The 72,089-nt window shown below is 39.3% G+C and overlaps 1 long non-coding RNA gene across 1 annotated transcript; it reads left to right on the top strand.

The window, feature by feature from the left end:
• Positions 1–19,797: 19,797 nt before the first annotated feature.
• On the top strand, positions 19,798–54,312 carry LOC110742539. The gene is made up of 2 exons (XR_002520324.2): positions 19,798–26,611; positions 49,259–54,312. It is a non-coding gene; the product is annotated as an uncharacterized LOC110742539 (long non-coding RNA).
• The last annotated feature ends 17,777 nt before the right edge of the window (positions 54,313–72,089 follow it).

The following is a 72,089-nucleotide window of genomic DNA, read 5'->3' on the forward strand; positions in this document are numbered from 1 at the left end:
TGGGGGATCTCCAAAATATTATCATTGAAATGGCTATTAGTGGGGACCAGACTGGCAGGGGAAAAAGAAGAGCTAGGACATGTAGAGGGGATTACATACCAGGGCAATAGGAAATTGGCAGTGAACAGAAGAAGGTGATCAAAAACAACCAGTGCTGAAAAGTAACACCGCAGAGCATTCTGGACCAGTGGAGGTGACAGGATTTACTCATTGGATAGTGCCTATAGTGAGCATAGGAATGACTAGAGCCTTTTTTTCCCCTTCTTTCTCTATCTTGCAGAGTAATGCCAAAAGGATTGATATCAATTCTGCCTTGAATATCTGGTAGAATTCTGCTGTTAATCCATCTGGTCCTGGACTTTTTTGTGTTGGTAATTTTTAAATTACCATTTCAATCTTGCTGCTTGTTATTGGTCTGTTCAGGGTATCTAATTCTTTCTGATTTAAGCTAGGAGGGTTGCGTTTTTCCAAGAGTTTATCCGTCTTTTCTAGGGTTTCTAATCTATGTGCGTAAGTGTGTTCATAGTAGTCTTGAATGATCTTTTGTATTTCAGTGGTGTCAGTTGTAACATCTCCTGTTTCATTTCTTAGTGAAGTTATTTGGATTTTCTCTCTTCTTTTCTTGGTTAATCTTGATAATGGTCTATCAATTTTATTTATCTTTTCAAAGAGCTAATTTTTGTTTCATTTATCTTTTGTATTTTTTTGTTTCAATTTTATTTAGTTCTGCTCTGATCTTGGTTATTTCCTTTCTTCTGCTGGGTTTGGGTTTGCTTTGTTCTTATTTCTCTAGTTCCTTGAGGTGTGACCTTAGAATGTCAGTTTACTCTTTCAGTCTTTTTGATGTAGGCATTTAGGGCTACAGACTTTCCTCTGAGCACTGCTTTTGCTGTATCACAGAGGTTTCGATAGGTTATGTTGTTATTGTTGTTTGAAGAATTTTTTAATTTCCATTTTGGTTTTGGTTTTGACCCAAGGCTCATTCAGGAGCAGGTTTTTAAACTTCCAAGAATTGAGGCTTGTTTTGTGGCCTGTCATATCATCTATCTTGGAGAAAGTTCCATGTGCTGTTGAAGAGAATGTGTATTCTGAAGTTGTTGGATGAAATAGTCTATATATATCTGTTAAGTGCATTTGTTCCAAGGTATATTTTAAATCCATTGTTTCTCTGTTGACTTTCTGTCTTCATGACCTGTCTAGTGTCATCAGTGAAATATTGAAGTCCCTCACTATTACTGTGTTGCTGTCTATCTCATTTCTTATGTCTATTAGTAATTGTTTTATAAATTTGGGAGCTCCAGTTTTAGGTGCATATATGTTTAGAATTGTGACATTTTCCTGTTGGACAGGTCTTTTACTATTACACAGTGTCCCTTTTTGTCTCTTTAACTGCTGTTGATTTAAAGTTCGTTTTGTCTGTTGTAAGAATAGCTACCCCTGCCTGCTTTTGGTGTCCATTTTTCTGAAATGACCTTTTCCATCCCTTTACTTTATGTTAGTCTTTACGTATTAGGTGAGTCTCCTGAAGGCAGCAGATAGTTGGTTGGTGAATTCTTATCCATTCTGTGGTTCTGTATCTTTTAAGTAGAGCACTTAAGCCATTTACATTCAATGTTAGTATTGAAATGTGAGGCACCATTGCATTCGTCATGTTCTTTGTTGCTGGTGTACTTTGTTTTTTTTGTTTTTTACTTTTGCTTTTTAACTTGTATTTTTGTTTTATAGGTCCTGTGTGATTTATGCTATAAAGAAGTTCTGTTTTGATGTGTTTCCAGGATTTGTTTCAAGGTTTAGAGCTCCTTTTAGCAGTTCTTGTAGTGGTGGTGGTAATCGTGAATTCTCTTAGCATTTGTTTATTTGAAAAAGACTGTGTATTTTCTTCATATATGATGCTTAGTTTCACTGCATACAAAATTCTTGGCTGTTAATTGTTTTGTTTGAGGAGGCTGAAGATAGGTCCCCAATCCCTTCTAGCTTGTAAGGTTTCTTCTGAGTAATCAGTTGTTAATCTGATAAGTTTTCTTTTATAGGTTACCTGGTGCTTCTGTCTCATAGCTCTTACGATTGTTTCCTTCATCTTAACTTTGAATAACCTGATGACATTGTCCCTAGGCAAAGATCTTTTTGCAATGAATTTCCCAGGTGTTGTTTGTGCTTCTTGTATTTGGATGTATAGGTCTCTAGCAAGGCAGGGGAAGTTTTCCTCAATTATTCTCCCAAATATGTTCTCCAACCTTTAGATTTCTCTTCTTCCTTGGCAACACCAATTATTCTTAGGTTCTTTTTGCAATGAGTTTCCCAGGTGTTGTTTGTGCTTCTTGTATTTGGATGTCTAGGTCTCTAGCAAGGCAGGGGAAGTTTTCCTCAATTATTCTCCCAAATATGTTTTCCAAGCTTTTGGATTTCTCTTCTTCCTTGGCAACACCAATTGTTCTTAGGTTTGGTTGTTCAACATAATCCCAGACTTCTTGGAAGCTTTGTTCATATTTTCTCATTCTTTTGTCTTTGTCTTTATTGGATTGGGTTAATTTGAAGACCTTGTCTTTAAACTCTGAAATTCTTCTACTTGTTCAATTCTGTTGCTGAGACTTTCCAGAGCATTTTGCATTTCTAAAGTGTGTCCAAAGTTTTCTAAATTTTTTATTGTTTTTCCTTTAAGCTATATATTTCCTTGAATATTTCTCCCTTCACTTCTTGTATCATTTTGGATTTCCTTGCATTGGGCTTCACCTTTCTCTGGTCTCTCCCTGATTAGCTTAATAACTAACCTCCTGAATTCTTTCTCAGGTAAATCAGGGATTTCTTCTTGGTTTAGATCCATTGCTAGTGAACTAGTGTGATTTTTGGGGGGTGTTGAAGAGCTTTGTTTCATCGTATTACCAGGGTTGGTTTTCTGGTTCCTTCTCATTTGGGTAGGCTCTGTCAGAGGGAAGGTCTAGGGCTGAAGGCTGTTGTTCATATTCTTTTGTCCCACGGGTGTTCCCTTGATGTAGTAGTCTCCCCCTTTTCCCATGGATGTGGCTTCCTGTGAACTGAACTGTAGTGATTGTTGTCTCTCTTCAGGGTCTAGCCACCCAGCGAGTCTACCCAGCTCTGGGCTGGTACTGGGGGTTGTCTGCACAGAGTCCTGTGATGTGAACCATCTATGGGTCTCTCATCCTTGGATACCAGTGCCTGTTCTGGTGGAGGTGGCAGTGGGGTTGCAATGGACTCTGTGAGGGTTCTTAGTTTTGGTGGTTTAATGATCTATTTTTGTGCTGGTTGGCCTCCTGCAAGGAGGTGGTGCTTTCCAAAGAGCATCAGCTGTGTTAGTATGAAGAGGGACTGGTGGCGGGCGGGTCTGTAGAACTCCCAAGATTGTATGCCCTTTGTCTTCGGCTACCAGGGTGAGTAGAGAAGGACCATCAGGTGGGGGGTGGGGCTAGGCATGTCTGAGCTTAGACTCTCCTTGGGGAGGTCTGACTGTGGCTGCTGTGGGAGTGGGAGTGAGAGTGCCAGGTCACTAGAATTTTGTACCTAGGAGGGCTATGGCTTCCTCTGCTGAGTCATGCAGGTTGTCAGGGAAGTGGGGGAAAGCCAGAAGTCACAGGCCTCACCCAGCTCCCATGCAAACTGAAGGGCTGGTCTCACTTCCACCTTGCCCCCTCACCAACAGCCCTGGGTTTGTTTCCAGGTGGAAGGCAAGACTGGCTTGAAAACCTACTCCAGGCTACCTGCCTCTCAGCTGTGAAAGAAAAGGGCTTGAGTGTTCCCCTGCCTGTGGAGTCTGCACACAAGATTTGGGCCCTCCCCTGAGTTCAGGCCAGGAAGCTTCTCGCCCCATTCAAATTGTTAGAAAGTTCAGCTAGAGATTTCCTTCTCTTTGTGGAGTTTACCTGCTGCTCCTCTGGCCACCCTCCCAATGGATCCCTGTGGTGCCAGGCAGGAATGGGCTGCTAGGGGACTCAGCAAGCTGCTAGGGCCTTTCTGCTGCTTCCTCTATTCCTGTATTTCGTTCAGCTCTCCAAATTGACTCAGCTCCAGGTAAAGTCAGAAACTTCTCCCTCAAACAGACCTTCAGCTTCTCCAGCAGGGGTGTGTGTTTGGGAGAGGAGGGTCTCCCTTTCCTACTTCCACATTTAGGGCACTCACATTATTTAGGGGGTCAGCTGGGTCCTGCAGGAGCAGTCCGCTTCCTTGAGATGGTCTCTGGGTCCTCTCGGGATTGCTGGTTTGTTCTTTTGCAGTCAATCTGGAGCTAAAATTCACAAAGCAAGCCTCCGCTTGCTGCTCTGTCTGGAGCTGTAATCTAGTCCTGCCTACCCCCAACAATTATTAATTGGTCTGCTACTATATATACTGGTTATGTTTTGCTCTAAGGTAGCAGTTTGGCTTTCTCATTTGCCTTGTGAGTGGCAACATCTAGGAAATATGAATGAACTCCCACTGGGGAGTCTGTGTTGAAGACTGAGACAGGAGTCCACGCTTCTTTCTGTGTACTGCCTTAGACCTTTAAGGATAATCAAGGGTTTAGGGGGAGAATATTGAATTATCACACATATTTGAACACACTCTTCTGCCCGAAAATTGCATAAATGGCTTCCCATTAATCTTAGTATAAAATCTAAACTCCTTTCCGTGGCCAAAAAGCATATGCAAAGTGTTGCCTCTTCATATCTCTGCAATCTCCCTTGCTCAAAGCAGTCTAACCATAGTGATTCTTCTTCAATCCCTCCTGTAACCGGCATGTTTTCCTACCTCAGGACCTTTGAACATATTCTTCCTCCTCCTTAGACTGTTTTTTCTCCTACTCCTGTAATGGTTTTTATCTCTCTTCTTTATCTCAGAAGCTACCTCTTCAGAAATGCCTTCCCTGAACCACCTACATAAAATAGGTACACCTGTTTTTATTTCACTGAAAATCCTGTTTAATATCTACATAGCACTTACTTAAAAGTGGAATTACTTTAGTTATTTATCTGTTAACATAATGGTAGGAACCTTGCTTATTTTTTCCCCTCCCCATTGTGCACCTCAACATGGAGCTTAGCATATTGTAAGCATTAAATAAATATTTGTTGAATGAATGAAGTAATAAAAAGAATAACAATAACAACAATGCCGTTTTTATTGCACTGTTTCTAGATGCCAGACAACTTGTTAAGCAAAATCCATATACTGATGTCAAGCAACTCTACCAACAGTTCCTCAGTGGAGATTATTATTATTCCTGTTATTGAGATTAGTAGACAGTTGTAGGGAGGTTAAGCAATTTGCCCAGTGATTTTTTAAATTATTAAGCTTGAATTTGAGCTCTGTTATACATTTGTGCTATCAGCTATGATGCTTTATATTTATTGCTGATATGGTTTGGATGTCTTGTCCCCTCTGAATTTCATGTTGAAATGTGACCACCAATGTTGGAGGGGGCCTAGTGGGAGGTGTTTGGGTCATGGAGGCAGATCTCTCATGAACAGCTTGGGCTGTCCTTGTGGCAATGTGTGAGTTCTTACTCTATGAGTTCACCTGAGATCTGGTTATTTAAAAGAGGCTGGCGCCTCCTCCCTTTCTCTTTTGCTCGCTCTCTCCATGTGACACACCGTCTCCTCTTCACCTTCTACCATGATCATCAGCTTCCTGAGGCCTCACCAGAGACAGGTGCTGGTACCATGCTGCTTGTACAGCCAAATACACCTCTTTTCTTTATACATTACCCACCCTCAGGTATTTCTTTATAGCAATGCAAATGAACTAACAAAATTGCCAATTTTTAGGAATAGCAGATGGCCGGGTGGTGGGGGGGGTCCAAATTAAAATGGCTCAGAATTCCATTCAAACACGATAATCTGCCAAGTTTTTAAAATCCTACAATTAGTTCTCCAATTTCCCCAAATCTGCACCTCATTTTGGTGGCATTGAGCTGGTCTCAGTACTGAGTTTAATTATTAAGGAAGTTTCCTGAGGCATCTTTTCCCCTCTGATTCAAATCCCATCTCTCTGTGCCTCCCATTAAAGAAGTACTGAGAGGCAAAAAATCATGGTGAAATATGTGTTTTAACAGGTATTTCAGCTGCATGGGAAATGTGCAGAATTCTGAGAATACAGAATCCAAACCTCTGCAACAGCCAGCTGAAGTGGTATTTCATCAACCTGGATTTTTATTCCTTCTCAAGATCTCGGAGTCCCCGGAGCTGTTTTAATCTTGGCTCATTAAAAGTTAATATAATTTGGATTGGTGCTATTCATTTTGTTTCTGGCCACCTCATTTACCCAGCTCTGGCTGGGTTTCTGTGCACCAAGTCTAGGTGAATCGCAGATGTATCTACCTCACCTTCATTCACGTTGTGGACCCAGATGGCAGTAATCAATAGCTGATCATTGATAAATGATATTCATTATAAAGAATACAGATCCAAGTGTCAGCCACAGAATAGATGCCAGTTATTTGTTGTTGGGTAATTCAGGAATGTCAAGAGGTAACAAAGAGCGACTGCTATGCTGCAGTCATTACCTAGCCCAGGGGAGGAGTGTTAAACATTAATACTTGAGCTGTAAAAGTATCAGAAACTTGACTGTCAGGCAAGCTTTGTAAGGGGGTGAAAAAACTCAGTAAGGTCAAATTTCTTGAGCAGGTGCTGCAAACAACTACTAATGTGCAAAATCCCCTTCTTGGGAGTTACAGTCATCCTCTCTGACTCCTGTAGTACTGACATTGGATAGAATTTTTGCCTGGAGGGTTACTATTCCTGGGTGGAGGAATGGGATGGGGTTTGGAAGGAAAGAAAAGAGGAAAAGCGGCATTTTTAGATTGAGGAATGGTGTCTATTCATACTACAGACAAGTTCCCAAGTGGTGACTACTATTTACTTTAGGATCCACAGTTATTTGCTTCATTTATGCATTTTAAATGTTTATTTATTTATTTGTTCATCCAAAACAATCCCCAGAGGTCCTATATATACATTTGCTACAATAGGAATGTAAAAAACTTAAAAAGCTAATGCATGGACCTTGCCTCTTGAGTGGCTATGGTCTATGAAAGGGAAGAATGGACATCAGCACAATAGTTATTAAAATATATTGTGGTCGGTTCTGTGACAGAAGTTCCTGGAATTATCAGAACATGAATCTGAGTGTATGTTAGGTGAGTGATAAGGTGATGGAAGAAAGTGTCATATATGCAGAGATTTTACATATTGGTCTTAAGAATGAAACCTACATCATTCACCATGTGGAGCAGGTAGACAGGACGTGTTAGGAAGAGAGAACAGCAAGTGTAAAACTGTCTGGGTAAGAGCAAGTAGATTCATTTGCTGGAAGAAACATGGCTTGTGAGCTGATACAGTGGGAGTTGAAATTGGGATAAGCAAGAGAAATGTTCCTTTTTGTTCTGGTGCTCAATAGTTCTTACAGGTTTTTTTTTTTTGATGTTTATGGTTTTTTTTTTTTGAGACAGAGCCTTGCTCTATCACCCAGGCTGGAGTGCAGTGGCCTGATCTCGGCTCACTGCAAGCCCTGCCTCCCGGGTTCACGCCATTCTCCTGCCTCAGCCTCCCGAGTAGCTGGGACTGCAGGCACCCACCACCATGCCCAGCTAATTTTTTGTATTTTTAGTAGAGACGAGGTTTCACTGTGTTAGCCAGGATGGTCTTGATCTCCTGACCTCGTGATCCACCTGCCTCAGCCTCCCAAAGGGCTGGGATTACAGGCGTGAGCCACCGGGCCCGGCCCTCATAGGATTTTAAGAAAGGAAGAAGTGGTCTATATATCGCCATGTTTTATATGAAGCCCCCTCTGGAGGTCTATGGTGAATAGATGGTAGGGTAGGACTCTTTCAGTCTTTGGAGCTAGGATGTTAGTGAGAGGTCAGCTTAGAGATGTTGAAGGCTAGAGAGGCATGGCCAATGTTAGCATTATTCACTGAGATGGAGAACATGGAGGAAGAATGGGGTAAGAAGGTGAGTAAGGAGTCTGGAAAAAGAACATGTTGACTATGAGAGTGCTATAGGAATTTCTGGCAAGGATGGAAGAAAGAAGTGGAAGTATAGGGTTACAGGTGAGCAGAGATATCAGGGAGGAAGATTGGGGTTTGGAATAACTATGTAATATGTATCCTGATAGTTGATAAAATTATGGGTGTGAGGAATCACAGGTAGGTGAGAGAAGTTCTAAGGATAAACATGGTGCCTGTCCACATCCACTTGGATGAGCAGAGGAGAAGCCAGTAAAGCAAACTAGATGAAGTGTTCAAAAGGTCAGAAGGCAATTCTGAGGGAAACCCAAAGGAAATTATTTTCTTCCACAACTACAAAAGCAAAAGCCCCAATAAGGAAGACTCTAAGTTGGTTCTTGTAATGAATATATTTTATTAGATACTAGATTTTGCAAACTTATGTTTATAACCTTTATTGAATTTTCATTGAACATCTGCTTTATGCTAATGGAAAATAATGAAATCTAATTGTATTGAGGCTAGTAATTATTTCAGAAGAATGCAGAAATTGGTTGAAAGGTTCAGACAGAAAAACTTACATCATCATTATCTGAGAGCTTTATTCACTTCTCACATGAAAATCTCATTATCATACTTATTAAGGTGGTGTTTTTTTAATAATAGAAAACTTTTAGATAATTCCTACATTGTAGATTGTAATGAAGCTTGGGTTAAAACTAGAAAGAACACTCATCTTAGTTTTATAGTTGACCTATGGGCACTGAGCCAGACCTGTTTGTTAAGTTATATTTATACAAATTCATAGTTGGATTCATAGTTGGATAGGGATGCTGATTAAGTATTGCCTCATTTCTCACTAAATTAATTTATTTAGCCAGTGTTTATTAAGGTTCCAAAAGTTGCTGTACACTCTGAGACTAAAGCAGTAAAAAATAGTCACTATCTCTACTCTCATAGGATTATATTTGTATAATGTCAGGGGAGAGAAATGATCAGAAAATGTCAGATGATGATAGCTGTTTTGAAAGAATAGGGTAGAATAAGGGATAGAGGTGAAATCCTTGCATTTAAGAACAAAAGTCTCCTGGGCCCCACACCCTATCTGCTCTATCAGTGGAGATGTCAGCTAATGGGAGTTCAGTGAGAATTTCCTGTGATTGAAGTCACACAGCTGAGCAATTGCTCTCAGCAGAAGCTTCTCTCATCCATATTGTCTCCTCTGTTACTCTTCCGTGTTGACTCTCATGTTCAGTAGCTTGTAGACCCTAGAATCTTACAGAACTTTTGCTGCGTCTTCTCAGTTTCTTTCATCTCTAAAGCAACTCTGCTGCCACTCAACTGCTGGACAGTTCATCTTTAAACATCCCACAAAGGACAGCTTGTAGTGGGCTTATCATGGCATCCTCTAGCTGCAGATCTTTGGATTAAGAGCTTTTTGGCTTTTAGTATTTACTTATGTTTTAAACTAGTTGAAAAAATTATAACTATAATATTTAACAATGGGGAAATATTCAAATAATACAGAAGAATATTTTAAAAACAAGTTTCTTTCCAACACACTTTCCCCAGGTTCAAACTATTCCCTGGAAGAAACTACATTTTTTTTTTTTTCTTTTAGACACAGGGTCTTGTTCTGTCACTCAGGCTTGAGTGCAGTGGCACAATGAAGGCTCACTGCAACCTTAGATTCTTGGGTTCAGAAGATCCTCCTACCTCTGGCTCCCAAGTAGCTGAGACTACAGGCACAAACCACCAAGCCTTGCTAATTTTTTTATTTTTAATTTTTTGTAGACACTGGTTCTTGCTATGTTGCCCAGGTGGTCTTGAACCCCCAGCCTCAAGCAATCCTCCTGCCTCAGCCTCCCAAAGTGTTGAGATTACAGGCATGAGCTACTGTGCCTGACCAGGAGCTACTTTTAACAGTTTCTTTTGTATTTTTTCACATATATAAGAGGTAGAGACCTAATCCCCATTTTTACAATATTGAAATGTCTTATCAAGGATATAATTTCGCTATGTTTTTACCTCAATGGCTCAAAAAGTTCTCTGGGTATCCCTGTAGGTCATCAGGCTAGAGGAGCAAAGCATATACTAATAAGGGCCCCACATAATACTGATGCAATGTGAAGTAATAGACTTTGCTAACAAACCCAAGACTTTTAAGAGAAAGAATCGACAAGAATGTGTAGCCTTGTATGGGGCAAAATTAACTCTGTCTTGGTCCAATTCCAGAAGGCATTGTGACATGAGTACAATAAAAACAATAAGAACAAAGGTTTGCTTTGTACTTCCAGTTCTCCCAAAACCTCCGCTGATGGTCGTCTCCTGAGTTTGAATGACTACCCATATGACTACCCATATTCTTGATTTCCTTTATAAAGTCTGAGCTCTGTTTTTCCAGATTTTGTCCTTTCTTTTTTTTTTTTTTTAATTGCAGGCCTCTAAGGCTTCTAATTTGCAATAAATTAAATAGGCTAACTTTGCATATTTCAGTAACAGGTATACCTTGTTTTATTGCACTTTACCGTATTGTGTTTTGCAGACATTGTTTTTTATAAATTGAAGGTTTTTGGCAACACTGCATCAAGCAATTCTATCAGCACCATTTTTCAAATAGCATGAGCTCACTTCATGTTCCTGTGTCACATTCTGATAATTCTCACAATATTTCAAACTTTTAAATTATCAAAGATATATTATGGTGATCTGTGATCAGTGATCTTTGATGTTACTATTATAATTGTTTTAGGTGCCACAAACCATGCCCATATAAAGCAGCACATTTAATGAATAAATGTTGCATGTATTCTAACTGCCCCACCAACCAGCCATTTCTCATCTCTATCTTTCTCTCTCTCTCTCTCTTCAGGCCTCCCTATTCTCACAACAATATTGAAATTAGAGCAGTTAATAATGTTACAATGGTTTCTAAGTGTTCAAAGGAAAAGAATAATGCATCTCTCACTTTAAAACAAAAGCTAGACATGATCAAGCTTAGCAGGGAAGACATAATGAAGGCTAAGATAGGCCATAAGCTAGGCTTCTTATGCTAAACAGTTAGACAAGTTGCAACTGCAAAGCAAAAGTTCTTGAAGGAGATTAAAAGTGCAATTACACTGAACATATGAATGATAAGAATGTGAAATAGCCTTATTGCTGATATGGAGAAAGTTTTATGGATCTGGGTAAAAGACCAGCCAATCATAACATATCCTTAAGCCAAAGCCTAATTCAGAGCAATGTCCTAACTCTTTAATTCTATGAGGGCTGAGAGAGGTGAGGAAGCTGCAGAAGAAAAGTTGCAAGCTAGTAGAGGTTGGCTCAGGAGGTTTACGGAAAGAAGGCATCTTATAACATAAAAGTCCAAGGTGAAGCAAGAAGAGCTGATGGAGAAACTGCAGCACATTATCCAGAAGATCTAGCTAAGATCATTGACAAAGGTGGCTACACTTAACAACGGATTTTCAATGTCAATGAAGCCTCATATTAGAAGATATCATTTAGGACTCTCACAGCTAAAGAGATAGGAAGCCAGCTGGGTGCAGTGGCTCACACCTGTAATCCCAGGAGTCTGGAGGCCAAGGTGGGCAGATCATCTGAGGTCAGGAGTTCCAGACCAGCCTGGTCAACATGGTAAAATCCCATTTCTATTAAAAATACAAAAAATTACCTGCGCGTGGTATCAGGCACCTGTAATCCCAGCTACTCAGGAGACTGAGGCAGGAAAATCGCTTGAACCCAGGAGATGGAGGTTGCAGTGAGCTGAGGTCGCACCATTGTACTTCAGCCTGGGCAACAAGAGCAAAACTCCATTAAAAAAAAAAAAAAAAAGCCCAAGAGATATGAAGTCAATGTCTGGTTTCAAAGCTTCAAAGGACAGGCTGACTCTCTTGTTAGGGCCAATGCAGCTGGTGACTTTCAGTTGAAACCAAGTTTATTTAACATTCTGAAAATCCTAGGCCTCTCAAGAATTATGCTAAATCTACTCTGCCTGTGCTCTAGAAATGAAACAACAAAGCCTAGATGATAGCACCTCTGTTTATAACACGGTATACTAAATATTTCAAGCCTCTGGTGGAAATCTACTGCTTAGGAAAAGAGATTTCTTTCAAAATACTGCTGTTCATTGATAATGCAATGATAACCTATTGATAAACCTAGTCACCCAAGAGCTTGGGTGGAGATGTACAAGGGGATAAATATTGTTTTCATGTCTGCTTAACACAGTAACTATTTGACAGCCCATAGAATAAAGAGTAATTTTGAACCTCAAGTCTTTTTTTGTTTTGTTTTGTTTTTTTGAGATGGAGTCTTGCTCTATCGCCGAGGCTGGAGTGCAGTGGCACGATCTCGGCTTACTGCAAGCTCAGCCTCTTGGGTTCATGCCATTCTCCTGCCTCAGTCTCCCGAGTAGCTGGGACTACAGTTGCCCGCCACCATGCCTGGCTAATTTTTTTGTATTTTTACTAGAAACGGGGTTTCACCGTGTTAGCCAAGATGGTCTCAATCTCCTGACCTCGTGATGCACCTGCCTCGGCCTCCCAAAGTGCTGGGATTACAGGCGTGAGCCACAGTGCCCAGCCCCAAGTCTAGTCTTTTAAGAAATACATTTCATAAGGCTACATGGATAGTAATTCCTCTGATAGATTTGGACAAAGTAAATTGAAAACCTTCTGGAAAGGATTTATCATTCTTAATGTTATTAAGATCATTTGTGATTCATGAGAGGAAGTCAAAATATTGACATGAACAGGAGTTTGGAAAAAGTTAATTTCAACCTTCATGGATGACTTTGAGGAGTTCATGGCTTCAGTGGAGGGAGTAACTGCAGATATGGTGAAAATAGCAAGAGAGCTAGAATTAAAAGCAGAGCCTGAAGATGTAACTGAATTGTTTTAATCTCATGATAAAACTTGAAAAAAATAAGGAGTTGCTTCTTATGGATCAATGAAGAAAGTGGTTTTTGAGATAGAATTTATTCCTGGTGAAGATGCTGTAAACATTGTTGAAAGGACAACAAAAGATTTACAATATTGCATCAATCTAGCTAATAAGGCAGTGGCAAGGTTTGAGAAGATTGAGTCCAGTTTGAAAAGAAGTTCTACTGTGGGCAAAATACTATCAAATAGCATTGCATGCTACCCAGAAATCTTTTGTTAAATGAAGTGTCAATCAATGAGGCAAGTTATTGTCTTATTTTAAGAAATTTCCACAGCCACCTTGATCAGCAACCACCACTTTGATCAGTCAGCAGCCATTAACATAAAGTCAAGACCCTCCACCAGCAAAAAGATTATGACTCATTGAAGGTTCAGATGATCATTAGCTTTTTTTTAACAATAAGTATTTTAAATTGATGTATATGTTGTTGATCTTTCATTTTTCACCTCAAGATCATTGAATATATATGTAGTTTTAGACAATGCTACTGCATATTTGATAAACTACAATACAGTGTAAACATAACTTTTGTATGCACTGAGAAACCAAAAAAATTTGTATCTGTCTTTATTGCAGTGTTTGCTGCCTTGGTTTGTTCTGGAACTGGACCTGCAATATCTCCGAGGTTTGGCTGTAATTACTTCTTTTAATAAATATGTGTTTATAAAGGAAATTTTATATAATCATACATAGAACACAAATACATATTTTTATAAATAGAATACAAGTAGAAAAATAAATGCTATTAAATAAATAATATTATTAAATTATAGCTAGATTCCATTGCCAACCAAGTCCCAGAGTCTGAAGCCTACTATTTTCCTGTGGGGAGAAAAAAAAAGACATTTCTCCTGGAAGTATTCAGAAGAATAAAAAGGGAATGAAGAAAAACGACAAGAAAAAAATTGTAAAATACCTTTCCACTTAGGGATGCACAACCCAGATCCTCCTTCAAGGATTGATGGGATGTAGAGCTGCAGGGAGTGCAATCAGCAGATGGCTTCCAGCTGTGGACTCCTTCAGTGCTGTCTCAGCTGCAGAGAGCCACCCTATCCAATTCAAGTCCTTCCCAGAGCAGTGCACATCCAGTAACTGAGTGAGTCATGGGTATAAGGCCTGGCTGATTTGGCCCAATGAGAGATTACTCTGACAGGCAATACTTGTACTGGAGTTTCCTGCAGGGTGGTTGGGCCTTCGTTAGGCCTACATCATGGTTTGACTTTTTCCTCTGCTCAATCCCAATTTCTTTCTGTTTCTTCCACAGATGTAGATATCTAAGAAATGTCTCTACCGCAAACTCCACCTCAGCATCTGCTTCTGTAGATTCCAGCCTGGCATAAAGGTTTTTTTTTTTTTTTTTTTTTTCAGATGGAGTGGAGTCTCCCTCTGTCACCCAGGCTGGAGTGCAGTGGTACCATCTTGGCTTACTGCAACCTCCACCTCCTGGGTTCAAGTGATTCTCCTGCCTCAGCCTCCTGAGTAGCTGGGACTACAGGCACCTACCACCATACCCAGGTAATTTATGTATTTTTAGTAGAAATGGGGTTTTACCATATTGGCCAGGCTGGTTTTGGTGTTTAATATTGGGTCATTTTGCCACTAGAATGTAGTCTAGTGCCACAAAGAGAACTTGAATTCAGAGTCAGAAAAAAACTAAAATTTAATGTTCTAGTTGCATTTGATAAAGTTTTTTCACTTCCAGATTTTCACAGTGTTATTAAATCTCAAATAACAATAATAATTCCTCACCGAACTTCTTTATTCAATGAATAAACACATATAAAGAATTTAAGACAAGACTTGTTCCAGAGACTATTCTAGATCTAGATTTATGTACTATAGCATATTTTCATTGCTCTCTAATAAAAAGTTGAAACGAACCACAAATTTGAACCACGTATGTGGTTTAAATTTTTTAGTGGGCACATATAAAAAAGTAAACTACAGTTGAAATTAATTTTAATAATATATTTTATTTTACCAAATATATTCAAAATATTATCATTTCAACATGTGGTCAATTCAAAAAATTGTTAATGACAATTTTACTTTTGGGGGGTATACAAAGTCTTCAAAAACTGGTGTGTATCTCAGCACTTGGCTTTCATGTCATTTTGCATGTGCCATGCTTCAGTTGCTCATGAACAACATATGGTTGATGGCTGCCATATTGACAACACAGTTCTAGAGCAAACCTTGGGTTATATCTCCAATCCATGGTGAGCCTTCCATAAAAATGGAGAATTATAGAAGCTAAAATGTCACAGGAAATCTACAGAAGGCTGGACTAGGGTGAAGTCAGTGAGAGGAAATACCTTGAGAGAGCTCACTTTCTCTCCTAAATGCTCTTGGTCTGAAAGTTGAGAGTCTCCTAGATAGCATGCTAGACAGATAATTAGTGGAAATATAAACTTCATTTATTCAGAGAAATTCCTTCTCCAAATTTAGCAGAAATATAATTCAAGGTTATAAGTACATAGTTGTACTCTTCAGCAAAGATCTTATGTATAGCAAAATGTGAAAAAAGTCCCATTCTCCAGGGGTGGAAAATAAAATAAAAAATGTAAAAGCAAATTTGAGTATAAGAAGATATGCTGATGTCCCAAGATGTCTTTTTGAGACTGCTAGGATGAAACAATATTATTTGTGATATTCAGAAGGAGCAGGGGAGAAATTGAAAGAGTTAAAACGAAAAAAAAAAAAAAAACGTGATAAAGAAGGAATATCAGCCTATTATTATCACCCACTCATTTGTTGAATCAATGAATAGTGCCTGAGTATCTACTAAAAGTATGAAAGAGTTAGCATTTATTGATAGTTGAACATGTGTCACTCACTATCTTAAGTACATGCATGGATTGAACAATCACATTGTAGGTATGATTATAATCCCAATATGATGTATGAAGGAATTGAAGTAAGAAGAAGTTAATCAATAAACCCAGGGTCACACACCCAGTGTAGGATAGAATCAAAACTATCTCAGGCAGTCTAATTCCAGAACTGTACCCTTAACCACCATGAATTGCTAAGTGGAAAACAAAGATGAATCAAAGTTAGTTATCACTTTTTTAAAACTTAAGCCCTAGAGAGAGGGATAAGCATACAAATAAATCTTATAATAGAGAGAGTAAAATGTATGAGGCCAGGAAAAAGTTCAGTGGGAGCACCTGGAAGAGTTTAATATGTTCCTCCTTATCTTACAGATGAGTAAAATCAAGTCTAGCAATAGCTCACTAATGTGTTCAAATATTATGAAAGAACCCTGTTTAAAACAAAATCTGGTTTCTCCCAGGGGTACAGTGAGGAACTCTTAGTCCATTCTCTGCAAAGTAGTGGCTGTTCTTCTAATAATATCACATTTCAGTTTCTTCCCCTTTTTCCAAGGGCTTTATGCACAAACTTTCCAGTTTTTCAAGGTTTTCATTTTGTTCAGTGCTTTTTGATTAACATTTTACTGTACCAGGTCATATGCAAATAATATCAGTAACTTGGGCAGTAACTCAGGAAGTAAATACAGTAAATATGAGGAAAGAAAACTGTCACACCTACTCATGTGCTCTTGTCACTTGAGAATATGTGTGGATGATAATTAAAGGATATTTCAGCTGAAAAGTGGGAGGATTTATTGCTCTCAGGCTGTCGTCTTACATTTATGAGAGTGGATTTTATGTTTCTCAAGATATCTTGCTCATGAAGATAACTCATTTACAATCCAAGCATAGCTCCTCTGATTATCTTGGGAAATACGTCTGCAGATGCTGTGTTGAAACAACTGGAGACCCCAAGGCTACATTTTTCAATATATAAACACTCTATTATTCCTAAATGACATTATGTCATCTACAACTGTTCTTGTTGACATATGTGAATTCCATAAAGCAGTATTTCCCAAAGTGTCCTTAAGGTTTTCTGTGGGGGAAAAGTAGTTTCAAAATAAAAGACATTGGGATATATGGGTTAATTTATTTATTTCATAACTTTTCAGGGACTTCAATATGCTAATGTGAAAACTATATTTACAAGTACTTGCCAAAAATATTTGATCAAAATCTTCACCCATACCACCCCTGTTTATTTTTATTTGTTGAGGAGTGTTTTCTAGATTTAGGGTTGGTCTAAATATATGAATTTAAACCATATACAATTGCCAATATTTGACCATTTTTATTTTACAAAAATGGTAACATGATGCAGTTCTATTTAAATAGTTTGGCAGCACTGCATTAAAGCTGAATTCTAAGAGCTGTTCAGGGATTTAGATTATACTTTGATTTCTGCTTCACAACCCTTCCTAATGTTCACTGACCCCTAACTTAATCTAGGTTTGCTCTTGATACAAGAATGTGTTCTACTTGTCAGAATGTCTCTGTAGGTATTGACTCTCCATAGTGGCCACTCACAGACAAGTGGAACTTCTTTATTATTATCATTATTATCATCATTAGATTAATATAATTTGGACCTCCTACCTCTAAAGATACATTTTACCAGAAAAAAAAAAAAATCCATCTTGTTGCTTGAGAAAGTTGAATGCAGGCTCTATACTCAATCAATAAGTTCATTTAATTGGCAGGAAATCAATAATCATGACACAATTAGTGGTGGTAGTGGTATGACAGTTTTAGTAATACCAGCTAATGGAAATCACAATCCACTCAAATTTGAAACACAAAAACTTAATCTATTTCTTTTTCAAACAAGAGAGAAATCAAGAGCTTCAAACCCTTGCTAAGCAAAGAATGCTTTTCTATGGATATTTGGAGAAGTGTAGAATTTACATTAAATCTAAATAAAGCAGTGCTTTTATTGACTAAAAGTAAAAGGGGACATGTGAGAGGAAAGGCAGGGTAAAAACTTCCAAAAATAATCTCCTTTATAAAAGTAATGAAAATTCTGGCAAAATTAACTTCTTTTGTAACCACATGCATTAACTAAAGTCTTAAAGCAATTTAAAGGACATTTATTAGGGAAAATGGCTGAATATCTTGACAGAAGCAACCTTTGTCATGTTTCAACTTGTCCTACTCTTAGCCCTTTCCCAAGATTCATGATAACCTTGCAAAACAACAACCCCCAGTTATGTTAAAATCAGCATCCTGGCAGCCACTAGAGAAGGCATAATAGAATTAGAACTGAACTGCTTCAAAGCATCCTCCCCCAAAATTGCCATTATTTGACCTGTCTGGTGGTTCCCTAGAAGAACTCACTTGCAAGGATTGTCTTTGCCTGACTTGGAAAACATCAAATGCAAACACTGTTTTCCTTGGGTATGTTTTTCAAAAACAATTAGCAGCAAATGTTTAATATTGCCGCTGCCTGAGGCAGTAGATAACATATAGGGAAAATAATAGGCTACTTAAAATAATTTAAAAGGAAAAACTGGGGAATGAGATGTTCATAGGGGTTTTTTAAAATGTCAATGTAATCCTGAGGATCTAGATGGCTACATATATGTACAGGGCTATGCACATGCCCAGAGTTGTGTACAACCTCAGAAAAGACCTGAGAAGGCCCTGAGATTTTAGCTTGGAAAGACATGAGACTCTGCAAATAGAAAGTAAAGGCTTAGGCAGAGTTGTAAACTGCCTGATTGAGTACTGAAGGCATGCACACACACACACACACACACAAAACTCCACAGCAAAAAGCAAGAGATATACTAGTTTCAGGCATTTAAGGAAATGTTTGTCCAAACATTAGCAGACCACTAAGCTAACTGAGCAGAGACTTCATGGCCACACACAACAGAGAATACAGATTTTATAGAATTAGTTTTAAAAAGTCACTAAACAAACAGCCAGCAACAGCAATAATATCTTGCAAAGCGTAAGAATCTGATTTCCAGAGCTCCCATATTACATTACTTAAAATGTTCAATTTTCAAAAAATAAATTACTAGATATGCAAAGAAATAAGAAACATCTAAAATGCAGCTGGTCCTGGGGGAAGACCAAACGTTATACTTACTAGAAAAGACTTCAAGTCAACTGTTTCAAAATGTTAAAAGAACAAAAAATAAGCTATGTCTAAAAAAACTAAAGAAGGTTATGATAATAATGGCTCACTAAATACAGAATATTAATAAGAGATAGAAATTACGTTTAAAAAGAATCAAATAGAAAGTATGACCTAAAAGTATGATAATGGAAATGAAAAACTCGCCGGAGCATTTCAACATCGGATTTTATTAAGCAGGACAAAGAGAAAAGGTCAACTGAGGTTATTCAGGATGAGGAATAGGAAAATCAAAAAGAACAAAAATGACAAGAGCCTCTGAGACCTATAGGACACTTTCAGACATGCCAATATATGGATAATGTGAGCTCAAGAAAGAGAAGAAAGACAGAAAGGGGAAAAATATTTTTTAGAATAGTGATTAAAAACTTGCCAGATTTCACACACACACACACACACACACACACACACACACACACACAGAAAAACCTTTACCTACACGTCCAAGAAGTCAACAAATCCAAGTAGGATAAACTTAAGGAAATCCATATCTGCATACATGAAAATCAAACAAAGACAAAGAGAGAAGTGACATAATATACAAGTATCTGCATTAAGATTAACAACTTATTTCATATCAGAAACCATGAAGAACAGAACTCAGTAGGATAACATACTCAAAGTGGTGGGCAAGGGGGGCGGGGTCACTGTGAATTGATAATTTTTTTTTTTTTTTTTGACCTGGAATCTTACTCTGTCACCCAGGCTGGAGTGCAGTGGTGCAATCTCGACTCACTGCAAGTTCTGCCTCCTGGGTTCACACCATTCTCATGCCTCAGCCTCCCAAGTAGCTGGTACTACAGGCACCCGCCACCATGCGCAGGGAATCTTTTTTTTGTTTTTTTTTGTATTTTTAGTAGAGACAGGGCTTCACCGTGTTAGCCAGGATGATCTTGATCTTCTCCTGACCTCATGATCTGCCTGCCTCAGCCACCCAAAGTGCTAGGATTACAGGCATGAGCCACCGTGCCTGGCCTGATAATTCTATATCTAGCAAAACATTCCTTCAAAAATAAGGAAGTAATTAAGATATTCTCAGAAAAATAAAAGAAAATTTGTTGCTAGCATATTCACTCTACAAGCATACTAAAGGAAGTCTTCAGGATAAAATGAAAAGACACTAGAAAGTAGCTCAGATCCACATAAATAAGAGCTCCAGTAAAGGTAACCACTTAGGTAAATATAAATGTATAAATGTATTTTTGCAAGTAACTTATTTTCCCTCTTCTATCTAATTTAAAGGCCATTTCATAAAACATTGATTATAAAACTGCATTAATGGTTATACAATGTATGAAGATTTACTTTATATGAGAATAAGAGCATAAGGGAATAAGGAAGGAACTGAGCTATATGGAACCAAAGTTTTTTTGCAGTATTGAATTTAAGCTGGTTGTTAATACAAACTAGATTGTTATAAGCTGAGATGTTAATTATAATACCCATGGCAATCACTAAGAAAAAATAACTAAATATCTAAAAGAAATGACAAGGGTAGTAAAATGGCATGCTAGAAAATAATCTACTTAACACAAAAGAAGGCAATAGTGTGGGAACAGAGGGAAGAAAAGACAAAAGGCATACAGAAAACAAATAGCAAAATGTGAGATGTAAATCTGACCTTATCAGTAATTGCATTATCTATGAATGGATTAAGCATTTCAATAAAAAAGCAGAGATTGATAGAATGAATTTTTTAGTAACATAATACAACTGTATTTTATCTGCAAGAGACACACTTTAGGTTCAAAGACACATATAAGTTAAAAGTTCAAGAGTGAAAAGAGATGTGCCATATAAATGATAACTAAAAGAGAAATGGAGCACCTATACTAGCATCAAACCAAATAGATCTAAGTTGAAATTAACTTAGCGACAAAGAAGGACTTTTTATAATAATAAACAGGATAATCCATTATGAAGACATCACAACTATAAACATGTGTGCACTTAAAATTAGAGTCCTCAAATAAAGGAAGCAAAGCTGACAGAATTAAAGGAAAAAAGAGACAGTGAACATTAACAGTTGAAGACTCAACACCTTACTTTAGATAATGGCAAAACAAATAAGAAGGAAAATTATCAAGGAAATAGAATACTTGGACAGCACTATAGACCAATGAAACTTAACAAATACATATAAAACATTCTGACAAACGAATAATACACATTTTTCTCAAGTGCACATGAAATCATTTTCAGAATAAAGTATATATTAGGCCATAATACAAATCTTAATACAATGAAACATACTTTGTAATCATACAAAGTATGTTTGCTGACGACAATGAAATAAAATCTGAAATCACTAACAGGAAAAAATTTTGATAACTCATAAATGTGTGTACATTAAACACTTTCCAATGTAGCCAATGGGTGAAATCATAAGATAAATTAGAAAGTACTTTGAACTGAATAAAAATGAAAATGAAACATATCAAGCATATGGAATGTGCCAAAAGAAATGCTTAGAAAGAAATTTATAGGCGTATGAGCCTATCTCATGAAAATGAGATCTCAAATCAGTAACCTGATCTTCCACATTAAAAGATTAGAAAAGAACAAACTATACCAAAAACAAGTAGAAAGTTTTTAAAAAGAGAGAATAGAGAAATAGTAAATTAATAAAACCCAATTTTTTTGTAAATCAACAGATTTGATAAACATTTATTTAGACCAAGCTTGTCCAACCCATGGCCCGCAGGTCACATGTGGCCTAGGATGGCTTTGATGTGACCCAACACAAATTGGTAAACTTTCTTAAAACACTATGAGATTTTTTTGTGTGTGTCATTTTTTTTGAAGCTCATCAGCTCTTGTTAGTGTTAATGTATTTTATGTGTGGCCCAAGACAATTCTTCTTCCAATGTGGTCCAGGGAAACCAAAAGATTGGACCCACTGAGACTGAACAAGTAAAAGAGGGAGGAGAGTGAAGTCACAAAAACCAGGAATAAAAGAAGAAATATATAATTAAAATCCCTTATAAAAATAAATATTCCTATGAAAATCACATTTGTTTTTTTGCTAATATGAACAAACTGTTCTAAAATTCGCATGGAAATGCAAGGGATCCAGAATAGCCAGCATAATCTTTAAAAAGACAAACCAAGTTGGATGGCTCACACCTTGCAATTTTAAAACTTAGTATAAAAGTAAATAACCAAGACTGTGAGACATTGACATAAGGATAGACATATCCTTATGATAAAATTGAGATATCAATGGGATAAAATTGAGAGTCCAGAAATCAATTCATAATTTTTTGTTCAATTACTTTTTTTACAAGAGTAGAAAGATAATTCAATAGAGGAAAGAATAGTCTTTTGAAAAATAGTGCTAAAACAACTGAATATCCACATGAAAAATAATGAAGTTGGATGCTCTGCCTCATACCATTCACATGTATTAACTGAAAATAAAGAACTAAATGCAAAAGCTAAAATTATCTTCTATAAGAAAACCTAGATGTGAATCTGTATAAAGCTGGATTAGGGAATGGCTTTAATTTTAATTGTGAAAAAGGATTTATGAGACTGGTCTTAAGCTGTAGCCAATCTTATGTGCTTTGCATATGTGTATGGTTTGTAGCAGACTTCACTGAAGGCCTCTGTCTTGTTTTACCTCCTGGTGATGTGGCCTGTGACCCTGTGGGAAGGCTTCGTTTAGCAATTTTGCCTTAGGGAATGAGTCCTTTCTCATTTAATATCTGCATGTTTTCCTAGCCCTGTCTCTTAAAGGCCTTCCCCTAGGGACTGGGTTTACCCGTCTGTTTGTGTAGTTATATATGTGTTGTGTGTATGATGTTTGTAAAAAGAACTCTAATTAATTTGGCCTAAAGGAAGACAAGCACTTGGATCAAATATATTTTAAAAGGAAGATAAAAGTTGTGGTACCCTTCAGTTCACATGACTTTAATCTTTGAGATACAAAAACAGCCTTAAAAATTATTGGTGAAATGCAGATACCATCAAAATGTAAATAGGTGGACTAAATTATGCAGGTCAGATGCAAGGTTTGGCAAGTGTTTTAAGGTTGTATTCTGCCTTTTAATTTTTGAGAACTATTTAACTTGCCTGTTCCACAGTCGATAAGGCCTAGGGACCATATGGAACTAATTATGCTCTTAATTATGCTGGAAGGAGTCAAACCTTGGCTGCATTTAGCACTCAATGAAAACAACTTACCAGGTTTTACATTAAAATTAAAAATTGCTAAAAGTTACTATTATAACACGTAATTGAAACTACTGGAAATAGATTTACATGCGAGGTCTGTGAGAACAGTAAAATGTGTTTTTTAGTAAAAGGTTATAAGAAGGCATGGAAATGTAAATATTTGCCTAAGGTTAAATGATTGTTTTAAATTAGATAAGATAAAGCTGAAGGTTCAAACAAGTGGTGAAAGGTTTCTAAAAATTAATCTTCAAAAAAGAAATTCTGTGTGTGAACACTGAGTGGAATTCAAAAGGTTATTACATAGTTTTTTGTAAATTGAGCATTGAAATAAAAGCACAACAAGGTTTTCTTAAGGCACTAATCTGCTCTGTAGCAAAATTTGTAAAGGGTTATAAAAGGTTTATAAGAATCTTACCTCATGGTCAAATTGGTTGAGATTAGGTAGAATTGTCTATAAGGTTTCATTTAACAATTGGGTTTGACAATAGTAGACTAATGTTAAGGGTGAAATTTTGGATTTCTCTCCTTTATACAAGATTTTTATGTAATAGTAAAGGATAGTGAAAGATTTTCATTTGCCTTAAGAATAGACTGCCAAGTCAAAGGAAGAGAAGACAGGAGACAAATTGTTTGAAAAGCTGTCTTCTCTCCTAATAAGTAAATATTTTTGCTTCTTGCTTCTTTAAAATTCTGAGTCATCATTTGGCAAAATAAATAATTTATGGCACTGTGGAATTCTATTTCATAACATCAAGTGTTTTAATCCTCTAACATATGTAACAGGCTTCCCCAAATCAAACTTCAGTTTCAAAATTGTCTTTCTTGACACCTGGATTTTCAGAGGCTCCAGAAGAGCCCCTAGAGTGTCTAGAAAAGAGAGGTAAACAGGATTAGTTGACATGTTTAGGTACATGGGATTCCCAAAATGGTGTTCCATCCTCTTTAGGTTATATTTTGGTGAATAATACAAATATGTGTTCCCAAATTGTATAGCATTTAAAAAATTCTAATGTCTAAGAATATGCTATCAATCATAGTTTAGGTTGTTATGTTAAGTTATTGAAAACCACAGAGATAACCAAACCAAACACTTTCTAACTGTAGCTACCCTGGACATTTTGCTATTCACAGACATTTTTTTCCTTGTTTTAGTCCTTTTTAAAGGACAGTTTATAATAAGCCACAGAATATTGACAGGTGTTCTCAAATACAGGTTTCTGATAACTTTGGAGATTGTAACATTAAAATAAAGGAAAAATGTACAGGACTCAAGAAGAGCTGATATGTTCATGAATATTGAGCAAAACAAGAACTCAATGTATTGAACTCAGAAAATCGAAATAATCTTTTTAACTTTTGCTTGGAATATTGCTGGTCCTTGTTTTGTTTTCAGAGTCATGGAAACATATTTTAAACTATTTACAGCCTTTAATAACTGAGTAAGGTATACTCCTATGAACCAAATTTGGAGCATGTTTATTTCTCTCTGCCTGTTTCCTCTGGAATTTGGAAACTATCTGTGAGTATTCTTAACTTATGACAATATAGTTCTTTGCATCAGCACAGTAAGAATCCATTTTTCTTTTGCAACAGGACACAATTGGAGAAACTGGTTATTTCTCCAAGGCCTTGACTGGAAAGATATGCTTACCTTTAAGGAGTCAAGCTCAAATTGCAGAGCCAATAAAAAGCCCTTGGGGAAAAACAGATTGGCCTCATACCCTTGCCTATGCAGTCCTTGTATAGGGTTCCTGACCTGTGGTAAGTACAGAATGGCACTTTCTAACAGACCTAGGAGCTCCAAGTTCATCTTGGGATGTTAAGAGGAGAGGATCACCCAACTCACAGGTATTTGAGGATAAAAACCCATGGCTGGGCTCAGCTTTAAAAGATTTTATCTGTGATTCCTTATGGAACAAAGTTCCATCAAAGGCAATCCAAAAGGCCTATGTAGAAATAGTTATTCCGGCTGCATTTTCTGCAAATAATCAGGCCAAGTATAAGAATAAAGTCTATTTTGCAAACAATTCAGGCTTATCATGATTTTTTTAATAAAAATGAGGACTGGAGAGATTGAAATTATGTTTCAAAACTTACCATAACTTTTTCATTAACTTCTAAACTCAATAGTTGTTTTTAAGTTTCTGTCTACATTTTTATACTAACCCTGCTTGTTCCTGTGAATCAACGAGCAATCTCTCGCTACAGCTCAGAAAGAAAAGGAGGGATGGGTAATGTGAAAATCTGGACCAATATTCTAGTTCTGAGTAATTATCCTGCAAATCCTGCCAGGTGATAGGAATGCATAGGATGTCCATCACTTGGAGGATTCCTTTTGGAAAAGTAAGACCAAGGGAGCTAACAAAAGCCAAGCACCATGCACCTAAATCCTAGCAAGCATAACTGTAGCTTCCAGTTATCTTAATGTGTCACAAGACATCCTTTTCTCTCCCTTGTTGGAGGAGGACTCAGTTCCACAGTTTTGCCTTAGCATTTGGCTATGATAAAGAGTCCATACAACCCCACTCCCTGAGATATATTTTTGTACCAAACTCAATTCCAAGCTTCCAGTCAAAGCTCTAGGAAAGAAAACTGGATCTGAAGGATCCAGAGGCAGATGATGATGAACGTTAAAAGGCACAGCACAGGTGAGTATGGCTGATTCCTGCCAATTAAGCCAAGCTTCCCATTTCATGGATAAAGGCCATGCTAGTATCCATGGGCATAAATGAGGTCTAGGTAATTCAAGGCTACTGACAACAGAGTAGACAGGGTGTACGTGGGTAAGAGTGAATAATTCCCACCTCCCTACCTGCCCTGTTAACATGGGTGAAAGCCATTTTAACACCCATGGTGGCACTTGCCAAGGTCACCAGGACTTGGGGATGCAAGGACAGAAGAGGGAAACAGATGCTCTTTCTTCTCTCCCTCAGGTACTCCGGGTATCTGCTAGAAGGAGAAGGGAATCAGAGATGCCTCTTCTCCTCTTTCTAGATGGGTAGCCATTCATCTTCAGTCTGTACCCCATTCAAATGCATCCTGAAGCCCTGGGACTCCTTTGAAAAAAAATGCCGTCTTTTTTCCCTCTCTCCTTCTCTGTCTTCTCTTCATAAATAGGTAATTATGTCCTCGTACTATGGGACACTTCCCTCAGATGCATCCTCTAAACTGAAAAGAGTTAATTTCCCAAAGCTTAAAATGGTTGGCTTTAGGATTGGGCTCAGGGTAAGGGAACCCAGAAACTCAATACGCTGACAAAAGGTTAAAGTTTTTTACCAGTCGGATTTTTGGCCTCCCTCTCTCTGTGAAAACCAGTAAAAGGTGTCAGGATTTTTCAACTCTCCTCACCCATCCCCTTGTTTCATTTTAACGTTTTCTAATAACCCAGTGTGTCTTTTCTTGCCTTCAGGCCATCAAACTCCAAACGATCATGCAACGGGAGCCTCTGGCGATGGTTCTTTTTGCCAGGGACCCTGAGATAGGCCTCTGAGGGAGCTCTAACTGCCGTTTCTCCAAAACAGCGCCCCCTGTCAGCAGGAAACAGTTAAGGATCCGTCTTCATCCTTATCCTTATCCTTATTCTAATGGCAGTTAGATGCACTTCTTTACAGGAGGGAATGAGACAGCCAGATGGGAAGGGGTCCCCAGGGAAACTTCAACCTACATGCACGCTAGGAGGAGTGCCGTAGAAGTCCACCCGGGCGGGAGGGGGGTGTCTAGCTCCTCCTCTTCCTGGTTGGTACCTGGGATTCAATCTGTGAAGCAGGAAGCCTATACTAGTAACTCTTGCTCTGCTGAGAGTCCCTGTTTCTCTTTTTTTTTTTCCTTTTTGCCAAACAAATTCCATTTTTTTCACCTTTCAAAGTATCTGCAAGCCTAATATTTCATGGTTGTGTTACAAGGACGCCATTTTTAGCTGAACTAAGGAGAAAGTCCTACAACAATTGAATGAATATACTAAAAGTCATTGAATTGTACGCTTTAGATACATTTTATAGTATGTAAATTATATCTCACTAAATATGTATACATTTGATGATATATGTGTGTGTTTTCTCTATATAACTATAATATATATGATAAATCATATATATGTATATGTGTGTGTATATATACACACATACACACACGCATATATATATACACACACACACGTACATATATATAATAAAGTAAAACTAGTTTGGGATGACCTTAAAGTCCTGTTTCATTGGAGACTATAGTGTTAAAATAAATGTGTTATGTTATGCTGCCTTGTTTGCTGTGAAATCCTAATCTTTGTGGGCCCAACTGAACCAATAAAACTGAGAGTTGCCTTGTGTTCCCTGAAACCACAGGGTCAGAAAAGTATAAGACTAGTAGGGGCTTCAGTTTCTCTGTGGTAAAATGAAGATTGTTCCATTTGCAACCACTAGTTTGGAATGAAGATCATTGTTATGTTAAATAATAGTACTGGTAGTATAACAATTATTCATATTCTGTCATAGACCAGGCAATGCCATTTAATCCCTGATTTAGGTCATTTAATTCATATGGTTGTAACCATAATTGTTTAATTGCACAGTGCACACAGCAATTCAATACGCCAAGACACCAGGTTGCAGCAGAGAAAGATTTAATTGTAGAGTCACCTAACAAGGAGATGGGAGAAAACTTTAAATCTATCTCTCTAAGGAATTTGGACTTAGGGTTTTCAAGGTTTAGAATGGGCCAAAACATGGAGATTATTGATTGGTCAAAGAGTACAGGGTGAAGTAATGGAACCTGGAGATGAAGAAGCCATATTCTCATGCTTATCCTATTCCTCTGTGAAAGGTCTTCAAATTGGTTGCTGGAATAAGAGATCTGCAAAACATCTTAAGGGATCCTTAAGCAAAAGCCTTTCTAGTGTGAGAGATTCTGTGTATAGAAACAATGGGGATGCAGATCAACTCTTAAATAGTTTTATGACCCCAATGTCAAAAATCCTATCTATAGGAATGATGGGTATGCAAATGTTCAGAATCTAGTGCTAAGTGACCTTTAGCAACAAGGGATGAGGCCAAAGTGCACCCTGATTAATGCTTAATTGTAACTATATTTCTGTCCAAAACCCAGTATGCAATTCTTGTCAACCCTCTGGAGGTGGTTTCATGATAATCCTATAAAATATGTATTATCCTTGTTTTACACATTCAGAAACTCAGGCACAATGAGGTAGAAAGACTTGCCCAAGAGAAGATCATGGGGATGTCTGGGGAGGACAGTCTCTCAGAAAGCCCCATGATACCTACCTCCTGGTAATCACACCCCATGTAATCTCCTCTCCAGAAGTGTGTACAGGCCTGTGACTTGCTTCTAAGCAACAAAATGCTGAGAAGGTGATGAAATGTAAATTCCATGATGATTTTATGTAAGATTATAATGCTTGTGATCTGAGAGACCAAAATACACACCTCTTTGTCAACTAGGATAGACCCTAAGGTTACAGAATCAACAGTTACCTACAGATAGAGGGTTTAGGGCTTCATTGGCATGAATAGCAACTTCCTAAATTCCTAGAGCTACAGGAGAATCACACTGTTGCCAAACTCCCTAACAATGGAGCTATCAGACCCTTCTAACTCTGGTTTACAACCCAGGTCACTAAAACTCTGATTAGAAGGAGGACTGGCCTTACAAACACTATTTCCTGATCAGCAACTGTAGACCTCAAGTCAGTTGCAGCAGAGACTACACAAACTGTCTGTGTATCCTAGAGTTTACCTTTTGATGTAAAGAACCAAATTCTGTCTCATCATAATGCTAAAACCCTGTCCAATGTGAACATGGGATGTACGTTACATTTATGTTTACCATTGTGCACGTGTTCAATCCCCCTCATAGATACATATAACTTTTCCTCAAACCTGCTAAATACGTATGACTCTATTATGTAATACAGACCCTGTAAGGCATAGTAACGTCAATCTCTGGTAAACTCCAGAGTCTGTCTCTTCCAGGTTTGTAAACTGGTATCACAGATGAAGCTCTCCCTTCTGAGAGACAGGATTAACTGGATTTCCTAGGCCAACTAAGAATCCCTAAGCCTAGCTGAGAACGTGACCGCATCCACCTTTAAACACAGGGCTTGCAACTTAGCTCACACCCAACGAGTCAGGTAGTAAAGAGAGCTCACTAAAAAGCTAATTAGGCAAAAACAGGAGGTAAAAAAATAGCCAATCATCTATCACCTGAGAGCACAGTGGGAGGGACATTGATCAGGATATAAACCCAGATATTCGAGCCAGCAATGGCTACCCTCTTTGGGTTCCCTCCCTTTGTATCGGAGCTCTGTTTCACTCTATTAAATCTTGCAACTGCACTCTATTCTGGTCCGTGTTTGTTACAACTCGAGCTGAGCTTTTGCTCGCCTTCCACCACTGCTGTCTGCCGCCATCGCAGACCCGCCACTGACTTCCATCCCTCTGGATGCCACAGGGTGTCTGCTGTGCTCCTGATCCAGCGAGGCACCTGTTGCCATTCCTGATCGGGCTAAAGGCTTGCCATTGTTCCTGAACGGCTAAGTGCCCAGGTTCATCCTAATCGAGCTGAACACTAGTCACTGGGTTCCACCATTCTCTTCCATGACCCACTGGCTTCTAATAGAGCTATAATACTCACCACATGGCCCAAGATTCCATTCCTTGGAATCTGTGAGGCCAAGAACCCCAGGTCAGAGAACACGACGCTTGCCACCATCTTGGAAGCAGCCCACGGCCATCTTGGAAGTGGCCCACCACCATCTTGGGAGCTCTGGGAGCAAGGACCTCCCCCCGCCCCCAGTAACACTTCTACTATTCAGCCATCCTGGTGATCTTTTGGATAATATACCCTTCTTGGGAGCTGATTTTTTTTTTTTTTTGAGATGGAGTCTCGCTTTGTCGCCCAGGGGAGCTGATTTTTTTCCTTGATGGCTATGATGTAGCAAGTGGCAATGTTGGGTAGGTTCACATGGCAAAACACTTAGGAAAGGAACTTAGGAAGGCAGTCTCCAACCAACAGCCAAAAAATAAAAATAAAATAAAATAAAATAAAGGCCCCTCAGTCCTACTGTAAATGCCCAATGGGTTCACCTTGCCCACTGCCTAGACAGAGCTGATTTATCAAGATAGGGAAATTGCAATAGAGAAAGAATAATTTATGCAGAGCTGGCTGTACAGGAGACAGGAGTTTTGTTATTACTCAAGTCAGAAAATTCAGGGATCAGAGTTTTCAAGGATATTCTGGTGGGTAGGCGGCCAGTGAATTGGGAGTGCTGATTGGTTGGCTCTGGGATGAAATCATAGGGAATTGAAGCTGTTCTTTTATGCTGAGTCATTTCCTGAGTGGGGGCCACAGAACTGGTTGGCAGGTCCAGGTGAGGCCATCCAGTTATTAGAAGTGCAAAAATTTGAAAAGGCATCTCAAAAGGCCCACTTTAGGTTTACAACAGTGATGTTACCTTTAAGAATAATTGGCAAAGTTTCGTATTTTATGACCTCCGGAATAATGGCTGGTAATATTTAGAATTCCAGTTCCTCTCATTCTAACTTGGTGGCTGGTGGCCTTTCATTAATTTTACAATTAACAGTTTAGCTTTTGGGAAGGGCTATTGTTTAAACTATAAACTAAATTCCTTCCCAAGCCTAGTTTGGCTTACATCGAGGAATGGACAAGGACAGTTTAGAGGTTAGAAGCAAGATGAAGTTGGTTAGGTCTGGTATCTTTTACTGTCATAATTTCTTAGTTATCGTGTTTGCAAAGGCGGTTTCACTATAACCACAAGGAACTGAATTCAGCAAACCTCCACATGAGGCTGGAAGCGGATCCTTTCCCGGTTGAGTCTTGAGATAAGGCTACAGCCCTGGCTAATACCTGGCTTGCAGTCTGAGACCCTAAAGTAGAGGACTCAGTTAATCCAGGTCCAGAGACTGAAAAAATAAATCTGTGTTATTTTAAGCCACTAAGCACATGGGTAAACCAAAAATAAAATTCTAAGGCCCCCCAGCCATCTGAATGGACTTCTTCCTCAGCCAGGCCTCTTAAAACTTAACCTGAGAGTCTGTTTCAGGCCATGATGGAAAGTGGGGGTTGAATGTGCCTCGTTATACCTCTTCAGCATTAACATCAACATAGACTTTAAGTCTGATAAGAAACATTTTGCAACCTATTCTCCCTGAAGCCTGCTAGCTAAAAACTTTGCCTGCATGATTACACTTTGGTCTCTACAGCCTCTTATCTTAACCTAGACATTCCTTTCTGTTTGAAAGCAACTCTTTAGAGAAATTTGACCAATTGTCAACCAGAAAAAGCTTAAATTTACCTTTAACCTGGAAGCCCTCACCCCGCCCACCACCCCACTTTGAGTTGTCCTGCCTTTCTGGACCAAACCAATGTATTTCTCAAATGTATTTGATTGATCGATGTTTCATGTCTCGCTAAGGTATATAAAACCAAGTTACACACCAACACCTTGGGCACATGTTCTCAGGACCTCCCGAGGGCTGAGTCATGGACCACAGTCACTGATATTTGGCTCAGAATAAATCTTTTCAAATATTTTAGAGTTTCACTCATCATCAACACATGGTAGTTAGTTATTCAACAACACTAAACTAATATATCCACCTCATGAGAAGCAGGGCTTTCAGAGTCTACAGCTGCATTGCACAATAAAATAACCACTAGCCACATGTGGCTACTATAATTTCACAATTGTATTTTATTTCAATTTGCTTAAATTTTACTAAAATGTAAATGAAAAATTTACCTTGTGCTAGCTACATTTTAAGTGCTCAATAGTTATGAGTGGCTAGCTTCCTCAGAGTGGAATACAGTCAATTCTCATTATTCATGATAGTTATATTCTATAAAGTCACCATGAGAACTGCATTAGTGAATACTGAACATTCTCTCCTAGCAGAAATACTGAGTTAGGTTCCTGTGAGCCTATGGTCATAACATTTTCATCAAGCATTCATTATATAACCTTGTGTTATGTCTTTCTGTTTAAAACACCTTATTTGATATTTATGTTGTTGATTCATTGACATTGAACTCATGGCTAATAGCCCTATAACTCATGCCTGGATGAATCTGATTTAATCCACTTATTTTCTCCGTAAGGTACAACACAGCTTTCTTGTGCTTAGGAACATTAGACAGCACTTCAGCACTACACTTGGGCACTACTTAAACAGTGGAATCACCAAAAACAAGTGCAAAAACATGAACAACATGGCACTAAAGAGACCTAAAAACAGATAGAGTATAAGAGCTGAAAACAAGAAGACAGAATGAGGCCTTGTTCAATCTCAGCTGGGAATGTATATATCTGGTAACTCACATTTTTCACTCAAATTCATCCATGAATGATCACAAAACCCCTGTGAGTACTGACTTTGGAGAAATAAATTTGACAAATAAATTTTAGCGACTGGGCAAATTTGCAAATTTTGAATCCATAAATAATTAGGATGGATGGTATTTCCATCTTTGCACAAATTTCTATTGGATATATTGCTCTAGAGAATCCAGTAGATTTTTTTCTTACTTTTACTATCTCACCTTATAAAGACAGCCATCCAATCCAAAGGCCTTGGAAAAAAATAGAGTAAAAATGACATGCATAGGGAAAGGAGCTGCTCCTCAACCCAAACCCGACCTACTTGCACATCATAATGGAATGACAACATTTCTTATTTCATAAACTCATTTGTCTTCAGAAACCAATATTATTTCTAAGACCTTAGAGAACTATTGGGTTTTGCCAGGAGTTTTGGCAAGATAATTCTTTCCTCCCTGATGTATTTAGCATTAGCTTTTTACACACCTTTCATAATTGCATTGTAATTTCCTAAGAAACTTTGCTTAAAGTCTTTTTTTTAAAGTTTCATGAAGATAATAAGCAATATTACTGTTTTAACTCTAGACAAGTTGTCCTCAAACTTGTAGGCACATCAGCATGTTCAGATGAGTAAAATGCAGGTGCCTAGGTCTCTTCCTCAAGTACTGTGATTCAGTGGGTTTTGGGGAAGTCTTAGAATATACATTCTAACAAGCTTGCCAAATGGCTGTGATGTAGGAGGTCCTGGTACCAAATTCTGAAAAAAACATCATTGCTGACAATGCAGAGGAATCCTCAGAGACAAGACTCATACAAACAATGGCTTACAAGTAGTTTAAGAAAATAGTTTGTAAAATATACACAAAATGTAGAAAATAGTTTCAAAACCTAGACACAAAGGACTGTGATTTTACTGAGCTTCCAGATCAATAAGAACCTAGATTGAATTTTCAAGTGTTGAAATTTTGGAATTATGTTAATGGTCCCTAGATGACAGCACAAAATACTTAGCAATTGAAACTGCTTTGGGAATCCATCATATGTGCTCCCAAGGGATGCCTGATATGCCTGTGTGAGTCCTTGAGAATGGCATTGAGGGTCTGAGCAAGTTTTATAGCTCAGTCGTACATTCTGGGCTCTCAGAAAGTGTCTGTCTCTTCCTTACCCCTGCTATAGAATATATCTCCAGTGCTTTGTTCTGTAGTTGGTCTAAATATGCATTCATTAAAAATGTGTTGAATTGGTTCAAATCTTCCTTTCCCTGTTCACCTTCTTGTAGTCAGGTCATTAAGCAGTAAATTAATCAGAACAACCCAAATTGGTGAGGAGAAAACAAAAATAAATTATCCAGATAACCTGAGAGAAGTGTGTGGGTTGCCTGCATTCTCAAAATTACTTCCCCAATCACCATTTTATTCAGCATGTGTTAGATAAGGTTTAATCTAACAAACTTTCAATAGCATTGTTATAAGAAACAATCCTCTCTTTGATTCTGAGTTCATGGAGACTACACAGTGGTAAGGTCATCCTCTTTGAGAGTTCTAATGCAAAAAAATCTTTTATTGGTATGACACATATACTAATTGAACTATTTCTTCTGACCTTGATTACAAACCCCACGATGCCCCAAATAGATTTGCCTTTGAAACTACCTTGACAAGGTTTACAAATCAATTTCCTTCATAGAGATTGGTTGGGCTTTTGTTTAGAAACAGGTTTTCTTTCTTTCTCTCTCTCTCTTTTTTTTTTCTCTTTTGGTTCCTCCCTGGCATCAATCTGAACAGCACCCTGAAAAAATGCTACACCTAATTTGCTTCTGCAAATGAGAGCAATTAAAATAACTCGACAAAAATGATGAAGGCTCTCGGATGATTTAAAGGCCAAGAATGAGGTACAATGACTCTGTTTATTCCTTTATCATCTGACTTGCCAGCAGCCCAGGAGTTCAGGTGTTAAGTGCTTCCAGCCCAGTTTTGACTTGCATGGTCCAGCTCCTTACTGAGACACACCGCTGTTGGTCTGAACTTTAGCACTGAGGGAACATGGGCCAGGCACTGCCAGGTCATCTTTATCCCAAAACATATGCAGCCAAACTGCAGGGATCTGCTCCTGAACTGGTATTCCCAGTTTAGGGGTGTGTGTGTGTGTGTGTGTGTGTGTGTGTGTGTGTGTTCCCAACTGCCTCTTAGTTCAGAGACAGCATGTGTACTAGAAAGAGCTACTTGAATAGATGGGGCATATAGTTCGACATATCTGGATTCTAATCTAATATTGATCACTTATCTTTGGGTTCTTAGGACTTTATTAACCTGTAACAACCTGTTTCCTTAGATATGACACTGACCTTCATGAGCGTTTGACCTGTGCCATTCTCCTCTCTACCTCACCTTGTCCCACTCCATGAGTTACTCTGATTGCTATGGCTTTAGTTTAGCACCTCCAATAAGTCAAGTTCTTTTCTACACCAAGGCATTTGCCCATGCTATTCCTCTTATTTACAACCCACCTCCCACCCGTACCTCACCTAACACCCCAACTGACTAACTCAGGTCTCAGCTTAAAAACCACTTACTTACACAGGTCTTTTTTGACACCCCACCCAAGCCAAAATTAAGTTTACTCTCATTGCATATTTATCAATAGGTTCTGTGTATTATATGGTGGTGGCACTCATTACAGTTTGTAAACAAATATACATATATAGTAGTCACCCACATTCTTTATCATATCTTCCTATCTCGTTGTCTTCATTTTCTTCATAGTGCTTATTAATTTCTTACATTTTATATTTCAGTTAATTATAGGGTACTCTTTCCCAGAACATACGTTTTGTGAATATAGGGACCTTGACTGTTTTATTCACAATTGCATTTCCCGTGCTGGCTACAAAGGCCCTGGCATAAAGGCAGCGCTCAAAACACATGTGTAGGTTGAATGGATGGTTGGGTTAATCGTGGGTAATTATCCACTTAGCAACATAGTTCTGAAGATCAGAGATGATGCGTAAAAACACCTAATGCAGTGAGAGGCACTTGTAGCACTCAAATAAAAGGTGCTTATCATTACTGACATTAATAAACAGGCATATAACAAAGAAGACAGGAAGGGTTTCTTCTAAACAACCGCATATTTCTGGAGTGTGAACACATCTAGTATAATATGCTATACCATCTACATGAATAGTTCAGCAAAATTTATGCCACAACCCTTCATCTGTGCCACCTCCCTCCTCAAGGTTCACACTCGCTCCAGCACCTTGAACAAAGCAAAGTTCATCAGGCAGCCATACTGTTTCATTCCCCTGGGGCTTTGGATCCCTCTACCTGAAATAGCCCACATGAGGTAAGCTGAGGCAATATATAAAATGATTTTGGCCTTTATTCCACACCCCAATTAAGGACATACCAATTATATTAGATTGGTACAAAAGTAATTGTGGTTTTTGCCATTGAAAGTAATACTTTTACTTTTGCACTAAACTAATAGGAGAGTTTCAGAGCATCTCCTCTTCTAGTCAGGGCCAACTGAAACACAGCCACGTTAGACTCTTGATAAATTGTTGGCAGCTTTTACTGATAACAACACGTTACTTTTATCTTTTTCTCCTAAATTTCCAGAGTCATCCTCAATTAAGCTTATGAAAAGTCTCTGTATTAAAGTGGAAGAATTCCCTACAATCTTTAATCTCTCTAAAATACTGAATCACAGCTTATTTTCTCTCTCTTTCTCAATGTTTCTAAATTGAAAAGATATAGAAAGGATAAACCAGGGAAATATTGTGAAATACTGTGTCCACAATGGGGGCTTTCATGTTTGAGCTGGGGTAAATAAGAGATAAATCATTAAATGTGACTTCAGTTTTGATAACGGAAATATTACTTTCTCCTTTGGCCATAGTTTTTCTTACTACATTAGCAGCACCTTAGCAACTAAGCATCACAAGATCTCTCTTGCAGAAGGAAACTGAGATCCAGAATAATTAAGTGGTTAGTTATCAAATGCATTTCCATCCCTGGTTCCTACCAAGGGCTTCTTTTTAAATGAAATTCTTGGCTGGACATGGTGGCTCATGCCTGTAATCCCAGCACTTTGAGAGGCCGAGGCGGGTGGATCACCTTAAGTCAGGAGTTCGAGACCAGCCTAGCCAACAGGGTGAAACCCCATCTCTACTAAAAATACAAAAATTAGCTGGATGTGGTGGCAGATGCCTGTAATCCCAGCTACTCAAGAGGCTGAGGCAGGAGAATCACTGGAACCTAGGAGGCAGAGGTTGCAGTGAGCCAAAATCATAACATTGCACTGCAGCCTGGAGGACAAGAGCAAGACTCCATCTAAAAAGGAAAAAAAAAGAAAAAGAAATTGTCTTCGTGGTACAGTTTTTAAGTGGTAGCTAGACACAATGGTAGTGGGATGTCATCCTGTGGCTTGCTAAAGCAGGATGGCAATTTAAATGCCCAAAAGAATTAGGCTGGTGATGAGTCTGAGTGATGCTGACCATGTTAAGGAAAAAGTTCATTATCCACTTAACTCTATTACAATAAAAAAAAGAATGTCCATTCAGTGACAAATGGCAATGGACAATTGACATCAAGACTTGGGGAAAATAGGGAGTGATAGAGACTCTGGCTAATTGGAAGAGCAAGTCGAATCTGAAGGAGGCAACTATTAAGCACCATCCAATTGTCTCAAGAAGATGAGCCTTATGTTTTCAAATCTACATGTGCTTTGAAATCAGCCAGAAAGCTAGAGTTTTGCATGTGGTTTCCCAATTTCAATTATTGCTTTCAATTAATTATGGTTAATTATAATGTGCTTATTTGTAAATATCTTCAGTAGTTTGAATGCTTCTGAGTGATGAAATCTTGCTCATTTTCTCTGTCGTTTCACATAATCAGATGTTGAGTCCAGAATCTCCAACGTGCATGGTAACAGTGAGTTCTTTTAGAAGAGGCTAACTGCCCAACATGACAGCCAAGTGAAGTGCATTGTTCACTTGAGTGAAGGCTGTGTAGATAGCTGCTCAGAAGTGATTCCAGCCTAACTTATTCCATGCACCCCTCACAAATCCTTTCCCACCCCCTTGGGATCTTGAACTATCACTGAGATTCCCATCTCAGAAGGTAATCTCATTTCTGAAATGTGGTGCTTACCGGCTCCCAAACCATAACTTAGATGTGCATTTAACCCCAACCCTCGATTCTTTAAGAATCTTCATCACCAGTGTTCTGGTGGTCATGCCAATGGGTCTGACTTGGCACTATTTCCATTCTTGGTCTTGTGCATTTTGTGGGCCCTATCAGTCCAGGAACACATATTTATTGGTTCCAGATAATATTCTTACATTCTTTGATAATTTTGTTTCCTCCTGATTTTTCTTCTTTCTAGGCCTCCTGTTAGTTGAACACTTCTTGGATGGATCCTCCCAATATTATATATTTTTTATTCCAGTTTTTCATCTGTATGCCTATTTATTTTATTTTCTGAGAGATTTCACAATTTTTTTTTTTTTTTTTTGGTAGAGTCTCGTTTTGTCGCCCAGGCTGGAGTACAGTGGCTCGATTGGCTCACTGCAAGCTCCGCCTCCCGGGTTTACGCCATTCTCCTGCCTCAGCCTTCCGAGTAGCTGGGACTACAGGCGCCCGCCACCTCGCCCGGCTAATTTTTTGTATTTTTTTTTTTTTAGTAGAGATGGGGTTTCACCGTGTTAGCCAGGATGGTCTCAATCTCCTAACCTCGTGATCTGCCTGCCTCGGCCTCCCAAAGTGTTGGGATCACAGGCATGAGCCACCGCTCCCGGCCAGTTCTTTTTCTGTATTATCGTCTGCTACTGTTTCCCAAATTGCAGGCTTCCTTTGAATGTCTAGTGGTGTTTTGTTGTCTGCCCATTTTCAAAGCAAGGTAGAAATCTGCATAAGAGTCCCACATGTTCACGGGGAGCAGGGAGAGAGAACTTGTTGAATGGTGGGCTTCTCTGTAGGATGATTGGGTAGGCAGGGCACTAGCTGCTTCACTAGGGGATCTTCCAAAATCAGGGTCCGCACACAAGAGCTCCCAACCTTCTTGCCTCGGATGGTGGTGATGGGAGTGAGGGAGTGGATCTGACCCTCAGTGCTCTCAAAGCTGAACTACAAAGTGTGGCTGAGTGGTCGGGCGTGGTGGCTCATGCCTGTAATCCTATCACTTTGGGGGGCCAATGTGGGCGGATCACCTAAAGTCAGGAGTTCAAGACCAGACTGACCAATATGGCAAAACCCCATCTCTACTAAAAATACAAAAATTAACCATGCGCAGTGGTGGACGCCTGTAATCCTAGCTACTTGGGGGCTGAGGCAGGAGAATTTCTTGAGCCCTGGAGACAGAGGTTGCAGTGACCCGAGATCACGCCACTGCACTCCAGCCTGGGTGACAGAGAGAGACTCCGTCTCAAAAAAACAAACAACAACAACAACAAAAAATAAAATGTGTTTGAGTCTGTCATCATTCAATAGGTCTTTGCTTAAACTGTGCTCAGCCCTGTGCCTCTTGCTAGGTTTCCACGGAACTTGCATCTCACAGTTTAGAACATGTCTGATTCAATTCCTCCACATCCAAAGAAAGACAAAATAGAGTCTGCCCATCGAAATCTGAATGTCAGATGGCCAAGGAATATTTTTAACATAAACATATATCATGTAATTATTTATAATATGAAATTCAAATTTAATTGAATCTCCTGTATTTTCTCTGGATCCAGGGGATGAGAAGAGAAGGGTAGTTAGCTGGCTCATCAGTGTGGAAAGTGGCAGGGATCTGGGGGAGTCTGGAGATCTACCAACTTTCAACCAATCCCTTATTGGCCCAGCTCTTCACCCCAACCCGCATAGCACATGGTGCAGGCAAATCTTCTGTCCCTTCTGAAATTCTGCAAGGGAGCTTGGCTTCCTCTCATTGTCATGTCCCTCTGTAAACTTTCAGCATTCAGATTTGTCTGTGTTGTTATCATATTTTATTCCATCTAAGATGCAATCGATTATAGAATACATTATTCATTATCTAATAAATAATTTAGAAGGAAAAATGCTGCCAATTACAACTGTAAGATATCACCAATTGTAAGAGCCATTCTGATTTTAGAAACATTAAAATGTTAAAAAGATGAATGTTTTAGAACTGATGAAATACGCCAATTCCTCCATTGTCTCCCACTCTTGCCAAAATAAATTAGCATCTCTTATCTACTATTATTTCTTATTTTATCTCTGCTGTTCTATATTTTTTTCTCATTTTAGAGGAATCTCAGGGCATAGTAGAGTTGTATGCATGTGGTTATTCTTCTTTCTCTACTATTCTTTAATTGAATGGAAATTTTAGATCAATCTGTGGTTTGATATAAGGAGGGATGAGCTCTGGTGACATGTTTCCTTCTGTCCCTACCAGGCGTGTGGCAGCACTGTGGAGAGGACAGCATGCCCAGAGTGCCCGCCTGGGCCTGCCCCAGCCTCAGTCAGCCACTGCCAAGCCCCCGCCAGATAACACAGCTCTGGCCACAGCTGAGACAGCCTAGAGAATAATTTACTCCCACCCCTCTGTGCTGAGTCACTGTAACTATTTCAGGCAGAACAGAACCTATGAGGTGTGAGCAGATCATTTTAAAGGGCAGGATGTCAGGTGATGAGCCCCCATGCCAAGCCAAACAGCAGGGATGACAGGAGCAATTTATCTTGTTCTGTTCTTTATGTACATCTCCCAAAATCTCAGCTTTTGGAGTTCTCTTTTTATCCTTGCAACTCATCCCTTCCATCCTGCTTGGGGTTTCTCTTATTTTCTTTCCCTCAGTTGGACCTTTGTTTTCTCTCTTTCGTTCATTCAACTATGTGCCCTGGGACTGTTCTTGGCACTGGGGACACAGCAGTGACCAAAACAGGCAACAATCACCACTCACAGGGAGCTTGTATTGAGGAGTGACAGGGAGACAGAGAATAAAAGGGTAAATAAAGTATGTGATATGTTAGAAAGTGATCAATGCTATAGGAAAAAAGAGACTTCTAGGAGACTGGGCAGGTCAGGAGGAATGGGATTCCTATTTTAAACAGGGTGGTCTGGGAAATTCTCATCAAGTGGAGACCTTTGAGGAAAGGCCTGAAGGAGTGAGGGAGTGAGCCAGGTGATCGCCTGGGGAGTGAGGGGGCAGCATTCCAGGCAGAAGGAACAGCAAATATGACTGCCCTGGGGCAGGAACATGCAGGGAAAGTCAAGGAAGAGCCTGGGCAGCATGGGTGGGTGGGGCAGGCAAAGGGCACAGTGATAGGGATGGGTGAGGGTGGGGTGTCCAGATCAGGTAGAGCTGAGTCATTGTAATGTTTTCTAGGGTTTCTCCTTGAAGGGATGTGAGCAGTCCCATGCCTCCACCTCTACATCTCCCCCTCCTCCCAGATGAATGTGACCTAACCTGTATCTTCTCAGGACCTTATGCAGGCCATGTGCACTTCTTCTCACTTTCTAAAAATCCTCCTCATTTCTAAAGTTTCCTTTGAAAAACTGAGACTGATGTCATCACTTCCCATGCCTCAAGATCCTCCCTCTCAGGCCAAAACCAGTCCCTTTCTCAGGGAATGACTCCAGTTTTGAAACCTAAATTTATGTCTCTGTGATCAGCTCAAGGATTGAGAAACATAAAAACCTCGTACAGTGTTCTCACTGTTTAATTTTCAGCTCAGGGATTTAATCTGACAAATTACCTTTTATCTCATTTATGGTGACTGAGATTCAGCAACTTTCCCTTGAACTAAAGGGTAAGGTAAAATACTACTTTGGGGAGGAATGAGAAGTTAAATTAGTTCCCGGGGTGCAATTATTAACAGCAAATCTAATGTAATGGTCTAGCAAGTGCCAAGTATAACCCCAGCACTTGGAGAAGTTGATCAATAAATGTAGCGTATGTTATCTTCCAGCATTGCTGGTATAATAAAAAAAAAATTTTAGGGTTCTCTCAAGGTTGAAAGAGAGCTCAGAGAATCTTCTCTTAATCATATTCAACAACTAGAATCATAAAACAAAGCACCTAGCTATCATGCCTTGTTAAGAAGCAGTGTCAAAGGGTCTAATTTAATCATTTAGTGCTATTAAGTAGAAATTAGGTTTCCATGGAGGCACTGGCTTTCGACTTGACAGAATTCTGATCCTCATTTGCTCATCTTTTTCCTCTATAGAAAACAGAATGATAATCATAATACTCTTTTCTAGTTTCCAAAGCTGCACACCTGGGTGATGGCCTCTCAGGTCCAGGTGCTTCTTAGAGGGGATTTATTTTATCTGGCTGCGGAAACATGAGACAAAATGACATGAAACATGAGACAAAATGAAACGGATCTCAGATTTATTATTGGCATCGGTTAGGGGTCTGAAATTAGGAGTCTGAAGTTCCGGGTTATTCCGTTGGTTCACCTTACAGCAGGATCAAATGAATCATGTAGCTGAATGCACTTGGAAGAAGCAGCAGCATCACTGACTGTTTTATATTTTTGACCTACCCAACACATAGACACATTCCCATTCTACTCTGAGTGGGAAAAGAATGGATTTCCTTCCCTTTTGGTCGTTCTCTGCTATGGATCTTGTTTCCAAAGCCAGAGTTTATTGAAGCTGGAGGCAGAACAGACTCCCCTACGCCTCTACCCTGGCATCCCAGAGCTGAGCCTCAAGCTGCGCTCTCCTCTTAACTGCTATAACTTCCAGAGAATCCTGCTGCTGCTACAGAGAAGATGATTGTGTTAATTGCCAGTGTTCACCTCATCCTGCAGCACACAGGAATGCTGCCAAGTTAACAACGGACCACATGCGACTGTGGCCAACCAAATCTTACCGGATGGTTTGCCTTTTCCTAGTCCTCCCTATGTCTTGGAATGCAAGCGTTTGCTCTTAGGCTTACATGGCCATCAATTCAAACACTAATTGGATGACCCTGTGGAGATATTTTAGAAGCAAAAAGCAGGGAAGCTAGCTCAGGTTTGACCAGGAACACGTAAACCATTTAACGCTTCCCTTTGCAGTATTATATAGATTAAATTTTCATTTACTTAACAAATATTTAATAAGCACCTACTATGTGCCATTAGCACAATGTGACATTGTACTAGATACTAAAGAAAACCATAAGTATTTTAAAAATCTTCCTTGTCTGAGATAATTTGTAACAGCTACATATTATTAAAAATTCAATAGCCATTTTCAGAAGGAAGCTCTAAATACGTCAAGTCCAGCTTATGTTCATATAATTATAAAATATTGGGTCTAGAAGGAGATTCAGTCTCAAGATTCTTGTCCAACTTCTCATTCAACCCTTTTATATTACTTCAAGTGGTCAGTGTTTTTTTTTTGTTGTTGTTTGTTTGTTTTTTGCACACATCTATGAATAAGATGCTCCTGTAATAGCTACTGCACTTTTAGAAATCTAGAATTTCTTGAAAGAATCTCTTTTGCTTGAGCTAAACCTAAGTCCCTCTTACAGCATTCATTTCTCCTTTCTGGGCCAATATGGAACAATTTTGCTGTAGCTTATAATTTTACATAAGCTGCCTTTATATCTAAAGTCGGACTTTTAATCCATAGTGGTAGTCTTAACACTAAGCACCTCTTCTCTCCTTGATTCCTTTAATTCCTGCTCCATCTTTCTGGTCACTTCCTGATGTCTGCTTTTATAGCCATATTCATACTGTCTTGCCTGAGACCAGATAGATGACAAAGATGATAGTGGTAAACTGAGAACCAAACCCATGTCCCCTGACTGCCAGCTAAGTGTTCTTTCCATGGTAACACGTCATTGCTCAGCCTGCCTCTTGGTAATAGGTGCTAGCCACATAGAGTTGCTATCAACCTTAAATTTAGAAACTATGATTACGTATAGAGTTTATTTGAGCAAAAAGCTGAGAATAGCCACTCAGGAAACACAGACTCCAAAGGAATAGAGTCAGTGCTCCAAAGCAGATAAGTGAAGGTTTCATTTATATAGGCAGAAGCAGAGTTTATAAGGGTTAAAACATTCTCCATCAGTACATATATTATAATGATTTAATTGGTTACAGCTTGCTGTAACTCAAGGAAGATTGCTGTGACATTCTATAAGAGGCGGTTCATGATCACCAGGGGTCTTATCTTTGTCACTATTTGGTCTTTCCTAATTATTTACAAGAAAAAGCAAAAGTTGCAGCTAACTGCTATGTGACTCAGGCCACATAGCCACTTTCCTCTCAGGGCTCAAAAAAGTTTAAAGTTCCAACACCTTCAGGTTTGAATTATTTAATTTTACATTCCCCTAATAAATTGGACTAAATGGTGCTCCTCACTAATGACGGTTTATCTTTCTCTGAGAAGCATTTCATAAGGGATGCATTTGGAGCATCAAGGAGGAAGTTGACTCCTTAGATAAGCCCTACCAACCCCAGAGTTCTATAGACAGCAAGATGGCACAGCCAGGTCCCTCCTTCCTCTCTCACTGCCATGTACCAGAGGTTGGCAAACGTCAAAAAGAGCCCATAGCCTGTTCTTATAAATAAAGTTTTATTGGAACACAGCCATGCCCATTCATTTACATATTATCTATGCCTGCTTTTTAAATTTGAAATAGAGTCAAGTAGTTTCCATGGAAACCATATATTCTTCAGAGCAGAACATTTTTACTATCTAGCTGTTTATAGAAATAGTTTACTGACCACTGCCATACAGAGGTATGAATTCTAAGAGTGATTCTGATAACAATCCTCACATTTTTGTTAATATGCCATGAGATCTCTTTACTTAACTCTATCAAGATATTTCTGGGTAATGTTCATTTAATTGTACACTTTAAATCAATACATGGTGTGAAAAGGTGCCAAAAGTCCAGTTTAGGTACAAAGAATATATATGCTGTGACATAATTTACGTACATTATAGAGAAGCAGTAATCAATACTATCTTATTTATAGATACATATAAATTTAGTAAAAATACAAAAATATGCACAATAATGATAATCACCAACTTTAGAGCTCTGGTACCTATACATGGGAGGGGGCAGGGCAAGAAAGAGTGGGAAGAAAGACATAGCTTTAATTTGTAACAAAAAATAAAAGTTTTGAAGAAAATACAATGGAATGCTAATATTGGCTACATTTGGCCTTTGCATACTTGGGAGTCTTGTGTCATTTTCTATATTTTTTTATGTTTTATGTATATTTTTATATATATTTATGTATATTACATATATTGAAACTCAAAGTGAAGACAGGCAGGCTTGAGTAAGTCATTTAGAGTCTCTGCATTTTAGAGAAAACCCTTAAGTAGGAGGATTTCCAAAGTCTTTTGTGAAGTGTTTTGTTCCTCTATGGAAGAGGGTAACAGGGGGCAACAGGCATCACATTAATAGAGAGCAAGATTCCATTAAGACATTCTGGCTGGGTGTGGTGGCTCACATCTAAAATCCCAGCACTTTGGGAGGCCGAGGTGGGTGGATCATTTGAGATCAGGAGGTCGAGACCAGATTGGACAACACGGTGAAATCTCACCTCTACTAAAACTGCAAAAATTAGTCTGGTGTGGTGGTGCATGCCTGTAGCCCCAGCTACTTAGGAGGGTGAGGCAGGAGAATCACTTGAACCGGGGAGGCAGAGATTGCAGTAAGCCAAGATTGCACCACTGTACTCCAGCCTGGGCGACAGAGCGAGACTCTGTCTCAAAAAAAAAAAAAAAAAAAAAAAAAAAAAAGGCATTCTGTTTGTTTAGAAACTTAATGCTCTGTATTCTAAATCCAGGCACACCTTGGAAATACTGTGAGTTTGGTTCCAACCAATGCAGTAAAGCAAATATTCAATACTTGCATGTGACACAATTTTTTTGGCTTCCTATTAGATACAAAACTTATACTTACACTATACTATTGTCTAATAAGTGTGCAGTGGTATTATGTCTAAAATTTAAAAAAAAATACTTTATGACTAAAAAAATGCTAATGATCACCTGAGTATTCAGTGAGTAATAATGATTTTGCTGGTGGAGGGTCTTGCCTCGATGTTGATGGCTGCTGACTGATCAGGGCAGTGGTTGCTAAAAGGTGGGGTGGCTGTGGCAATTTAGAATAAGACAGTGAAGTCTGCCACATTGACTGACTCTTTCTTTCACAAAAGATTTCTCATGCAGTGCTATTTGATAACATTTTACCCACAGTAGAACTACTTTCAAAACTGGAGTCAATGCTCTCAAAACCTGCCACTGCTTTATCAACTAGGTTTATGTACCATTCTAAGTCCTTTGTTGTCATTTCAACAATGTTCATAGCATCTTCATGAGGAGTAAATTCTATCTCAAGAAACCACTTTCTTTGCTCATCCACAAGAAGCAACTTTTTATTCATTTGAGTTTAATCATGATATTGCAGCAATTCAGTCACATCTTCATGCTCCATTTCTAATTCCAGTTCTCTCGTTATCTGGAATACCCATCCCCTCCATTGAAGTCTTGAACTCCTCAAAGTCCCCGTAAAAGTTGGAATCAACATATTTTAAATTCCTGTTTATGTGGGTAGTTTGATCCACTCCCATGAATCATGAATGTTCTTAATGGCAACTAGAATGTTGAATACTTTCCAGGAGGTTTTCAATTTACTTTGTCTGGATTTATCAGAGGAATTACTATCTATGTAGCCTTATGAGATGTATTTATTAAATAATAACTTGTGAGTCAAAATTACTCTTTGATCCATGGGCTGCAAAATGGATCAAAGTGTAATTTTGTGTTAGCAGGCATAAAAACAACATTAATGTCCTTGTACATCTCCATCCGAGTTCTTGGGTGACCAGATATATATGGTCAATGAGCAGTAATATTGTGCAACAAATCTCTTTTTCTGAGAAGTCAGTCTTAGCAGTGGCTATAAAGTATTTAGCAAGCTATGTTGTAAACAGATGTGCTTTCATCCAGGTTTTGTTGTCCCATTTCTAGAACACAGGCAGAGTAGACTTTGGATTCTTAGGGTGGTAAATGAGTAATGACTTCAACTAAAAATAAGCAGCTGCATTAGCCCCTAACACGAGAATCATCCTGTCCTTTGAAGTTTCAAAGCCAGGCATTGACTTTTCCTCTCTTGCTATGAAAGTCCTAGATGGCGTCTTCTAATATAAGCCTGTTTTATCCGTAATGATAATCTGTTGTTTCAAGTAGCCACCTTCATTAATTATCTTCACTAGATCTTCTCTGAAAAACTTTCTATGGCTTCCAAGTTAGCACTTGCTGCTTCACCTTGCACTTTTACGTTGTGGAGACAGCTTCTTTCCTTAAATCTTGTGAACAAACCTCTGCTAACTTCCAACTTTTCTTGTGCAGCTTCCTCACCTCTCGCAGCCTTCATATAATTGAAATTGAAGAGAGTTAGGGCCTTGCTGTGGATTAGGTTTTGGCATAAGGGAATGTTGTGGCCGGTTTGATCTTCTATTCAGACCACTCAAACTTTCTCCATATCAGCAATGTGTGCTTTGCTTTTTTATCATTTGTGTGCTCACTGGAGTAGCAGTTTTAATTTCCTTGAAGAACTTTTCCTTTTATTCACAACTTGGCTGTTTGGTGCAAGAGGTTTAACTTTATGCCTGTCTCAGCTTTTGACATGCTGCCTTCCTCACTAAGTTTAATCATTTCTAGCTTTTGATTTAAAATGAGAGATGTGAGACTCTGTCTTTCACTTGAACACTTAGCAGTCATTGTAGGGTTATTAATTGGCTTAATTTCACTATTGTTCATTGTGTCTCAGAGAATAGGGAAACCCAAGGAGATGGAGAGAGACAGGAGAATGGGTAGTTGGTAGCACAGTCAGAACACACATAATGTTTATTGATTAAATTTGCCATCTTATATGGACATGGTTCATCGTGTCCAAAAACAATTGTAACGGTAACATCAAAGAACACTGATCACAGATCACCATAATAGATGTAATAAGAAAAAGTTTGAAATAATGTGATAATTACCAAAACGACAATTACACAGAGACACGAAATAAGCACATGCTGTTTGAAAAATAGTGCCAATAGACTTGCTCAATACAAGGTTACCAAATGTAAAAAGTGCATTATTTGCAAAGGTCAGTAAAGTGACATGCAATAAAATGAGGCATACCTGTACACATTCAATTACATACTCCTTTACACAATTCATTATGACATTTGAAACTCCACTACTGTTTCTCAACCCAGCTACAGGTATTACTGCACACAGTTTTTGATCATATCCTTTTGTCTCATTTTATACGTCTATAAAACAATGAACACATCTTTTCTGCATAGTAAGCTAATATTTTATGAATTATTCTAGGGCCTTCATTTTTCTTGGAGATAATTCTAATTCAGTCTGCCTCTTTCCATAAAATGATTCAATAGCATTTCATAGAAATCAAGAAAAAAATATTTCTTCATAGTGCAGCACCAGGACATTTTTCTATCAGTCTTAAAAGTTTTCAGGCATGAAAACCCTAAAGCACATTGCTATTCCATCACCTAACCCCTGGCATTGCGTTGGTTACATAGCTGGAGGCAGTCAAAGTTTAATGTACATAATTACAATACACCTTTTTCTATATTGCAAGATTTCCTTGTTATAAAAAGATACTAAAGACTCATCTTAATCATTTTTCTATTCCCCAAGAGAGTTTAAAATTTTAATAGCTTCTAAGCAAGTGGATCTGAGAAAGGTTGTTTCAAAATGATTACACCAGTACTTCTTCACTGTGAGAGGTGTGACTTTTTTGGATCTAAATTGAGGTGGAAGTATGATTGAAGAGAAGTTAGAAAATTCACAGTTAAACCAAATAGAAAGGCCTAAAGCAATTCTCTGTTCTTTGTAAAATGAAGCTCCAAGGGTATTAATTTAAACAACAAAATATCTCCCCCAAATTAATAGAGAATAAAGCTGGATCTAGCCCAGTGGTGGTTGCCTAGCAACAAAGCTATGTGTTAGGAAAAGGATGGGAGTACTTCAGACATTGGGTATCACTTCAGGCATTGAGTTTCCTTGAAAAATGTGAAGAAACATTTCTGCTCTTTTGAAATTGTCTGTTTAAAGATGCCTATGATCCATACCACATGCTAGGACACTCTTCCTCTTTTTAAGTCAGATTCACATTAAAATTCAGCTCAGTTGCCACCTCTTCCATGAAGCTTTCTCTGGCTATCCCCAAGGACCCTCAGACTCTGAACCATGTCTGCTTCCTCTGCGCTCCCCTCACCTTCTGCATTTCACTACCTTTGCTCTTCTTTAAATGTTTGGTAGAATTCAGCAGTGAAGCCACTGGGTCCTGGGCTTTTTTCTTCACTGGGAGACCTTTTTATTGTGGCTTCAATCTCATTACCTGTTATTGGTCTGGTCAGGTTTTGGATTTATTCGTGGTTCAACCTTGGTAGGCTGTATGTGTCTACGAATTTGTCCACTTCTTGTTGACACTTATCATGGTGTCCATCACTTATCATGAAATCATTAGCTTGTTCATCTCTCTGTTAATGTGCCCAACCAGATTATAGTTAGGGACTGTCCCTTGCTTTTCTTTGTATCTCACATGCATAATCTCATGCTTTGTAAAGGCCCTAGTACAGTTTGTTGAGTGGATGGGTGGATGGATGATGAAGAAGTAAATGAACTAATGAATAAATTAGAAAATCAGACTTCAGTAAGAATATGATCTATAATCATGGCTGTATTGAGGACTCTAATATGTGTAAATGTGATGGAATAACTCCAATACGTACCGCTGTGAGGGATTTTTGTGATAAGCCTGTCTCAAGTCATGTTCAGAAAAGTTTATTTGAATTAAGTTGCCTTTTCCCTATTTTCTGTTCTCTGCCCTACAGGCTGCCTGAGCAATTGTGGCTGATTCGTGAAGTGAGTTCCCATTATCATCCAATTGGCCCTGATCTCGCATCCCAAGGTAGGCATGCCTGCCTGCTTCTCCCTGCTTATTGGACTTTGCCTGTGGCTTATTGCTCTGTTTATTATAACTCAACTGCTGCCTCTTCCCTTTCATTTTGATGTGAACTATTCTTCATCTCAGGTTGGCACAAGGAAGTTTTCTTGGTGGTACTCTTGAATCCCTGTAGCTGTTAGCATCTTTATTTATGACTGTAATAACCTTAGCACTCCCCTGGATAATCCTCAAAAAGGACATTATACATGGGGCTGTTTCCTGAGGTAGAGAGCTATAAAGGGAGCTGATTTATTATATCCAAGTCTTCATATCCAAGTTTTTGAAGGCATTTTGCCTTAATAAGGGTTCTGGCAGGAAGCAGATGGCACACAGCTGTGTAGTTTCAAGAGCACTTTAGAAAGAGATTCTTTACCATGGCATGGTCAGAATGTGGGAACGCCAAAAGAGTTTGGGTATCACCTTGGGGCTAGAAATAGGCTGGGCCTGAGTAGGGAAGGGAAAGGAATAGTTACTAAAACCTAAAGAAAAATAAATGGAGAGAAAGAATGATAGCTGTTAGGAGGAATGCCAGGGTGGAAGGAGCATGCGCTTTGTTAAAACCCATGGAGACTCTGGGGAATGCATGGCCTAAATATGCTCGTCTCCACCCCTCTGGTCTCCTGCGAAATGTGCTCCAATGGCCAACCACACTGGAAGTGGTCCCACTGGGCAGCCTCTTGGGGAACAGAGAAGGGTGAAAAGCAGTGGAAATAGGATCTGGAAGGAGAAGTAGAAGATACACTGTATAGCCCCCAGAAGAAATGCAAAGATAATGGTGCCTGTGCATGGGAGGCATGCCTCCAATGACTTCACTCCAAAATAATTTTGGGGAAAGTATGTTGATATTTCCTTATGCATTTTTAATTGCTCCTGAAATTTTTTGTTATCTTGTTCCTAACTGGCACTTGATCTTTACTAATTTGTCCTCTTAAAGACTATAACCCTTTACAAAAACAAATAAACACAAACACCCTTTAGCTTCCTGTTACCTCAAGGATAATGTATGACTTGATTGTGTTGAGCTTTTTGCCTTAGCTGGTTTGCTAACAAATCAAGGTTCTCTGTGCATGCCAGGTTACAAATATGGATCCAATGGCTTTTCTATCAGTAGAGCTAAGAAATTTAAAACCAGAATAAGCAAAAAACTTTAAGGCTCTAGAGATTTGCTTCATAACTTGCTTTAATTAAAGTCAATTCCTATATTAAAAAGAGACATATTTCTGATTTAATATTTTTCCCTATTTTTCTCTTAAGGAGGGCATCTATAATATTTTTTTAATAATTGAAAGTATTAGATGGGTTTCAAATCATTTGCTCTATCATCATTTCTTTGAAATCAGTCTTTCCTGTTCATACCTAGTTTATAATGTGAGCCTGCTGATTTGTAAAAGAAATTAACGATCATGAGGTTATTTTGAAATTCAAGGAGTTAAATTGATGTAAAGGAGTTAGAGTGCTGCCTCAATGGAGCAAGTACTCAATATGTGGTCCCTGTTTTTTTGGTGGACCTTCTTGTATCATGTTCGTGTAAGAACATGGAGATCAGAAGACTATTCTTATAGCAGTATTCAAAAAGATTAGACCAACTGGTAGGATGATTTCTTAGGGGACAGATACGAGGTTTTACTCCAGAAGATTCAGTCTTTGGGAGTCTTTTCCTTGGGAGCTAAATGATGGATATTGGAATACTACAAAGCAGAATAACAAATATTTGCTTTTCCTTTCTTCTTTTGTGATTGTCCTGAGCCGGAAGAAGTAACAAATTATATGGTCATTTTGGTATTCTCTGGCCATTCTTTTGGGTATCTTGCCTGATTCCGTGATGCCTTATACATTTTAAAATGTGATTGAAGTCTCCATACTGTTATATTCCTGAGTCCAAGAAACATAAAATGAAACATTGAGTGGAAGCCTGTATTAGCTAGGATTCAGTTCAGCCATATATTTTTTAAAAAACATCAAATAACAATGGGTTAAATAAGACAAAAAATTGTATTTTCTCTCACATTCAAGATGTCTAGTTGTGGGCATTCCAGATATGGTATGGTAGCTCCATAGTTATCAAGGACCCAGGAGTATTCTCTGTTTCTGCTCCTCTATCCTTAGTATGACACTCATCGTAGAGGCCACCTTATGGTCATGAGATGCCTATTGTAGCTTCAGCCATCACGTTCAATTGAAAGGAGTAAGGGGCAAACAGTGTGGTTTCACACTGAGTGAGCCCCCTTTAAAGTGCTTTTTAAGAAGCCCCACACTTCTGCAACTTTTGCCTACTATCCCCAGGGAAGACAGGAAATACAGGTTTCATCTAGAGTTTGTCAAAAAGCCATTCACAATGTGGAGGTGCATCCACACCATCTTCGTAAGCTGACCATGTTTGAGCTATATTTGCAGTTGTTTTACATAGTCGTGGGCAAACTGCACTACATGAGCTAAGGAATCAGACCAATCTGTGTTTGAATCCTGGTTCTCTCTGACCTTTACTATCTGGATGTCCTTGAGCAAGTCAGGTTAACTTCTCTGAGACAATTTGATCAGGTCAAATGAAGATAGTAAGAGAGCCTACTTAGAGCAGTGGTAAGAACTGAAAGAGCATATATATACACAAGTTGTAACCCAATTAATAATTTTCAAAATGTGTACTTGTAATTTTATTTCTTTTAATTATGGTCAAAAATCGTGCCAGCCTCAACAAATGATATTTGAAAGCTGACAATACAGCAAGCTTTCAAAGTATCTACAATTAATAAATCAGAAACTCAAAGAGGCTAAGTAACTTGACTAAGCTTATGTAGAACCAAAATACACTCCCCTCCCTCAATAAACAACAAAAATAAAGCCCAGTCCTTTCTGACTTGAATAATTGCCCTTTTTCTTTCCAAAGTACATTGTCTCTTTCAAACTCAGGTTGCAATTGGCTACATAATATATACAGGTTTATGTAATGACAAACTGGGTTCTAATCGCATTTTACCTCACTGATTGAATTCACTCAGCAACTATGGAGAACTTCCAGAGATGGGGAAGTAGGGCTTCAAGCCAAGACTGTATGCTGGCTATGTCCTGGAAAAAGAAGCAGACCCTGCTATAGCAAAAAAAAAAAAAAAAAAAAAAAAGTTTTTCTGCTCAAGGCACAAAGCCTCCTTGGGTCCTGATAATATACATACCCTTTGACTTAACTAACCTGGTTGGGTGGCCAAATCCTATTATTTTCTGTATTCTGATGTCAATTCAATTTGAAAAATGTAAATGAGGCTTGCTCATCAAAACAAGTTTAGGAAAAATTTGAAAATAAATAAATGGGAAATCTGCTGTGCTAGTCATAAGTAGAGTCAGACTAACATTTTGCATTTTTAAGGAAATATTCAATGACTATAAGAGTTGCATAGATGGTAAAGGGTGCTATGATAGAAAAGTCTGGGATTCTGTTAGTGCAATAAAAGGTGTGACAAAATTGACAAGTGGGAGTTGAGCAAGAAAAGCAATTTCCAAGCTGGGACCTGAAGAATAAATATGAATTTATCAAAGAAATAGTGGGTGGAAGAATATTCCTAGCAGAAGGGATAGTGTATGTCTCTGACTCTTGAGTTTTGACTTCTGGACACTTATTCCCTGATTACTTTTACCCTTACTTCTGACTCTTGCCTTGACTCTGCAAAGGCTGGCTTTTAGCCTTCTGGTAGCCCACCATCAAGCACTGAGGCCACCACCTTAAACGCCTTTCCATTGGAATTATGTCCATTGGAAGCCACTGTTAACAAACCAATCTACAGGACTGTCCTAAAACAGAAATGGCAGCTAGGCTTCATTTCCTGTGCCAATGTTAATAGCTTTTTTGTGGCAGCCTGGACAAATCAAAAGGATACTGAGGACCAATAGAAAGTGTCTCACAATTAATTAGTGAGGTTTCCCTAGTTTAGAAACAGAGAGTTCTGACACACAGGCATTGGCATTCTTGGGTCCAACACTCTCTTCCCTGCCTTTCTATTATGCTTGAATGAAATTAGGAAAAATGTCAAAGAAGAAGCAGGGTGCAGGCCAGAAAGCACTGATGCTAATAATGCCTGGCATCTCTTGCCTGTACATATCCAACTTCCACATTAAAAATTTGGCTCCTGCTAATAAAAAGTTGTCTGTAAGTTCCCTGGGCCATCTCAATGGTCGCTGCATTTACAAGCCCTTTCAGACACCCAGCTGCTGCTCCTAATTTACTTTCTGACAATAAAACACCTGCCTCTTATGGGAATGGCTGGGGGAAGTTGAGAATACTGTCAGTAGTCACAGACTTGAGGTTGCTATCAGTCTGAATAGACTGGATGCTAGGATACCTTCACCAAAACAAGCTGAAACCAGCCCAATAGTCCCACAGACAGTCGTTCTGGGATAAACATAGAAATTGACCCTTCTGGTCTTAAAACTTGAAATTTCATTTGTTTTATTTGAGTTCCTTCCTCAGGAAATAACTTTCAGGCCTCTTAAAAAGGTATCAAAGAACTGAAACTCACAAGATCACCCCATCTAGACAATGAGATGTGGGAACACTCATTCATCATGATTGTTTCCTTGCCCCATCCCTAGTTCCTGTTTTCTTACACATTGTTACATTTCTTCCCTACTATAGAAACCCCTAGTTTTAGTCAATCAGAGAGATGGATTTGAGACTGAGCTCCTGTCTACCCAGCTGCAGGACACGGTTAAAGCCTTCTTCCTTGGCAGGACGAGTCGTCTCAGTCATTGGCTTTCTGTGCAGCAAGCAGCAGGACCTAGACTGAACCCCTGGTGTTTTGGTTACAAAGCTACAGGCAACAGTCTCCTGTTGTGGAAAAAAATGTATTCAAAATATTTCTCTGCTTAAACATTTTTATTGTTGCCTGCTCACTGACCATTCTAGGTCCTCCATCTTGGACTCTCCATTCCAGCAGTAAAATCAACTGAAATGTGCTTTCTGCCTCATTATTTGACCGTCTGTACCTTTCTGCATTCAGTCGTCTTTACCTAGACCCTTTTAAACTCCCCTTTGCCCATGTCGTAATTCCTGTGCAGACTCCAGACCTAACGTGAGCATGCTCATCTCTGCAACCTCTGTCTGCCCATCCCATTCCGTTTACCTTTCTCTCATCAGTGCCATCTCTACACTTTTTATAGATTTATAATGTACTTTTATTATTGCCCATATTGCTATGTTGGTTGTCAATACGTCGTACTCCCTAGAAGACAGTGAGTTTTTTGAGAGTTTAGAATTTTCTTCTATAGCATATGATTTATTTGACCACCTTCATCTTTTAACAGGCATTTAAGTCAGGTCTTTATCACCTCAGATATTGAAGTTAACTGAATAACTGAGAAGAAGAAACACTAAATATTCTGTTTTTGTACACTTTTGACTGGGCCCTATGTATGTCTGTAGGAGTGAGGAGATTTTGGGTTAATCAAAGATAGAGATGCCTATTCCATATGTTTATCATTGAATTTTCTCATTTCATAGATTATAGTCAGGAAAAGAAAGGCCAGGATTAAAAAGTAAACATTTTGAGTTACCTTCCTGTGATTTGGAGGAACATGAGGACATTTATTTTTCCTTTGAATTTTTACCAAGAGTTTTCATTTTTATTTATCACAACAGGGTTCCAGACAACATCATGCATACTCATGTTAATTGAATGATTCTGATTGCTTATGAGTTAATATTGTCTTATTTCATCTTTCTAGCTCATTAACTAATAACCAACATCTAAGTAATTAAGGTATTTAGAAAATGTCATTAAGTGCCATTGAATTTTCTCATCCCCAAGTTTCTTGAACAGTTGGGAAGAAAACACTTAACCCCGGCCTTTTGTTACCTTCCTGTCCCCCTGGATTTTTCCCAATGCACTGGGCTAGTTTTCTCACTGTGGACTCTTGAGGCTGTTTCTCCTGTTAACTTTTGTGCTGTTTGGAAACATGTTGTCAGAGTCAAAAGAGAGGAAGGAAGAAGATCGTGGGATCTCACTTGTCTAAACACACATATTTGTTTGCTTGTCTTATCAACATTTGATAAAGACAAATATAAGTATATCCCAAGTGCCCCAGATGCCATCAGCCTCTGCTAGAGAATAAGGTTAAAATGTATTTTTTAAATATCAAAATTAAGACATGAGTCCCCAACACATTTGGCTGCAAAAAGTCCTGTCTTGAGATTTTATTCCTTAAGTCTCTCTGGTCATCCCCAGCAAATGCTTACATATTCTACAAATTCATCCCACTGGTCCTCCTGCCCACTGTCAGGCTATGGATTCCTGTCTCTTCTGCTATTGGTTGCATCATACCATCTCTCTGGTCACTCAGGCAGTGGAGGCTCCTTCCGTAACTATACCTGGGCTTGGCTCTGTGCACAGCCTCTTTTCTTTAGTTGACTGTACACACAGCTAATAGTGGGCAAAGAAAGCTCTGACATTTTGAAAGACAACTTCAGCACAGAAATAGGAAAGGGATACCAGATGCAGCAGAACTCGGGGTCCGGAGGCAAAATCCTCCAAAGGCAGAGCTGAGTTGCTGCCATAGGGAAGTATGTCCAGCAAAGCCAAAGCTATTTACCGTCTGGCCCTTTACAGATAAAGTGTGCATATTATTGCTCTATCTGGTTCCAGGTCTGGGCAAATGTCCTGATTCTTGGATTTGCTAAGTGGACTCATTGCATTCTCAATATAGAGTATTTTATGTGTATTTGTCTATTTTCACACTCTTATAAAGATAATACCCAAGACTGGGTAATTTATAAAGAAAAGAGGGTTAATTAACTCAGTTCCTCATGGCTATGGAGGCCTCAGGAAACTTACAATTATGGCAGAAGGCAAAGAAGAAGCAAGTACTTTCTTCACAAGGCAGCAAGGAGAGAGAGAGCGCGCAAAGCAAGAAGTGCCACTTTTAAACCATCAGATTTCATGAGAACACACTCATTATCATGAGAACAGCATGGGGGAAACTACCCCCATGATCAAATCACCTCCCACCAAGTCCCTCCATCAACATGTGCAGATTACAGTTGAAGATGAGATTCGGGTAGGGATACAGAGCCAAGCCACATCATCATGTTCTAGTCAGAACTCTCTCAGTAACATAATTGAAATCCAAATCAAACAATCTAGAGTGAAATAGTAGAATTTCGGCTAGTAATTGGAAGGTTAAAGGCTAACTAGCATTATGCACAGATGGATCCCAGGAGGCAAGTTATGTCATCAAAACTAATTTTCCTACTTTCATCTCTCAACCTTGTTTTTGTCTCAGGCACTCAGGAGTCTCAAGCTTAGTAGGTGTCCAGCTATCCCAACTGAGTGGAATAAGTCCAGCCAAAATCCCAGCATTGCTGGACCATTATGTATTGTTTCACATTCTCTAATATTCTGGCCAGGAGGTGAAATTTGATACCTTGCTTGAAGCAGATAATGAGTGCTTCCCTGTGGCTGGAACTGAAGTGAGCCCAACCGAAATTACAGGAGATGATAATGAGGGGTAGAGCTAGTTCCCCAGGATTAATTTGTTTTCCTCCAGATTAAGGGTGAATAAATGTTAGTTGGTAGTTAAGATGTATCCACTACTCTGGCCAGTGGGTGTTCTATATGATGGCAAAGAATTAAGAGAGGCAGAGAATCCGTTGGCCTGGTCCTTCTAGATTTCTGCCTGGTAGTTTCTGTTCTGATCCAGTGACTGGCCCAGTGAGGAAGGAACATTTGGTGGCTTCTGAGTCCCTACATAGTCTCTCAATTCTGAATCCTTGCACAGACATTTCAAGCTCAGAGCACTGTGCAATGTGACGTCGCCCCAAGAGTTTCTCCAATATTTATGCTATAATTTCTAATTTTCTAATAATAATGCCTCATAGCAATAGATCATACCATGACTAATACCTAACAAGGAGATATGGTTGGCACTACCCATTCTCCCTCTTCTGCCAAACCAACCCCAGGTTATTAATGTAATAGCTTTGGTTGAGAAAATGTAATTATTTATCATGGACAGAGAAATGTGCTCATTTTAAAAGTTAATCTTTTTTTTTGTCATTAAGTCACTCAGTTAATGCTTTCATTCATAAATACTTTCAGTGGAAACAAAGCCACAATTTCCTGTCCCTTTGCTCTTTATTCACTTGAAATGATGATGTCCCAGGATACTGCAGCTCTTCCAGTTCACAAATTAACCTACTCAGAAGTAACCCTGGGCTACCTCATCTCTCTCCACCTACTCCAGCACCTTTTTTATGGGGCAGCCAGGGTGTAGGGATTTTCCAGAGCTCTTCATGATTCTGGAAACCACTGATTCAGACAGTTTTCCTGCTTGACACTTCTGAATCCTTCTAAGCCCCACCCCAATCACAGAGGTAACTGCCACCTTCGTTTTTTTTTGTTTGTTTGTTTTTTGTTGTTGTTGTTGTTGTTTTGAGATGGAGTCTCGCTCTGTCACCCAGGCTGGAGTACAGTGGCGTGATCTCAGCTCACTGCAACCTCCACCTCCTGGATTCAAGTAATTCTTCTGCCTCAGCCTCCCGAGTAGCTGGGACTACAGGCACATGCCGCCACGCCTGGCTAATTTTTTATATTTTAGTAGAGACGAGGTTTCACCCTGTTGCCCAGGCTGGTCTCGAACTCCTGAACTCAGGCAATCCACCTGCCTTGGCCTCCCGAAGTGCTGGGATTACAGGTGTGAGCCACTGCACCCGGCCTCTTTCTGTTTTCATTGTACTATTGCTATGACTTTCCGGGCTGTTTGGCAATAGCTGATTTACTCCTCTGCTAAACAGTGCTTCCTGGAGGCAAGGACTCTGTCTATTCCTCATTGTCTCTTCAGCACTTTGTAGAGTGCCTGGAACAAGATAGATATTTTATAAATCTTAGCTAAATGAGATGCTCTCAAATCATCCTCTCAAATATGCTATTATCCAGGCATTATTATAATCATTTCCCTCTTATCAATGTGGAAATTAAGGCTCACAGATATTGAGCGCTACATTCAGGGTCTGACTTGAACCCAGAGCTTCTGAACTCAAGGCCATTTTTCTTTTCAGAACGTCTGTCTGTCTCCGTGGAAAAGACTGATAAAATTTATAAAATTTTGTTAGGCTGAATTATATGAAATCTCAGGTTAAAAATGTTCAAAAATGAGTAAGTGCATACGCTCCATTGTGGCCTTTATACAGGATGTGACTTTTTATTAAAGGAGACTTACACCCCGTACTTAAAAAAATGGAGTGAAAGTCTCAATGGACTTGGTCAGAATGAATGTGCCTGGAAGTCTGGTGAGCAGAAACTCAGACCCATGAACCCTTACAGTACAGCACAGCACAGACTTTAATGAGTGCTTCATAGGATGAGTTTAGTTTAATGGCTGTGTATGGACATTACACTCTGGAGTGAGGCTTTTTTTTTTTTTTTTTTTTTCAAATCAACTCATGGAATCAACCGATGGAGTCATGGAATCCTGAAGTCTCCAACTTCTCGTGGAGTCAGGTCATGGAATGACTAGTTGAAAGTCCTGAATTTAGGTTTCAGGTAAGTCATCACCTTATTGTGTGAACTCCTTAAAGCCTATCATCTCTGTGAGCTTCACTTTCTTTATCTGCAAAATGGGAGAACAATTCCTGTTTAACCAGGTTACTCTGAGGTTTAAGAAAAGACATTATCCATTAAAGGCCTCATAAAATAAAAAGTAGTATACAGTCACATGATGATTTTGTGTGGCTTTGCCCTACCTAGAAGAAAAAGAGCCAGCAGGCTCAATAAACACAGTATTAAAATATAAATCCTTGAGTGAACAACCTAGATGTCCTTAATGATAATACATGAGCATCCTCTTTTTAATATAAGGCCCCCTCTGGCATGAATAGATTGCTACAGCCACTTCATTTTCCATCTTTCCAGCAGATTAACTACTTGTCTGAACTCCTGAAACAGGAATGATGAGCCTCTGAGGAGATGAAGGAACTTCCTGATTAACTCATCTGTTTCATCTCTCATAATGAGAAGTTACCACTGTGCCCAGAGAGCTGTGCTTCTCTGAAGGGCTGCATTTTATACACAGTGGCAGGCAGGCAATCAGGTTTACAACTGAGGAATTTATTACCTAAGGGCTGGGGGAAGAAATGACAGTGGGAGTTAAAACATTTTATTTTAAAAAAATGCACACATTCATGATGCCATCTCTATTCTTGTATATTTTGGGCACTCCTCTAGACACTTGAGAGTATGTCTCAGAATCTACAAGGAATTTAATTTAAATAAATTTACAAGATAGAAAACAAGCAATCCCATGAAAAAGTAGGCAAAGACATGAACAGACACTTCTCAAAAGAAGACATTTATGTGGCCCACAAGCATAAGAAAAAAAGTTCAACATCACTGATCATTAGAGAAATGCAAATCAAAACCACAATGAGATATCATCTCATGCCAGTCAAAATGGCGTTTATTAAAAAGTCAAGAAACAACAGATGCTGTTGAGGCTGTGGAGAAATAGGAACACTTTTACACTTTTGTTGGGAATGTAAATTAGTTCAACCATTGTGGATGACAGTGTGGCGATTCCTCAAAGATATAGAACCAGAAATACCATTTGACCCAGCAATCCCATTACTGGGTATATACCCAGAGGAATATAAATCATTCTATTATAAAGATATATACATGCATATGTTCACTGTAGCACTATTCACAATACCAGATATATGGAATCAACCCAAATGCCCATCAACGATAGACTGGATAAAGAAAATGTGGTGCATATATTACATGGAATACTATTCAGCCTTAAAAAGGAATGAGATCATGTCATTTGCAGGGACATGGATAGAGCTCGAAGCCATTATCCTCAGCAAACTAACACAGGAAAAGTAAACCAAACAACACATGTTCTCACTTATAGGTGGCAGCTGAACAATGAGAACACATGGACACAGGGAGAGAAACAACATACACCAGTGTCTGTGAGGGGGCAAGGGAGGGAGAGCATCAGGATAAATAGCTAAAGCATGTGGGGCTTAATACCTAGGTTGTGGGTTGATAGGTGCGGCAAACCATCCTGGCACAAAATTACCTACATAAGAAACCTGCAAGTCTTGCACAAGTATCTCAGAACCTAAAATAAATAAAACAATAAAATAAAATAAAATAACTTCCAAGATAGGCACAGTAAGAGATTAACAACAATAATAATAAAATACAGTAATTATAACAACATGTTGTAATAAAAGATATGTAAATATGGTGTTCCTCTTCTCTTTCTCTCTCAAAGTATCTTATTATAGAGTTATCATCTAGTTTCAAACCATGGTCGACTGTGGGTTACTGACACTGTAGAAAGCCCAACTCTCAGAAAGATAAACTTTGATTAAGAGGGGACTGCTGTGGCCGAGCGCGGTGGCTCACGCCTGTAATCCCAACACTTTGGGAGGCCGAGGCGGGTGGATCATGAGGTCAGGAGATTGAGCCCACCCGGGCTAACATGGTGAAACCCTGTCTCTACTAAAAAATACCAAAAATTAGCCAGGCGTGGTGGCAGGCGCTTGTAGTCCCAGCTACTTGGGAGTAATATAACATTTTAAAAGGGCATGCCGTCACCTGTGATTTAACAGAAAAATTCTGGAAGATATAAACGGGGTCAAGAAGAGGAGGTATGACCAAGACAGTGAAATGAACCCATTCTTTTAGGAAAAGACGGAAAAAAAAAAAAAAAAAGAGAGAGAGAGAGACAAAATAAGATGCAGCAAGTTGTTTAAGCCATAAACCTTGAGTCACTTTTGACTCAGTTTTCTTTTTTCCCATGGTCACATTCAATTCATTAGCAAGTTCTCTTAATTTCACCTCCAAAATATATGCTCAACTCCTTCACTTCTTCAAGTATTTAATGCCACTGCTATCAAAGGCAGTATCATCTCTTTCCTGGGCCACATCTTGCCTCCTAACAGATCCTTCGCCTTCTGCTCTTGCCAATCGACTTTCCACAGATTCAGAATCATCTTAAAAATTAATTAAAACCAGTCACTCCCTTACTCACAACTCTCTAATGCTGTGCTTTGCATTTAGAATAAAATCCATACTTCCTAACCATGGCCTGTGAGGCATGGCCTATAATGGACATTAATCACTCAATCTCATCTTTCACTGCCTCACGTCTTCCCTTGCACAATCTGCTCCAACATTTTCTTTAACTGTTTGTTGTTGTTGTTGTTGTTGTTGTTGTTTGGTTGGTTGGTTTGTTTTTTGTTTTTTGTTTTTTTTTTTTTGAGACAGAGTTTCACTGTCGTTGCCCAGGCTGGAGTGGAATGGTGTGATCCCAGCTCACTGAAACCTCTGCTTCCCAGGTGGAATCAATTCTCCTGACTCAGCCTCCCAAGTAGCTGGGATTACTGGTGTGTGCCACCATGCCCAGCTAATCTTTGTATCTTTGGTAGAGACAGGGTTTCACCATGTTGGCAAGGCTGGTCTAGAAATCCTGACCTCAGGTGATCTGCCCACCTCGGCCTCCCAAAGCGCTGGGATTACAGGTGTGAGCCACCACACTTGGCCTTCTTCAACTTTTTAAAAATTTCCTCAAGCATCTCAGCCTCTTTCTTGTCTCCAGACATTTGCCCATACTATTAACTCTGCTCGGGATGTTTTTGTTACCACTCTTACATGGTCAGCATCTCCTTTTGCTTTTATAGGCAGTTCTATCAAAAGTAGGTTTCCCCAAATGCATCCAGTACTCCATCTTGACTCCTTGTTTTATGCACAGTATTTATCAAAATTTGAAATTACAGATTTTTTTGTTTCCTTCACTATATTGTAAACTCCTCATAGACTGGGATCTCATATGTCTTATTCATTATTTTTTTTTTGTTCTCCTGCCTCTGCAACAGTAATGAGCACATAGAAATTGCACAATAAATGTTCATTTAATTAATGAATTGAAACATCTTTTCTGCCACGTGATTCTTTGGACAGATAGACTGATTTTTAGAAACTTTCACTTTGTATTGTGAAATATAATTATGCCATAATTAATCTTCCAGAAACTTTTGTAAAGACTTACTGGTTTTAAATGAGATGGGATATAAACATAGGCAGTGGTATGCTAGAACCAGCTCACAGTCACTTGCAAAAGCAGTTTGTAAGTATCTTGTTCTAATTCTGAAACCACATATTTATAGTTTGAGATCTGTAATGGTGGGAATATTTACACCATGGAACTGTCAAAGGTAAAAAAACAGAGATTCCACCCCTGACCCCCACCCCTCGGCCACTGACCGCCAACCCCCTAGCCCAGACAGAGTTGTTAAACATTTCCCAACATGTGTTTGACAAATAAGTTTCTTAGTTTGTGATTTTCAGGAAGAGTCCCTTAAATGAGATTTCGTGAGAAAGTTATTTACTAGAAAGTAATCCGGGGGTGAGGGACTAATAGAGAAAGTGAGGAAGTAGGGCCAGTAAGGAAACAGTAAGGAAAGATCAAGCAAGAGTGTGGTATTGATACAGGAGTGGGGCAGGGAAGCGATGGGTAAAGAAGGGCGAGGTCCTTGGCAAGGGCTCCACCCTCAAACCTGAAGACCCGCAGCCCTAAGTGAGGACAGGCATATCTGTTTAGGCACCCAAAAAGTTGCCTTTTGGCCTGCCACAACACTCATCTTGTGCCCGTAAAAACCTGAGACCTTAGCGGGCACAGACACAAGCGGCTGGACATCGAGAGGAGCAGAGGAACAGAGCGTCAGACAGCGTTGACGTGGCACCACAGAGAAGGAGGGAAGAGGAAGGACATCTGGGCGCCAAGGGGAGTTCAGCCGGGTCGGAGGAGAGTCTGGCCACTGGGCAGCCCAACTCCAAGGGAAGACCACCTTCCCACTCCATCCCTGGCTTCTGGCTCCCCGTCCATCTTGCTGAGAGCCATCTTCACCACTCAATAAAACCTTATACTCATCCTTCCAGCCCACGTGTAATTTGATTCTTCCAGTACACTGGGCAAGAACTGAGGCTGTCACACTGGCTCCCTGTCCTTGCGATAAGACAGAGGGTCTGTTAAGCTGATTAACACAATCCATCTGCAGACAGCGTAGCTGAAAGAGTGCACTGTAACACACACTCACTTGGGCTTCTGGAGTCCTAGACGCCGCCCTGGGGCTGGAGCACAAAAGCACTCCCCATGGCCTCGGCACCCGCTCCCCCTAGGGGTTTGAGCAGTGGGGCAAGGAAGGAGCGAGCCATACCCTTGTCGCACACCCTGCAAGGGAAATAAGGGAACTCTCCATTTCAATATCAAGCAAAGTTCCATGGAGTTTTACTTTGGCTCAATGCCACAGAGAAACTCTGAAAACAGAGTTGTCCAATCAGGGACTAGGGATCTGGTGTATTTGTACTCTCACCTGTCAGTCATAGGACTGTCCCCTGGGAACACATATTCTTAAGCACTTCCTGTTTCTATGTGCAATGGGAAAGCAATTTCCAGCAGTAGGAGGGAAGGCCTATGACAAAGAGACAGGTGCTAGCTGTTGAAGTTGAGAGCACACAAATATGAAAAAAGAATCCTGGACCTATAGGCCCCTCACCAACAGCCCTGCTGCTACAGTGCCTCCAAACCTTTAACAAGCATGCACTCATCTGGGAATACATATGTCAGCAGGTCTGGAGCTGTGCCTAAGATTCTACATGTCTAACAAGCTCCCAGGTGATGCCTTTGATGCTGCCTGTGAACCACACTTTGAGAAGTAAAGTACAGCAACATGACTTCAATTATTTTGTACAGGAAGACCCAGCTTTATTTGGCTTGTTCAAGTTAGTTTTCAGGCAAACATAGTTTACTGAAAAGTTTGAACTAGAACCACTTTCTTAGAGAGACACTCTGTTTTACCACAGGTTTTCCCCAAATATTGTATCAGTGAGGTCAGATATTTAGTTAGAGCACTTTACATTTGCAAGGGAGGTTTTCGATCCTTCATTTCTTCCCAGCAGGGAAACTAAGATCAGAAAAATTCTTAACATTATGTAAGCATGCATAGTGCCAGATAAGTCTGTAGTCCAGACACTCATTGATTTATTTTCTCTATCATGCTTTGAATTCAAGTTCATTTGTCACTTCAACAACCATTTAGTGATACTGTGTTCATTACAAGCCACTAGAGATGGTTTTGTTGGGGATTCGAAAGTGAATTATATTTAAAAAAATAGACATGACTCTTGCCCTCCATGATATTACAACTGAAACATGAGAAGTTCCCTTATCCCCCTCACAGGGCATGGGACAGGGGTGTGGCTCCCTTCTTCAGTGCCCCACTGCTCAAATCCCTATGGGGAACAGGCAGATGGGCAGGCCATGGGGAGCAGGCAGATGGGCAGATCATGGGGAGCATTTCTGGGCTCCAACCCCATGGCAGCACCTAGGGTTGAGTGTTTATAGCTCCTGAAGCCCTAGTGGGTGTGTGTTACAGCACACTCTTTCAGCTTTGCCATCTGCAGGTAGCTCGTGTTCATCAGTTCATTTAGACCTTCTGCCTTATCACAAGGACAGAGGGCTTTCTGTATCCTGGGGTACTTGCCTTAGTGTATTGGAAAAATCAGATCACACGTGGGCTTGGAGACTGAGTGCAAAGCTTTATTGAGTGGTGGAAGTAGCTTTCAGTGAGATGGATGTGGAGCCAGAGGGGAATGGAGTGGGAAGGTGGTCTTTCCCTGGTATCAGGCTTCCCAGTGGCTAGACTCTCCTCCAACTGCCTCCAAAATTCCCCTCAGCACTGGTGTCATTCCACCATCAATGACCAACCGGTGTCTGCTAGCATCTGTCAGTGTGATCTTCTGCTCCTCTTAACATCCAGCTGCTTGTGTGTGTGTGTGCCCACTATGGTCCTGGGTTTTTATGGGTGCAGGATGGTAGGGGCTTGGTGGGCCAAAAGGCAACTTTTTGAGCACGAAAAAAGAAATGCCTGTCCTCATTCAGGTCCATGGACACAGACCCGAGGGTGGAGCTCTTGCCTGGGACCCTGCCCTTCTCTACCCAGCACTTCCCTGTCCCCCTCCTGTATCACAAGCTAGAGTGATTGCTTACAGAAATGGCTGGAGAACTGGTTTCAAATTTATCAAACTTCTGTGATGTTTCACTTTGTATGTGGTTGATAGGTGACATAGCTTGAATTACCTACAAGTTGTATTTGTCTTGTGCAACCAACTTAAAGATGTGAAGAGGCTGTGTATGACACAAACTCAACAAAAAAAAAAAGGTAGAAAATTATTTTTAAGCTTAGTCATTGGAGATGTGAAGGCATAAATGATTTTTTAATGTTAAATATACTCTTTATTTTTATATTCTTCAATGAATGTTAATAAGGCCTACCAGTGCAGACTGCTTTGGGCAGAAATAAATATTATGCGCTTGCAGTAATTAATTTATGGCACACTATAATCAGTAGGGTAAAGTGAATTTGTGAAATTCTCAGAGTACTTGACAGTTTTTTATTGAAACAGAAATAAAATGCAGTCAGTAAATAGTACAATGCTGAAGAAAGTGTTTAGTTATCACCACAAGAGTTATATGAAGTATTTAGGGTACTTTGCTTTCCTCCTCAACCCAGAGCTTATGCATTCATATTATTACAATGTGAGTGCAGTATTTCCAACCTGAGCAAATAAGGAATTAGGTAAAAGAAGCTTTCATGAAAGTATTATTTGAGAAAGCCTTTTCTCTAACAGTATGCAAATGCACTTTTAAGTATGTGAAGTCTTTCCTGGGTCTGTATGGTGCCCCAGCTCGAATATTTTGGTTCAAATAATATTGAGGCAGCAACAATTCCTAAAACATCATTTTATAGACATGAGAATGGTTTGGCAGGTAGATATTGTAAGCGTGGTGATGTTGGGTATTTCTACAATCTCCCGCCTCTGTGTGGAATTTGATTGGATGGGGTAGGGAGGGGTGATCTTGCTGTCTTAGTTCAGATTCCCAGAGGCAGAGCCTGAAACAGAGAATTTTGTGCAAGTAGATTTTTGATGATGAGCTTAAGAGAAAGGGAATGCATGAAAAAATTAGGCAAAAATATGACTTCAAAATTAGTCTTAGCCGAGTCCCCCAGGGAGCTGTGAATGTGAATTACCCTACAGAGCTGGCCCACCTTGAGTCCAGAGATTTAGCCTTTGTATCCTCACACTAGTGGAATTCATGAGTGACTGCAGGCTGTGGAGAGAGGTGGACAATCTCCAAGATGAGATGGCCCTACATTTTTTTTTTTTTTCCTAGATGAAGTCTTTCTCTGTCTCCCAGGCTGGAGTGCGATGGTGCAATCTCAGCTCACTACAGCTTCTGCCTCCAGAGTTCAAGCTATTCTCCGGCCTCAGCCTCCTGAGTAGCTGGGATTACAGGCACCCATCACCATGCCCAGCTATGTTGGTATTATTTTTTTTTTTAACAGAGATGGGGTTTGCCATGTTGCCAGGCTGGTCTCAAACTCCTGACATCAAGTGATCTGCCTGCCTTGGCCTCCAAAAGTGCTGAGATTACAGGCATGAGCCACTGTACCTGGGAGATGGCTCCACTTTGACCCAGGACAATTCTCAGAAGGGGACAGCTAGAGTCCAATACAAACAGAAGCTGGGGGATGAGTGCAATAGCCCAATAAAAAAAAATCTGAGTGTGACACCAATATCATCTGCTATTCTCACCTAGGAAAGAAGAACAAATGACAGGCTGGTTTATGAACCAAGTGCTATAACAAAATAGCACAAATAATGACATGGCACTGATGAACAAGTCTTGGTTACAAGAACATTTTGATTCCTGTTTATTACTAACCTTTTCTTTTATAAGTAAGTTAAAAATTAATCCAATGATGATCCCATACTTGTTGATGCTGGTCTCAGCTTAAAACATGTTAATGGCTGTTATACCTTTGGAGGAAGTTGACTAGGGAGGAACAGGCTCACACATCAGAGGACAGAACTGAGGGGAGACATTTGTAGTAAGTAGATGCATCCTGGATCATTGTGGTAAGCCCACCCCTTCCTTGCTGGATGGAAGTCTTCCGTAACAGGAGAACTCCTACATTTCTCAGACATTACCTAGGTAGGTGCCAGAGCCTTTAAAGCTCTGGTCCTAGCAGGGTAACTAACACTGGCATCTGCCATCAGCCCCAGCCACCTGAAGGAGAACCTAGATGGTGGAAATATCCTGCCTGGGAACATGGGTACAAGGATTGGTGACATTTTTTTTTCTTTATCCATTATCCTATCACTGAGTAGTCCTCTATTTTTCTTTTGTAAAGTCACCTAGGATTCACAGGTATCTCTCTTTGATCAGTCTGCAGCTGGAGGTCAAAGAGACTTGGGGTAAGTCCCCTGTCCTCTATTCCCCTGGTTAGCACTGAGGGCATCTAGTACAGTAGATATGGTGCTTTTTATTGGCTGATCATTTCCCTTTTTCCCTCCCTTCCTTCGTTTAGTCTTTCCTTTTCTTCTTCTCCCTTCTTTTTGCTTGTTTCCTTCCTCCTCCCTTAAATAAATTGATTTATTTTGTAAATTACTTTACCTCTCTCCTTTATTCTTGCCATCTCTTTCTTTTTCCTCCTCTCTTCTTTCTTCTCTATTTTCCACCTCTACCTCTTTCCCTTTTCTCCTCCCATTTTGTATGTTAAGTTCCCCCTTCCGCTCCCTCCCTCTTCACTCCCCTTCCTTCTGCTCATCCTTTCTCTTCCTTCCTTCACATGCTCCTCTCTCCTCCCCTCTCCCTTGCTTTGGTTTTCCCAGCACATCTATCAGTTCCTGGGTAGCCAGGATACCTTCTATATTCAGAGCATCTTCTCAGGCTCCAGTCTGACCCAGAGGTTCAGCAAAAGGGACAGGATTTGTTATATTTAATTTGGCAAATAAGATGCAACCAGATGATCTAAATGCTTGTTTGATAATTCAGGTGAAGACATGGAGAATGTGAGGGGAGGGGAGGTAACTTAGCAGGGTGCTGGACTTCCTCCTGTAGAGCTTTGGCCAGCCTCCCTTAGCATAGGCTCAGTTCTATTGGCCCCTGACCCTCCAAGACTCCAGCATTTCAGATGAGCAGTTCTTCTAGGTTTACAGATTCTTTGTCAGATCCCCCAATTCTCAATGCCTGGTGTTCTTTGCAGAGCTCAGATCATGCTGATATAAGTTCACCATTCCCACCAGCCAGCATTGAGCAGGATTTGCCACCATTGCCTCATGCTCATTACACATCCCATCTGTCTGTGATGCCTCTTTGGCAGTCAAAGAGCTTAATGCATTATGCATTTCAGAATATTAGGGAGATTATTTAACCACCAGGCTATCAAAACCAGGAGACCAGAAATAATGGCAGCATCTCTTTCAAGGACTTTCCCTCAGTTTTAATGTCAAGGACTATAACAGTATTGGTTGGAGAATTTTAAATTGCGGAGAATAAAAACACACAATCATGGAAACACAGCATACACTTATAACCTCCTACTGTTCTAAGGATTGACTTTGTCAGTGTGGTTTAAGAAAGTGGAAGTATTACATGTCTTTTGGCAAGAGCCTCCCAGAATCATTAACCAATTTTGCAAAAGGCCCATAAATTGCTAAGGGTATTGCCAGAAGGAGGTAGTTTATGTAAAAATAGATGAAAATAGAGGATACTATCTCTTTAATGGGTGATTTAATGATACTCTTAGGGTGATATGTTAGCAATTAATGTGAATATATAGAAGGAATAAATATAAGTAACGTTGTCAACTTGCTACTTTGACTAGGTTAGTAGTGATCTTATATCAGAATGTTTGTTGCCTGCCCTGGGAAAGCATCACTTCAGGCTGAACTTTGCTCATTAGATTACTCTAATTATTAGGAAGAACCAAGCAAACTAATGCATAGCAGAGTCTTATCAACAGTAAGTAGACATAAATTCTATGGAATACATGTCAAATGTTGTAGTGCAGAAAATGAATACTGGGTGTTCATAGGGACAGGGCAACAGAAAATCTGATGGGGAGGGTTGTTAAAGGGAGAAAGGCTGCTTATCAAGACTTGAATAGCCCCAAACACAACCCTAAGAATCCAACATAATTACCTTATATGGTTGCAAAAACTTTATTTGCTAAGTTCCATCTCCTAGGTCTAACATTCAGGTGTTGGTTATGGTTTAGAAATTTCTCACAGAATTCAGCGGTATGCACCTTGGTTTCCTGTAGTACAGGAGTGTTACCAGGAGTCAAAGCATTTTTATTTTCCACCTTTCTCTAGAGCTACAAGTTATCTGTCTCTTTCTACTTTCCACATTTACTTTCAGAAGAGGAAAGCCTTCCTCTTCAGGTGTATACGAACTACTACAACTCCCCTCAAAATGGCACTTTTGGCCAACGAATTCACATCTTATTAGAAGTCTCTTTCCATAAGCAAATATCTCCATCTTTCCTAATACAAGTGCTCAAATAGCAGGATAAAATATCTGATTGGCTTCACATGGGTCATCTGACTACTTCTGGTCCAATCAGCTATGGCCAAGAGGCAGTGCCTTATGGTATACCTATGGCTGTGCTTACTTATTTAGTGGCAGAGAGAGTCGTTCTCAGGAAACATAGTTGTGGCTGGGAAGATATCTCAAAAGATGTCTACCAAATTATTGTGATATTCCAAAAGTTGAAATAAGAAGCAACATTTCAAAAGTTGAGATAAGAAACAACATCAATGATAATGAAATAGAATTGTAAAAGATGAATGAAGCTGTGATCTTCTCCTAATTTAAAAGTAAGGTTTAAGGGCCTAAAGCTCTCTACGAATACATGAGTTACACACAAATACATGAGTTACACATACAAATTTTAATTTGTAGGAATTTAACACAATCCTCAAGGCAATATTCACAAAGGCAAAAACCTTTCTGTTTGACACTAAAACAGTTCCTTTAAAGTAAACAAAACTATTTGATAGGGTTGAGTGGTTTTTGCTTCACTGAATTAAATGTTTTTAAAAATCATATTGAACACTGAAAAATATTTCTAATTTTTTGATTATTTTAATTAAAAAATGTTCTTCTCTTCTCTTAATATCTAAGTTAAATCACCTTCTCATTTTCTAGCCCTCTACTTTCCCCTTGAAGAAAGTGTGTTTAATTCTCTGCCTGTCAGGTTGACTTCATACTGAGCCAATAACTTCTTAAATAACAAAAGTGACCTGCAGTAAGCCTGAGATATGAGTTTTATAAATAACGTCTATACCTCTGTCATTGCTGTCATTCATTCAAGTGCACAAACCCATAACTCTTCCTTCTCCAACCAAAATCAGTCAGTCACCAGGTCTTGCCAATTTCTCTTTCTTGATGTCTATCAAATCCATCTCTTAAAATATCTTTTTCTTTTGGTCTTTTGTGCACACTGCTGCTCCACGAATATTCCTAAAGCACAGCCTTGCCTTTGTTCATCCTTTCTGCTAACAGATTTGCAGCAGCTCACCATTATTTTCAGAATCAAGTCCACTTCGACCACCTGAGTATGCCAGAATCTTCCTACCTCTCAAACCTTACTCTTTTCTGTCCCCCACTCCTAACCCCCTTGCTGAATAACTCAGGAACATGTTCAGTAAATCAAGGATGCCAAACAGTGTGAGTAAAATCATTTTTGAAATAGTTTTATACCTGCTGTATTTTTAAAAGCATCAAAGTCACTAAGGAAAAAATTAAGACTATTAGATTTCTTTATACTTCTCATACAGTTCAGTATTTGGAGTATGTATGAATTACTTATATTCAAAAACCATTATTACCTTGTAAGAGTTTCTGAAGTTTTAAAATGGAACTATTTCCCATGATCCTTCTTTAATAGTAAGGTCTTTGACTAAGTGAGGTCTTTAACTTACTGTTCCCTGATCATCCTACATGTAGCTTCATCGTGGAAACTTTCCGCAATGCATCCTCCCAACTCTGACCTAGAATTTCTGTCATCCTCTGGCTCTCTGAGTCCTTCAATTCCAGAGCTTAGGACTGTGGAATTACTTAGCAGACTCCCACTCCCACCCTTTCCTACAGTCACTGTAGACGATCTATGGTTCTTAATACATGAACCATTCATTTGGCCTAGAAAAGCACTTTATGTTGCTACTTAATTGTTTTTATAAAGCAGTCATTGTGAAATGGAAAGAAAATTCCATTGGTAATCAGACAGCATTGATTATCAAGGTTGTTTAATACATTCAACCTCCCCAGAATCCATTGCATCTTCTGGATGACAGAGCCCTGATCTCTCTCTAGCTTCTTCTCCACTACATTTTGTCTTTATGCCTCTGGGTAGAAAGGATGTCTGTCCATTCATCCTCAGCCTCCAGGGATAGTTCCCATTTGGCATGAGCCAATTATCATATCCCATCCCCCTGCCTGGCCATATGGATCAGTCAGGGATGTGTTCTACAAGCAATCAGAGCCAAATATATGCACAGAGGCACTGCTAGGGCTTCTGGGAAAGGGAAGTTGGCTTCACTCTCAAGCTCCATAGAGAGTCTCCCATGCTTCAGCCATCAGGGGAAGGACTGGAGTAGTGTAGGAGACTCTGTGGAGCCTGAGGATGATGTCAACACTGCGAAAGCCAGAAAAAGAGAGAGAGAAACAGTGTTGGTGTCATGGGTTGGCCTGCTGGCAGGTAGCTCTGACATTTTCAGTTCTACGAACCAACTAATGGTCTAAGTTAGGATGCTTGTCTTTTACAAAACAGAGATTCCCATTGGACATAATAGTCTTGGGCAAACTATCACATTCCTCCT

Source organism: Papio anubis, chromosome 2 (assembly GCF_008728515.1).
Source record: "Papio anubis isolate 15944 chromosome 2, Panubis1.0, whole genome shotgun sequence".
In the NCBI taxonomy this organism is placed as follows: domain Eukaryota; kingdom Metazoa; phylum Chordata; class Mammalia; order Primates; family Cercopithecidae; genus Papio; species Papio anubis.